The sequence below is a fragment of the Seriola aureovittata genome, chromosome 18, assembly GCF_021018895.1.
Source record: "Seriola aureovittata isolate HTS-2021-v1 ecotype China chromosome 18, ASM2101889v1, whole genome shotgun sequence".
Lineage (NCBI taxonomy): Eukaryota > Metazoa > Chordata > Actinopteri > Carangiformes > Carangidae > Seriola > Seriola aureovittata.
This window is the reverse complement of record NC_079381.1, coordinates 1,978,813-2,039,760: the sequence shown is the minus strand read 5'-3', so window position 1 is coordinate 2,039,760 and position 60,948 is coordinate 1,978,813. Positions and strand designations below refer to the sequence as shown.

The 60,948-nt window shown below is 41.8% G+C and overlaps 3 protein-coding genes across 8 annotated transcripts in view; 1 reads left to right on the top strand and 2 right to left on the bottom strand.

Moving 5' to 3' along the window:
- Positions 1-505: 505 nt before the first annotated feature.
- fbxw2 (F-box and WD repeat domain containing 2) lies at positions 506-11,237 on the bottom strand. 2 transcript variants are annotated; one of them, XM_056404288.1, is made up of 8 exons: positions 10,801-11,237; positions 8,658-8,950; positions 7,238-7,460; positions 4,881-5,075; positions 4,476-4,609; positions 4,298-4,405; positions 4,039-4,208; positions 506-2,486 (listed from the first exon to the last, which is right to left on the bottom strand). In XM_056404288.1, exons 2-8 carry the CDS (start codon positions 8,922-8,924, stop codon positions 2,198-2,200), a joined length of 1,386 nt encoding a protein of 461 aa, XP_056260263.1. In that variant the 5' UTR covers positions 8,925-8,950; positions 10,801-11,237; the 3' UTR covers positions 506-2,197. The 2 variants fall into 2 exon arrangements, with proteins under 2 accessions (XP_056260263.1, XP_056260264.1); XM_056404289.1 differs by having other exon boundaries at positions 4,298-4,384; positions 10,801-11,233.
- A 6,127-nt stretch (positions 11,238-17,364) lies between these two features.
- Positions 17,365-44,970, top strand: crb2a (crumbs cell polarity complex component 2a). The gene is made up of 13 exons (XM_056404273.1): positions 17,365-17,550; positions 28,324-29,016; positions 31,797-31,992; positions 33,160-33,299; positions 33,455-33,625; positions 33,720-33,833; positions 34,824-35,777; positions 36,723-37,297; positions 38,135-38,300; positions 39,406-40,276; positions 40,389-40,505; positions 41,867-41,993; positions 42,271-44,970. Exons 1-13 carry the CDS (start codon positions 17,484-17,486, stop codon positions 42,490-42,492), a joined length of 4,413 nt encoding a protein of 1,470 aa, XP_056260248.1. The 5' UTR covers positions 17,365-17,483; the 3' UTR covers positions 42,493-44,970.
- A 1,928-nt stretch (positions 44,971-46,898) lies between these two features.
- Positions 46,899-60,948, bottom strand: part of dennd1a (DENN/MADD domain containing 1A) — a 26,612-nt gene continuing 12,562 nt past the window's right edge. Inside the window, exons 9-23 of one of the 5 annotated variants that reach the window (XM_056404274.1) lie at positions 60,291-60,401; positions 59,104-59,204; positions 58,519-58,564; positions 58,325-58,426; positions 58,116-58,241; positions 57,840-57,941; positions 56,989-57,076; positions 56,578-56,618; positions 55,478-55,549; positions 55,323-55,379; positions 54,919-55,095; positions 53,751-53,815; positions 52,622-52,759; positions 50,371-50,617; positions 46,899-50,248 (exon numbers count right to left, since the gene is read on the bottom strand). In XM_056404274.1, coding sequence (XP_056260249.1) covers positions 49,187-50,248; positions 50,371-50,617; positions 52,622-52,759; positions 53,751-53,815; positions 54,919-55,095; positions 55,323-55,379; positions 55,478-55,549; positions 56,578-56,618; positions 56,989-57,076; positions 57,840-57,941; positions 58,116-58,241; positions 58,325-58,426; positions 58,519-58,564; positions 59,104-59,204; positions 60,291-60,401 — 2,535 coding nt within the window. In that variant the 3' untranslated portion in view covers positions 46,899-49,186. The remainder of the gene's footprint in view (positions 50,249-50,370; positions 50,618-52,621; positions 52,760-53,750; positions 53,816-54,918; positions 55,096-55,322; positions 55,380-55,477; positions 55,550-56,577; positions 56,619-56,988; positions 57,077-57,839; positions 57,942-58,115; positions 58,242-58,324; positions 58,427-58,518; positions 58,565-59,103; positions 59,205-60,290; positions 60,402-60,948) is intronic. The other 4 variants (XM_056404275.1, XM_056404277.1, XM_056404278.1 and 1 more) reach the window with 4 other exon arrangements.

Genomic DNA, 60,948 nt, shown 5'->3' with positions numbered 1-60,948 from the left:
AGTCAGTCGAGCTGCACTGAAAAGCCTTTTGCAGGCAGGGCTGTGTTTAGCTTGAGCAACAGATTGGAAACAGCTGGGTAAGATGTCAATATCTGTGTATATATGTATACCAGCTGTACATGGCAGGTATGCATCCAGTTGTTTGGTTGTTTCCTGTGCGTGTTGTCAGTAAGCTTCAGCAGAGGCTCGTCATGGTCAGGAAGATGCTCCTTGATGTAAATGAGGCCTAAATCAGAAACAATTCATTTTTATTATTTTTATCTTTATCATCATCATCAAAAACGTAAGTAGAGAGTTTCTGCTACCGAGCACCGTGAAGTCCATTATCCCCAATGTCGGTTTAGATAAGGGCGACAAGATCTGCTGTCGGGATATTGAACTGTTGGCAGTTGGTCTTAGACCGTACTATGTACCGAGGGAGTTCTCACACATCGTCGCCATTGTTGTTTACATTCAACCACGAGCAGAGGGATGCTGGATTGACCAAATACAGACACAACAAAGGTGCATTTGCTACTTTGATTTATTTGAAAGACTGTAGTATTGAAGCAGACTGTAGGTGGGTGCAGGTGACCAAAGAGCCTTTGTGAAATAACACTATACAGTGCTTGGAAGTAATGGCAGTTACTATGAAGAGACTCATCAACAAAAACTTGTATGTGCCACATTTTTCATTTTTTATCACTTTATATACAAATGATGTTACTGTTTTTAGCTGAGAGCTGCTGGGGGGGCAAACTGTGGTGCAGTGGTCAGACAACAGTTCAGGATACAGTATTTTGGTGTTGTTTTAATTAGATTTGAAAAACCTAAACTAAGAACAGTCTGTACATCTGCTGGGTACAATTATCCGTGTGTGAAACACGTTACAGTCTGAATACAAGAAAAACTTATGTGTCATAAATGAGGTTTGGTGCATATGAATACAGTTTGATCTTTTGTGACCTGTGGCCCGCCAAAGTAAAGGCAGACATCAGTGGGTTAAAGTTTGAGTTTTGCAGACATGATGTTAAACTGATGCACAGAATGAGGCGACAGCGGGAAAATCATCTGTTCAGATTCTCTTCTTAAGTGTAAAATAGTCATTTTGCACAGAACCAACTACATGTGGAGTCACTTCCTCTGCTGTGCAATGCATTGAGGCCTTTAGAAAAATAAACCTGATGTTCAACACAGTCAATGATTCATAAAAGCAATTTCACTGAGCAAGTCAAGTCAGGTAGATAGCTATAAAATTACAGACATCTCAGACTGTTAGAGCACAGTAAATATGGAAAATTCAACATAAAAGTCAGATTTACAACAATACAGTCGTCGCCTCGCTGCAACGCGCCGGAGTCATCGAGGAATTCTTGTCTGCAACATCAAACAAACTGAAAAGGCACATCACATTTCTCAAGCCGACATTTAAACCAGACATCCTTAGTGGAATCACATGAAACCTCACAATGTTTTACATGGTACACAACAATGTACCACACCACTTTTTAACGTACGCTTCAGGATACAGCTTCCTCTGGGATGGTCTGTAAAAACCCTGGGGAACATCTCCCTTCACATCAAAGAAGATGTTCTCCATTATTTACAGCGCTGTGTTTAAGGCAACCCTGCTTTTCTACTACGAAAACAATGTTTCTGCAAATCAGCTCAGTGACCAGCATGGCGTCAGGCGTGCTCCGGTTACAGCACGTCTGACATTCAGTCTCATCCTGGTAAGAAAAGGTTAGCGGCCAAAGTTGGCACCCAATGACTGCACTGGATTTAAGTTTGGCTACAAATATTCTCACTGCACATTTATAAACTGATCAAAGAGCAAATTTGCCAAAAACTTTCACTTCCATGTTTAAGTCTTATACAGGAGACTTTGTGTGGTTGTGTTTGTTTTGTTGTTGCTGACACATCTCAGGTTTCTGGCTGTCTGTGTCCAGGATCAGGAGACCAGAGGTTTTAAGGTTTCTGCAGAGACCAGGATGAAGCACATCAGTAACAGTTTCCTCATCTGTCTCAGTTTCCACGTCCATCTGTGATTGTTCATGTGTGTCCAGAGGAGGACTCTGTTCTGAGGAAGAAACAGATAAAAATAAAATGCTTTGGTCCATGCATGATCTATCTTGGCTGTTCAGGTTCATATACTCCAGAGCACACGTGACGGTGGCTCAGATCCTCGCAGTCTGTTGTTTGGAGTCCTTGCTGGCGTCTACCCGTTCTCCTTCCACAGTACTAGGTGAATGCTATGGTCGGGCATGCTGGTGGCAAAAACCAGTCCAGAGTCATTTCCCCCGTCCAGCCCATTGAGCCAGGAGGTTACGCCGGCCAGGAAGCTGGATCCTCGTTTGGATTTCCTGTAAGCGGGTAGAGGCCAGCGGCCCGAGATGGCCTCTGTCCTCAGGTCCATCACATACAGGAAGTGGTTGTCAAAAAGGAGCGCAAACACCTCGCCGTAGCTGAGCAGGGACAGGTTGGCTGGGTCCTGTGTTTTTATCACCCTGGGAACAGCAGAACATAGAGTCTGATCATATTCTTAAATAATATAACACACTTCTCTTGTACAAAGTTCCTGTGATGAAACATGAAGAAAACTCACTTTTAAGGTTTTTGTTTGCATTTGCATTGTTTTACATTGCAACAGTGGAAAACAGTTGATCATCTTTTCCTCTTTGGACATGTTGCTACAGTGTTAAAACGTAATGCTTTGTTAACAACTGGTATTGCTAACAATATCAACAACAAGCACACAACAACAATAACAAGCTTCTGACTTGTTACTGGAACATGGTCAACACGTCTGAGTCCTGAGGTACATGAACTCAGCACAACAGCTGGACTTCCACTGTCTCTGTCTATCAGGACGAATCTAAAAGTGACTGTGATACTGCCTTCCACTAAAGGGATGTGGAGTCCAGTGATTTCTAACAGGGCATAATTAAGTAAGACAAAGAACTACTATTGTAATGGAACTCATAAAAAAGAATTATATACACTTTACTAATCTTAAAAAAGTGAATTTTCTGTCATTAAACTCTGATGTGAAAGACTATGTTCCAGAATGTTGCGATGTCGCAATCGGAATAATTAACGCAAATTCAACCAATCCCCATGAAATCTGTGGAACCTTGCATTTTTGTCCAATCAACACAACTTTTCCACAAATTCGATCAAATATCTGATCAAATAGCTGAACCAATCACACCAGTCCCTGCGCAAAACCTAGATTTACGTCACCAAACTCACTTCCTTGTTTCTGATTATGAAACATGTTGTGAAGCCGCAGACGTGTGTGACATGAACGTCTCACATTTACCAACAAAAATGACTGTTAAAGGCCGTGTAAAGCAATTCCCAGATGTTTTGCACCAAAGCGGGTTAAATAGTTTTGTACCGCATGCAACACTGTGGTGGAACCACAGGCGTAGAGCTGCCGCAGCCACCGGAAAGACGCTCCGCTACTTTTATTCTCCTGATGAAGTAAAATATCTACAGTTCAAATAATCCTGTTGATATTTATCTTCATTTTAAGGAGCTTGAAGATCCGATCATCACTAAAGTGGTTGTTATGTAGAGAACTAATAAAAACAAATGAAATGGTCCAAATTGTCATATTGACATTTTGATTGATTTCCAAGCATCAATCACACATCAAGTAACACTCAAGAAAACATTCCACCTTAAAAGTGTTGGGTAGCTGCCGGCAGCCTCTGAGCTGCTCAGTGAGTGGGGGGTGGGGGGTTCTTCACAAGGTTATTATAAAGATCAGCTCTACCTGTGATTAAGACGGAGCAGAGGAGCAGAATCGCTTGTTCTTTTTCCCTGACTTGTGAAAACTGGGACATGGACACATTTTTCTATCGTGTCTGTTGTTTTGTCCTTCTGTTCTGTTTTAGTGTCTTTTATCTAACTAGTGCTGTTTAATACTTTGTGACATCTGCTGCCACAAAAAATAAACTGACATTTTGCCTAAGTAATGCACACACACTACACAATAGGATTCATTACTTCATCACAAAGAGACAAATACACGTCGTCACGTATAAATTTTACCTGAGAATCTTGAAACTGGCGAAGTCCCACTGATAAACTCCGAGGTCAGAGCTGCAGACGATGTAGCGTCCGTCAAACTGCAGGCGAGGCTGGAGGCTGATGCTGCGGTCCTCCGACACCGACAGGGTCTTCAGACACTTACAGTTGATTTCTCTCCCTAAAGGCCAAACCTGCAGGAGAAACACAGTGTTTGTTCCATCCTCCGGATCCTTCACGTACAGCAGCTCATAGGTGAGAATAAAAATGAAAACTGCATTACCTTAATCTCATACTTATCAGCACTTAGGAGGATGTGGTCACCAGGACTGTGCATCATAGACTCCACTTCACTTTTCTGCAGCATGACCTGTACAGGAGATAACAACACCTGATGCAAATTTTAACAGACATCGAGCATTTGAAGGCTAAAACTATGAAACCAGGTAAAGCGAGCTGACCTTGGTGACCCACTCAGTGTGCCCAGTAAGAGTGTTGAGGCAAGCACCAGCAGACAGAGCCCAGACCTTCACAGAGAAGTCTGCAGAGCCGCTGACCAAGACGTCCAGCTCATCATTGTAGTCCACGCTGAAGACTGAGCACACACAAAACGTTTGTCTTTTTAAAACCAGCTGCAAATATCATTAAAAGGTCAGAACATCAAATGAATTCATGTAGTTTTTATATATTGGGAAATGGCTGTTGTTATATTTATACCCATTAAAAGCAGAGTTTGTAGAGTTTATGGCCCAAGCTGCAGGAATAGTCCCAACAGGCTTCATTTCATCATATTTAAACACTGTATGTCCCTGAATGAAATGTGCAACACAAATGAACCCAGAGCAGACATCTTCACAAAAACCCACCTGCTCCTGTGTGGCCGCGGAACTGTTGGATTTTAGCCCCTGTGCTCCACTCCCAGCATGCAATAGTGTTGTCGAAGGACCCAGTCACCAACTTCTGTTCATCGAATTTCACCGTGGCGCAGGTGTGCGTCTGGATCCCGTAGATGCACTGCCCCGTGCGCACGTCCCACAGTTTGGCAGAGAGGTCGTCAGATCCTGGGGAAAGAGAAGACGTCCATGTTGTTGCTGTAAACTCCGACTGTCACACCTGCTCCAGACTGACACAGTGACAAACTGAGTTTAGGTAAAGGACGTGTATCCATGTGTCAGTACAGGTGTGTTACTGTTGAGGTGATGAGATCAACAAATAAGTAAGACTATGAAGCTGTTAAGTGTATTGATTTGTTTTTGTACTGACTGCAGAAACATATAGTACACAGATATGGATACTGTATGCAGTCAGTGTGTAGTACAGATTAATAAACACTGCTGAACACAGAGTTATAATGGCTTCAATTTCAATGTAGAAAGGTTACAGTTATTAAGAAATGTTAAGAGCCATTTTTAACATAAAAGAACAACAATCAGCATTCACACCTGGGTCACATGACTCTGCAGTACACGCGGGTGTTTATTGGCTCCTGCTCTGATCAGCATTTATGTAAACACAACACCAGAGTGAACTCACTAATTTTCGATCCCTACATAGGACGTCTGTGTGTGTGCTCTGTAACTGCATGTGATGACATCGCTCCTTGCAGTTGCTCGTGTCCTCGGTCTGAACTGAAGGGCAAACAGGACCGGCAGTGGAAAAGGGGACAATACGGCTTGTTATTAGCTGCTTTACCCGTGTTTAAAAAACCTGCATATACCTGCTAATTTTGGTGGAAAAACTGTATAAGACATTCAAATGAGCTACCATGCACAATATCAAGGCCCTGAAACCGACACACCTAAATGGAATGCAGCCACTCTCAAGTGTTTCCCCAGCAGACATTTCTGTCAAAATATCTGCTACGAGAAAGATAACAAATCCGGGAGATGATGGTGTGTACTCCCCAACAGTCAACTGGTCAAAATAAGTGAAAGCATAAATAAATTGAAGGGTGTAGGTTAGAGTTGTGCCAGTGGACGATGAACTCTGTGAGAGTGATCACCGATAGCTCACGCCTTTTCCAATATTAAGACAATATTTGGCTTGTTTTCTCATTAATGTAGTAAATTTTTATTGATGTAATTATTTGTGATTGTCATTGAAGCACTGTTTGCTGTGTGTAGGTGCCGTGCTGGGATTGATTGACAGACCGTGTCACTCAGTTGTGTTTCTAAGTTGCTGTTGTAAAAAGAACTTTGGGTTCTAACAGGGAAGAGAAAGAGAGACAGCTGACAGCCATAAACAGCTGTTTCTACACACTTCGTCCTGCTGATTAGTGTGAACGCTCTCATTATTAAACTTACATAATTAATGCTTTGTTTGTGATGACAACTTTGTTTGATTTTAGCACAGCCATAAAACGCATTACTACTGTCATCACTCAGGGTATCCCAGAAAGAGCGAGAGAGTAATGAGCAAAATTCAACATGCGCTTTCCTCTCTCTCTCATTCGGTAACGATAGGACACTCTGACTATGGATATGACAACTCAACCCTAGTGTAGGTGAACCATGTGTGTGGAGCCCCAGCAAAAGTTTATTTTTCTAAAATGTCGTAATCATAAAAGGACGTAATCATCAGCAGCAGGTCCACAGCTCACTTGATGTCACAGCAAGTGTTGAGCGGGCACCGATTTCAAATACACTGAGCTTCCATAGATTATGTTGCAACAGCGGACAGAAAATTAACACATACCGTGCAATCTGACAAAGCTCCAAATAATGCCTGCTCTCCAATATCCATAGCATCCGGCTGCACCACATTCTACACATTCACATCACATCACCCTGGTCTCCGTTCCCCACTCCGCTGTCTTTAAGCAGCCAGACAAATTATGCATTTCATTTGTCACTGACTTTGACTATATGTTATGAGAGAGAGAGAGAGAGAGAAGTGGAACAGTCTCGTTCAAACCTCTGTTCAGCTTTCAACAGGGTTTGATGCAGTTCAGTTCAGATCAGCTCATAAACACCATCAAGCATTTACTAACTAGCAGTTATTACCAAGCTGCACAGGTTCATGACAGCAGCTACAGTGACATTTAAACTGTCACAGAGAAAATAAGATGGATCCCACCCTGTGGTCAGAGATGAGAACATTTTCAACACTTCTACAGTGGAAAGTGGTCTCAGAGTTTTGGACCCCATGGTACTGTGTGTAACTCGAGGCTGATTCTAACTCTGATTCTTTCCCACATTGAAAATAAACCAGAGCGACAATGTACCTGTGCAGAGGAGGCCGTCCTTATAGTAGAGGGCGTATACTCGAGCGCTATGGCCGATGAGGGACGATGTCTCAAACGCCTCCTGGTCCTTCAGCTGCATCATGCGCAGTTTAGCCTTCAGGTAGACCCCCTTCCAGTGTGATGCATCCTGAATGGACTCATCAATCCTCCAGCCCAGCTCCCGACACACTCCCTGCCACACCTCTGTGCACGAGTTTATCACCTGCGAGGAGACAGACATGGAGGCACTTTCAGTAAAGCTGCTGCACAGTACTTACAAGTTTCTAAGCATTGTTTTGTCAATGAAACTATCATGTCAGTAAGTTCTCTTCATTTAACCAGTGATCAATCTTTTTTGTTGTTGTAAATAAATACATTTCATGCCAATTTGGAGCAATTAAAACATCCTGTAACTGCAACGTTTGAAACTAGTGTACACTAGAGCACACTATTTTTGGTACCTTCTTGTCTCTTTTCAATTTATTTTATCTAGACCGTTATCTAAAATTTAGATCGAAATCATGATGACATCTGGTGCTAGCTTTTGATCCTATGTGCTATTGGTATATTTCTCTCAACATAAAAAAAAAGTGATTTGAAATTACCCAGAATACCTTGCAAGCAAAGACAGAAATTTTATTTGCACCGACACAGTCGGTGTGAGTAAAAAGTCATTTGTGCAGCAGCATCAATGAAAACTGAGTTCATGAGCAGTGAAGGTCAAAGAACACCACACAATAACTGTCTATGCTCCGTGATTAAATGTAATGACCATCCTCTGTGTAAAATATCTACTAGATTGAAATGGTCTATTGGCTGTATTCTAAATTTTTACTTTTACAATTCATACAAACAAGTAGCACACCTGTGTTAACTGCAGTCCAGATTGACAAATAAAGCATGGCATTACTTTCATGTTCTCTTTGTTTCTCATCATTCATGGACATGTTTCTTTTTAAATTCTTTATAACCTGCATCCTGGGTCATTATGGAGAGTCTAGACTTTATTTACAATATTCTAACTTGTTGTTGCTGCCTGTTTTAGAAATAAACATACATGTCATTTACATTCAGTCATATATGATGCATATACGAATTCAGTTACCATACATGTAGTTGAAAGTATCCCGATTTTTGTTTCCATTTTCCTTACAATGTTCAGTTATTTCTACATGTGGGACATACGAGTCCATACCTGGATACATTACGAGCTAAATATCAACGCAGAACACTTTAAGTGAACTGCCAGGTGATTGAGCTGGGCCACCTTAATCAAGAAGTGATGTTGCTTCAGATGATGCCTGTGAGGGAGGAACATCTCATAAATGTTTTCCTTGTGTGTTTCATGGGAAGGAGACATTTAAGGGAAATGAAAAGCACCCCGTTAACACTACCAGACATCAGGGAGCATGATATTTACCTTATTCCACTGCTTGCAGACCAGGCAGCAGGTGAGCAGGGTCTGAGGGTCCAGCCAGCGCAGCAGGTAGAAGGCCAGCTCCAGAGGAAGGAGGCGCAGGAAGTCACGCTTGAGCAGCGTCTCCAGCCCATTAGACAGATGACGGAGCTGGACAGCACCACTTAAAGATATGAGGTGGTCCAGAGAATGGTTGCGCTGCTGGTCATTTAGAGTAAGGAAAGTGGCAGAGACTGTCTCCAGCCACCCCTCAAAGGCTGCCTTCTCCATGGGCACATGAGAGCAACCTGCAACACCTGCAGGAACAATGACAGCTCTTAATTCAGCTCATTATGAACGTTACACAAGACGACATGAGTATCTCCAGCAGCCAGAGTAGGAATCTGATAAATATTATATATGGAATAAAAATTATCCCAAAGTGTTGTCTTCAAACATGCTGCATTTTCCTGACCAATAAAAAAAATCCCAGAGATATTCAATTTCCTCGGTATCGTTCAAAAATTGTAGATATCAGTACTGATACAGACACATTGACTTTGATACCGATTCTTAACGATACATTTTTCCAATATCAATTTGATCAAATCCCTTGTAACAAAAAGAAAATCACAACACGCATTATAGTACACATTTTAGTTTTACTTCAGTTTAATTTTGAAGCTCGGTCTCTTCACTCACTCAGACATGTTTGTATAAATAAACAGCCCATCACCAGCATTATTAGATCTTGGTCCAAGCATGCTGCATGCTGATTGGATAATGAGATTTACTCATTTACTCCTAAGGTATCAACATTTGCTATTGAATGAGAAAGTATTTTTCCATCCTTGATAGAATCAATCCAATTCGTTCAGCCCATAAAAGTATCTAAGATCAATACCCAACCAGAGTTATAGCAAATGTATTACAGTTTTACTGTAATCAAATTTGTTATTGATTTATTTACTGTTTATTGATCAATCAATTAATAATCAATTCTGAATTAGATGACACAAATAATGGAGTGTGAGGTGTAAATTTTAATGTTTAATAACTATGGGTTGTTTTGCTGTGAATTTTATGACATAAAACAACATGATATAGATACAAAATATTACCAAATGTCAACTACATCAGTGAAGATCTTGCTATATTACTATAGATTAATAAGTTCCTGTTCCATCAGTATTAATTAGTATCAGATATCTGAAATCGCTTGAACCACTTTGAATGACAACAAAAAACAACAACAGCATCTCATGCAAAAATGAAAGTTACACAGAATATTGTTGGGAGATTTGCTGATTTTGAAAATTGATAAATGATCATTTTTGAAAATATATTTCAGTAATTATTCAGACTATTATTATTATTATAGTTATTTCACTCAATTAAATCAATAAAATCTCCAAACATTCGCTGGTAACAGATGTTGTCTTCTGTGTCGTCTCATACATTGTAAACTTTAAGATGATGTATGGTGATATATGAGTTATCAAATTAACGACTATACCAATTTGTAGTAGCTTCAGAATCCATAAATGTGGCTGGAAAGAATATTTTTGAAGTTTTGTTGGATAGTAGCAGACACAGCGGCATATGGTTTTAGCTGTGATAAACTGTCAACAATGTGTAGTTCAAAATCCATGAGTCAGTATTTCAGTTAGTTACTTAGTTGGAGAACATATTATATTCCTGAGCCAACAATGTCACCCAGCTGATATGTAAATTAAACTGCGGACACACATTTGTATTTGTACAATTTAAATGCTGTCAGTAAGTTGTGACTGTAAAATAAAAACAAAAACAGCTGAAGGCTTTAGCAGCAGGCTTCAGACAGCTCACTTAGCTATGGATGGGCTATAAAAACAATGCTGGCGTCTCATGTAATCCATTTATGTATCTGGTACATGTTTCATTTAATAACATAACTAATTCAGAGGTAATCAACTTTACGAGCAACTGTATCTGCTTATGCATACATGTCTAAATTAGCTACTTGGCTAGTTAGCAACTTTTGCAGCTAACGTTAGCCAAGTAACACTACTACAATTTAATAGCAAGTTAGCTACGACTGGTAACATCCCTCCCAAAAAATGAATGAACAGCATCTGCTAGTAAATAAAATTACATTTTAAAATATTAACTCAAAATGTCCACCAACCTGGGAGTTGCAGGGAGTTCCTTTATCGCCACTTTCCTTGGCTTAGTGAGTTCACATATCGAAGTTAGCTGTCGTAAGCTAACCTGTCAGCAAGCAAGTTGAAAGGATTGTCCAAGTAACCTAGCTCCGTAGCTAACGTTAGCTAACCACCATGATGAGAGGACTTGATTCTGTTAATTGCGAACTACATAATGTCTGTAATGGAATAGTGTTCTATACATTTCCCAAGAAGAGAGTTTTTAGGCTAGGTGGTGGGATACAATGATAGCAGGATCTGACAGCTTGAAAACCAAAAGATAATGGAAACGCTATCCTGGTGTGGTGTTTCTGTTTCACCCTTTGCTCTGTCTTACAGGAGGCGTCGTAGGAGCGTTTGCTAACTCTGCCCCGGAAACAACATGTGTGAATTGAGCGCGTTTATAGAAGGAAGTCAAGTATCATACCGCCACCCATACACATTAATTCATTTTTTGCTTGGCATTTTTCTCTTCACAAGTCTTAATTTGCCTGTGAGGCAACACTGCGGTAATCAAATGTCAAACTTCACAGGTAAAGTAGCTTCCGGTGTCGCGCACAATGTGGGACGGTGTGAAATATATTACTCGGGCTGGGCTACTTATGTCTGGCTGTCAGTGGTTCCGTTATGTCTGCACAGCGGCGGTGTCAGATATTTGGTAGTGGGTTATCGTGAGGTTCGGTGGAGCCACAATTTCAAACTCTGTATTCAATGCAAGGACGACTTTCTCTCTGACAGTAGCGCGCTTATTAAACCACGCGAGATAATAAGGGGTCAGGTATAGCAGCTTGCTGAAATGCGCTGAGGAATAATTACCACCAGAGGGCAAACACATAACGAATTTGATATGATTTCTTACACATAGTTTTGATTCTTCTTTCCCTGAAACACTTGATCCTACACTTCCCACAATGCAGCTTGATAGTGAGTTTTCATTAGTCCCATATATAAGACATATGCACAAATAAAATAAAAGAACATGTAAAAATGATATATGAAACCTATTAGAAATTGGAACAATTTCATATATTGACATATATGTTTAGCCCATACAAATATGTATGTATATGTATGTATGCTTATATTGTACACATATGTTACATAAATATGTGCCCATCCCAAAGCCCATCAATATATATAGATATATACAGTGGGTTCCATGAGTCTGTGACAATTTATAGACATGATTAAAATGATTGAGAAATTAATAACAGCTACATATATAAGATAAGTAGAATTTTTATATGTATGTAGTTTTAATGAACTTGCATATATAAATTAAATATACATTAGTTCACATATATGGTCACAACATGTTATACCATATACAAATTCATCATATAAATAATTTAAATGAATGTACATATAAAACTTTACTATGGGTATGGGTATTATTATATCTTCATATATCCAGGGGATGTATATACAGTATGTGATAATCTATGGCAACATCAGTCTTGATAAAGGGCAATGCATGTCATATGTTACATTTCTGTATGGGAAGGGTAGTATTTCCTGCAGTGTAAACTTAACCATACAATTTAGACTGAATAAAACTAAAAGCATAGTTTATCAAATAGTTCATCGTATCCACTGCCTTGTTTTCTCTTCAACTCCTGAAGCATGTATGATGCAGAGACTCAGGTCAGGTCTTTTGTTTCCCCAAGAATTCACATTTCTGGGCTTGTGTCCAAATCTAATCCCTAATACTGGAGTTCTAGTGAAGCGGGTAACTTCTCTGGCACCCTCCTAACAACTCTTTATGTCTGCCAAGTCATGGAACTACAACCTGGCACAGCCATCTCAACCATTTTCTCTTTCTCACTGGGCCTCAATAGGCATTTGTTTGGAAGTCATTCCAATAAGCTGCACTTTACAATAGATGACTGACAGTTCTCTCCTTAACACTGACATTAATATGAACCCCTATATACAATGGTCAGATTAATCTGCTTGTGGGCTCTGGGCAAAAATGTGCTGTTAACACTGCTGTTAAATCCATTTATTTTGCAAATGAGGATCTTACCACTAGATGTTGACATAAAGTCCTACTGCAGAACAGGTGGTTTACATTATTATATTTCATATGTGTTACAGGCCATAGGACAAATAGGGTGTAAAGCATGCACATCCAAAAGCACTTTCACAGGTGCTGGATCAAAATGATTAAACTAAAGGCAAAAGTAAGAAAAAAGATCCACACACTATGCTAATAGCTCCAGGACTTTTCAAGGATCTTCGTCAGACACTGGCAAATCACCCTCACGAAACAGAGCAGGCTTTAGACACAGGCTCATCACACAGGTGACTGTGATCTACATGACTGAGACTCAGATTGCCCTCAGACTGAACAAATCAGAGCAGAGCTGGATAACAATGCCTGATCCTAACACATGGTGGATTGGGCATGCCCCTTTATATATAGGCAGCTGTGGCCTAGGAAGTAGAGCGGGTCATCCACTAATTAGAAGTTTGGTGGTTTGATCTCTCCAGGCTCCTCCAGGCCACATGTCCAAGTGTCTTTGGGCAAGACACTGACCCCACGTTTTTGTACAAAAATAATCTTTCAATCATATTTGGTAAAAGTATTTTGTATTTTTCAACTATTAGCACTTACAAAAAAGTTTTACGATCAAAACCTAAATTTAGGCCCTGAGGTGCTAAAGTATTAAGCCACAGACCATAGAGTCAAAATGTTCACTATAGCAGTCAGATCAACATCTATACAGTCTGCATGATTCATGTTTGAACTGTGATTAGATTTAAGGTGGTACTGCCAGTTAGGAAGGCCAGTGTAGGAAAGTGTTTCCCATCCTTGCTCACACAGTCATAATTCATGTCTCTGCTGTGAGTGTCACATCCGATCAGCTCATCGTGGTAAACAGGAAACTTATTTCTAATGCTGACAACAAAAAGTAGATAAATCTGTGCTACATAGATCATGACACAGATGCAATGACTACTGTCTTTCAGATGGATGACTAATAGATAGTGTTAACTAACAACAACATTAACTGTCATTTTTATTACTCACTCCTTGTGTGGTTCACGGCTCCATCTTTATCTGGTACTGATTAGGAAGGAACCTCAAGGACAGAACAGCAGATCTGCTGCTGTAGTCTCTTCCCTCTGTATTTTAGCACAGTTTGCATTTATATTAGATTATGTAGGGATACTAAAAGAACATGTGGTGAAATGCAATGTGTAACCCAGCTGTGAGTCAGTTTGAGTTGGTGTGTGTATTGAGTTACAGTATATTAGGTCACTCTTCAGTGATAAAACAGTGATAAAGGGATTAAAGTGTTGGGCTGTGTGCTGTCTGCAGTTGTGTCATGTCTACATGAGACAGATCATGTCGGGCTGAGGCTTATCCTGCACACTGGCCTGTTTCAGTGGCCAACCTGCCTCTTCATACGGTTTCTTCATCACACACTCTATATCTCTTTGTTGAGTCTGTTAGTCCAGTGCTATGTGCGGGGCAAGATATATTGACATATAAAATATTGATTTAAATAATCTCATCATCACTGACATGGTTAGTTATCCTTTCAAAAATCATACATCAAAACTGTTGAGTAAATTAATTAATTAACGACTAATGACAGGCTGATGCTCCATGTCCCTGAAGTTAATACTGAACTTGGTTAATCTAATCTAATATATATAATTTTTTTTTTATTTTAAACCTTTTTTAAATGAAAAATTGAACTTGGACAGAAAATGTAGGCGTCACGTCATTGACCCATTGACCCTTATATGTTAGTTTTAATTGATGTTCTTCTGTTAACATCATTTTGCGACAGTGATTAAGACGAGCAGAGTATGTGTATAAATGAAAACATTTTGTTTTTGATTTACAGGGGATCCAAAAGTCTGAGACTACCCCCTCAGCTTTAGACCTGCATCAGTTAACACAGTAGAAGCGTCCACACAGTACAACATCATCCAGCAAAACACTGAGTCGGGCCAATCAAATGTGTGCAAGTATTCCTGTTAAATAATTCTGTAATCTCGTAATTATTGGCCGTGTTTTTGCTTCTGATAAACATCCACAATCATGGATCCACGGTTCTGAATGAACTAAACTTGTTCTGTGTTTCATCTTCTCACTTGTGCCTGAAGCAACACACCACCCTGCAGTTTTTAACCCAGACAGGCTGAGCTCCTGTCTACAGTTAAAGTCTGGACGTTACTCACACAACTTTGCCCATATGCACAATGCACAATACACAATATCCCCATCATGTGCCAGTTACTGTAGGTGACACAAAGTTCATGGGTGCAGATCTGTCCAGTTGGCTGCGGGGGTGTCAGGCACAGCTGGTGTTTAGGGCGGGGTGGGGGGGGTGGGGGGGGTGGGGGGAGTAAAAGGAGTAACAAGTCTCTCAGAGGGTAAGTGATGTATGTCTGACTGCTAAGCTCTACGCTACAAAGGAGCCACTAAAGCTGCTGAAGACACTAATGAGCCAGTGACCAAAACCTGGCCTGGATTCACTGGACTGAGCACGGTGGAGACGACACACTGACACCGGCTGACTGGGTCACACAAGGACGTCTAGTGGATTTAGGTTTCCTAAGCCAATACGCCCTCAGATAAATGCGTAGATGTGAATATAAAGGTAATTTATTCATCAAGTCTTGCATGTTTCTGGACATGTAAGGACTCCGGTGTTCTGATAAGGGTCATGAGGTCACTGTGGGCAGGAAGTGTGTTACACCTGAACCATGTTAACACACACAGACAGGAACTATTCACTGTTTAAACTGTATGAAATCCTGAGGGTTCACAGGGAAAATGGACCACACCAATGTTTACACACACACTTCACTCACATCAGATGTGACTGATTTTAATTTTCTACCTGTGGATCAGTCATTGGTTTCTATTCATTTCTGTATGGTAAAGTAACCTACAGAGACTTGATTCACTGCATAACTGAACTGAAACATTGTCACTGTAAAACCAGGATATTGTTTTTTTAAGATACATTTTTGCTTCTGTCTGAGAGTTAAGTGACAAACAGATGAGATCAGAGAGCGAAGGTGCAATGTGCAAAAAGGTCCCCACCTGCAACTGAACCAGGTGTGCTGTGGTTACATGCATAAATATTATACAGTACTCATTTTATTCTGAATCACATGTTGTAATAATGTTCGCATGATGATAAAACATACAACATATTGACAGGTTTCAGCTGAAAACTGAATATTGTGTACATCATCTAAATGTACTGCAATCCAGACAAAGCAATCAATAAACAAGAACAAATTGTCCTGAACATGAGAAAGGCAGATATTGTTGTTTTAAATAGTTTGAAAGGTTTTCCATTGTGTCCTTTAAATCCCTTCAGCTCCTGTTGTTTTCTTGGTCTGACTGCAGTTCGGAGCAGGTCTAACTGCACACATCAGACTGGAGCCTCAAGGCGAGTTCATATACATATGAATATATCTGTTGTGGATATTAACTTCTTCATACTGATCATTGATCAATTTCTGCCCAAAGCTGAGCAGGTCTGATATGTTATGTTACGATACATTTTAATATGATACATTATGTTACGATACGTTATGTTACATTACGATACGATATGTTACAATACGTTACAGCACAATATGTCACAATGTGATATGTTATGTTACGATACTATATGTCAAGATATGTTATGATATGTTATATTATGATAAGATAAGATACACTACAATACATTACAACACGTTACCCTTATGATATGAGATGTTAGATTACAATACATTATGTTAAGATACAATATGTCAAGATACGTTACGTTACGATAAATTATATTGTATGTACATAATACATTACGATATGATGTTATAATGTGATGTAACGATACAATATGTTACGAGACAATATGTTACAATACGATATGATAATATATTTTACTATAACATATCATATGAACTGAGTTTTTATTATTTCTATTTGACACTAACTTACTTTTTTGTGTTGTAAAGTTTTTTATTGTTTCATTTTACACGTTGCTCATATCCACAAAAACAGATGTGTAATTTAAAAAACATCTTTTATTTCACTTTAATGGAGACACGTCTTAAAAGTGTACGTCTACTGTAAATGGAAGTGTGTGTTGTTTGATTTAGGCTCAGATACTGTGAAGGCAGTTCAAAAATAATAATTGATTTTTATTGTTTGTGCCAAAAGGAATGAAGAAATGCAAAAAAGAAAGAGAAAGAGAAGAAATGCCTAAAAGAAAGATAAAGAGAAGAAATGCAAATCAACTTACAACCCAGTCTCAGTCTAAGAATTAAAAGCTTTAAGATTATTCTTAATCTTTTCAACAGTCCGACAATGTGCATGTTTTTCTTTTCATATTCTTTCTTTTCATTCTGTTTTCTTTTTCTCTGTCATGTACAGTTTCCCTCTTCAGTGTCAGCAGGTGTTAATCCAGCTCATGTTTTGCTGTTGTCTCTCTGCTCTCATGGCTGATTACACTCTGTGAGTCCGGAGCAGTTAGTGTCCGGTGTTGCACTCATTACTAACCAAGCATGGGCAGTGTCAGTGTGTAGCATGCCAGCCTCTAAACTCAGGGCAACAGCAACGCAGTGAAGAGCATCACCCAGCAGCATGTCAGAGCTTTAGGACTTCTTCTTCACTTCTTTTCTAGTCTGATACAGATCGAGTTTTACCATGGAGCTAGGAAGAGTTCATCTGAATCTGAAGACCGTGCTGCTGACTGTGATGATGTTCAAATGGGGTGAGTGGAAATAACAGTTTTTTATCAGTGTTTTAGGACAGTTAGTGTAAGTAGAACTGAGCCTGTGATTCCTGTGTGTGGTCATTTGCTTGTTGTTTGAAGTTCTTGTTTAATCCTTTGTCATGCAACCTGCTGCTTTAGTAACATGTTAAAGAGTTATTACAATGATGCACACAAAAAGTATTGTACCTTACACATCCTTACTGTTTGCTTACTGACTAACAAAACACACATTAGAGTTAACATTTCATCATTTATTGGAGCTTGACTCTTGAACAGTGAACTGAGCAGGTCTCAGGAATGTGACCAGAGCTCTCAGAGATGCTGCTCCATGAACAAGTGGTTTCTGGGTGGTGCTTGTTGGGTCGCTTTGTGCTCCCACTATATTAAGAGACTCAAACAGACTGAGCCGAGTTGTGGGTGATGATGGGACAGGTTAGTTTTCCAGTGTGTTTCACCAGCCGTTATTTTAATAATTGATGCTGTTGGACTTTGAACCTACATGAGAATCAGATGTATGATTGGATGATTTATCGCGGAAGGCGTGGCTTCAGAGACACAAACCGTGTATTTGTGGTGTGGTTTTTAGAAGCTCTGTCTATCCATCAGATTTGACACATGACTGGTTCAGAATCAGAAGCAGTGCTCCCCAGTCATGCATACTCAAACAGAGCAAACAGAGCTGAGAGCAGCTCATTCATATCAGCCTGAGAGTGAACACAGGTCACAGAACATCCAGGCTTAACATCCTGTCCTTCACCAAGTTCGATTCATGAACACCAAAGAAACATCTGATGTCACTCTGGGCCTGATTCTTCCAAAATAGAAACTTTATTAAAAGTGCTCAATTCTTATTATTTTCTCTTTTTTTCTTTCAATCAAACATCTTTTTTTTAGGCAGAAAAAAGTCACTTAATAACTGCTCTTATTAAATATACTACATGTTCAGTAAGTGTGAGTAGTTTATCACCCAGACTGCTCTCACAGGAAATCTATCCATAGATAGATATATTTATATATTTATCTATTTATTATGTTAATAATAATTTGACACATACAGTCCAGCTAAAGGGACATTTAAGTGTTTATATATACCTATAAAATTCAACTGGAAAACAAACAGAACTGTTTCAGAAAAAAGATTAAACATATAAAAAAATTACATTAATATACAGTATACTGCATATATGTGTGTGTCTGTTTAGAATAAATATGTGCATCAGTTTACACAATTCTAAATAGAGGGACTTAAAGTCAAGTGTTTTTACATTTTAAAAAATTATGGACTGCAATAAGCTGGTCATACACTTATGTCAGATTCACTTTTAAATAAAATTACTGAACACAAAAACACAATGATAGAAGTTATTAGAGTCACAGCCAGTGTATAATAATAATAATAATAAATAATAATAATAATAATCATATAATAATAATAATGATAATAATAAAACTTAATTTGTATAAAACCTTTCATACAAGAAATACAGCACAAAGTGCATCGCATGAAAAGACATAAAAGAACATAAAACCCATATTCAAAACATTAATGGAATAATGTTTTAATAAATGTATGTAGTAAGTAAAGAGTAAAACCTGTTCTGTACATGGGTGGTTGAAGTTGTTTGGGTTGGATAGAAAAATGTGGAGTTGAATGTAAGTTTAAGTTTAATGAAACAATGAACCGACAGCAGAGAGTGTTACTACCAGGTCTGAGAGGTTATCAGGTCAGTGTGACTGAGGCTGCAGACATGCCAGCTGATGTACCTGAGCTTACAACAGGTACAGGGACAGGGGGAGGTTCTGTTCAAAGACACTTCATTTCATTTTCAGAAAATTAAAGATAGATTAGCTGCTAATCTGTGTCAGAGGGAGGACAAAAGACAGTCAGATTATTACAGATTAAAGGATGATAGCATTGAGAGTGGGACTGTGTGTGTCAGACATAATGAAGAGAAAGGTGTGTGTGTGTGTGTGTGTGTGTGTGTGTGTGTGTGTGTGTGTGTGTGTGTGTGTGTCACATTAAAGATGTTTTGTCAAACTTGTTGTGGGGCTTAGTTGCCTTTGTTGTACGGTTGATATGCAGACAGGAAACATGAGGACAGAGGTGTGTGTGTGTGTGTGTGTGTGTGCGTGTGTGTGTGTGGGTGGGTGCGTGTGTGTGTGTGTGCGTGTTTTAAAAGCTCAGCTCCCAGGACGTGATGAGTGTGACTGTATTAATTGGAGCTTTGTCAGGTGAATGAGACGTATGTCCTCCTGGCTGTCACTGTCTGATCTGCCTCCTCTGTCTGATCGCTGCAGGTGTCTGAACAGTCAGGGTCAACCTTGTGTGTCTTCTGTGGCTTATAATGAACGGTGGACGGGTCATGAGGACTGTCTGCAGTGTGTGTTTATGGGTTTGTGCTCCAGTTTAAATCGGGAATTAAGAGAAATAAAAATTCGAGGAAAAAAGCAGCAAATGAACAAAGCCGAGCACACAGGTAGAAACGGTGACGACATCCTGCAGAAGAACTTCTATAGGGGAGACCAGGGATGGTTGTAACAGTTTTGACATTTCTGTCTGTATCTTTTAATCCACTGCATTCAAAATGTAACACAAACTAGTTCTATGTGTCTGCTGTTAAATGGTGTAGGTGTTATCTCTGCAACACAAACAGAATTATTTAGTTGTAACATCATGATGTATGTATATGATAATTATATTTCCTCTTATAGGTGAATATATGGCAACATCACTCCTGATATAGGGACATATATGTCATGTTACATTTCTGTTACACTTCACAATAAACTTGATTGAATTCTAAAGAGCTGAACTACAGCTGTCACAAAAATGAATGTAAAAAAAAGTCTGTCTGCCACAGGGAGCTACTTCCTCACATGTGGAATAAAGACTAAATTGAGCAGGTACAGGGTGAATCAGGTGATTTATAACTTCCTGATTGGAGAAACTGGAAGTGTAACAACTGACACATGTTACAACCATCACCAGTCTCCCATACTTTATATGATCTTTGTTCTAAACACCATATCTGATAACCACAGCAGGTTAGGAGAGATAGAATAAGAGAATACAGTTATTTATCTGCTGCAGCCACCTACTGTAGCACCACCTACAGTGTTATCCCACTGTTTGTACATCCTGGGAACGAGAGTGCCAAGTTTCCTGAGGGTGGGAAGCTGGTGAGACGTGAGGTCAAAGGGACAGAGGAGGGACATGGGACAGAGAACACGGTGACAGAGTAGGTGACAGAGGGCACACATGCTGGAGCTGTAATCTGTGCAGGTATCCCGGCACCAGGAGATTAGAGGAGCAAGGGGATTGGCCCAAAGAGGCCAGAGGGATTACAACATGGAAAGGCTCTGGAGGTCAGGGAGGCCATCAAACCTGCTTTGCTCAGAGAGGGGGAGGGAAAGTATAGGATGAAGAGTAGAAGTGGAGGGGGGATAAGGAGAAGGTGGTGAAGACGAGGAGGGAAAACAACTATAATAAATCATCTAAATACATACAAAACCAGATACAGAAATGATTACATTTTTAGGCTATAAAAAATTATTATTTAAGAAATGTCAATGAAAACACTGGATTTTTAATAGTTTATTTTTATTTGCTTTGATATGGAAAACAGAATCTTGTTTTCAAGATTCTGGCTCAAACATGATGCTGAAAGTTTCTGCAGGAGATTTAACATCAGTATCCAGGCCAATCTCTGCTCACATAATTAAGTTGTTAACATTCTGAAATGTTCTGTCTTTTATCACATTCAGTTGCACAGTCTCACCAGAAATGAATTTGCGCCTGGTCCAAAAGCAGATGGTTCTGAAAGCTTAGTGACGTAGTAGCTGTGTCTCAATTCAGGGGCCACAATTTTTGGAGGACGTAGTATGTGAAGGTGTGGCCTCCAAAGACCGCATAGACAATGAAGGCAGTCTGGAGATTTATTTATATTCAGCTGTTGTTTTATTTGCAGAGGTCTTATTCTCCTTTTGAAAATGTGATCTAGTTGTTAGGACTGACTGAGCAGCTCAGTATTCTTTGGATGAGTCATCACCTCACACTTTACATCCAGCACCAACATCCACTAACTTTCTCCAACTTTAACCAGTTGTGTTTTTGTTGCCTTACCCTGACCGTACTCTACCTTATAGATGCCTAACCATATTTTTGTTGGCAAACTTACAGTTGGATGACTCTACTCTGATCACTTTATTTACTATAACCAGAGTCTTTCAAGTGAGAAACTCTTGTTTTGTATTACATGTAAGAAATATCTGGCACCAACATTTGTGTCTGACACTAGGGTCAGAATGAGAACAATTATTAAAACAAAACAGTAACAAACAAGCTTGTTAGAAGAGAAGAGAATGAACTTTCAGTATTCACACTCATTCTGAAGCAGGGGCCTAACAAATGCATCAGTCTGTGCAGACTAGTTGCATATGAATAAATAAAGGCAGCGATAAACCAATTATTATCAATTGAAGGAAATAGTATATGGTCAGATTAAGTATCTGAATACACCTGAACACTCTCTCTGTGTCACATGACCGAACAGTGTTTTTTCTCCCCCCATGTTTGACTCAACAGCTCTTAAGTTTCTTATCAAGCAAGCAAAGGATCATCTCCTCCCTCAGTTAACGTGCTGATCCTGGTTTGCCTCTCACATCAAGACGACTTGAACCTAATCTTCAAACCCTCAACAGCCACCTGGGACTCTTCTGGTCTACAGGTGGCTAACACTCTCCTGCAGCCCACTGTAATCCGTGGAGCTCAAACACAGTTAGTGCCCACGGTTCAGGCTGAAGGGAGGGTGCACATCAGCACCTCAGCCACAATTGGAAATGACAACAACCTTCTGCTTCAGAGGGTGGACACTGGGTCATGGGTGCAGGGCCGGCCTCCCCTGGCAGGTCTGAGACCAGCTGATAAAAAGCCCATCAAATACATCTAATCATGGGGGTTATAGGTTATAGTACAGGACAAATGAAACAACTCTGATGGTTGCATGCTCATCCATTCCTGCAATATAATGGTTATAGTGGTGTTAAAGGTGTTTTCTCATTAAACTGACATTATTTCTCATATTTTGTCCTTTGACCAGCAGGGGTCATCAGGGGTCATCGCTCAGGTTGCAGCAAATCTTTTCTGACTCACAAATTAATAATGAGATTTAATTACAGATTGATTTAATATTTTAAACTCCAGTCAGAATTATGAGTGACCCCAGTTTTATCACAAAAGGTTATTTGTAGCTGAGCTTAATAAAGCTTTGAAATACTACACAAATAATACACTTGTTTGTATTATGTTGTAAATATAAAGCATTATGTAAATATGAAATTTTACTTAGTTCAAGTTATAAAAGTTTCTCACTTCAATATAGTGAAAATAAAATAGACAGCAGTTCCTCAATTAAGACAAAATTTTAGACAAAACATCAAACATTTTTTCATGTTATAGTAACATATTTTTCCTGTTATTACTCCATGAATGAATCAAATGTAACATTCGTTATAACATGGGCTAGGTATTGAACCTCAAAACGTTTATGGACCGACTGAATTGGTTTGATGCTATCAAGGATGGAAAAATGTTTTGTCATTTGATCATAAGGAGGAAATGAGGAAATCTCATCAGTGTCAGTGAGCCAATCAGCATGCAGCATGCTTGGACCAATATAATAATAATGGCGGTGATTGGCTGAACATGTTTGCGTGAGTAAAGGGACCAAACTTAACAATAGAACTAAAGTAAAACTAAAATTTATACTGTAACGTATGTTGTAATTTTGTTTTTGTTAAAACTGGTATGGACAAACGTGTCATTAAGAATCAGTATCGAAGTCAAGGTATAAGTCTCAGTACTGATATTGAACATTTTTGAACAATACTCAGCCCTAGTAGTAAGAACATCACAATTTATCAAAATTTTGTTATTACTATAAGAAATGCATTCTGTTAAATATAACAAACTTTTCTTATAATGTTATGAAAACAAAATGATCCAGTCAATGACTGAATTCAAGGTTTGCTGACATCAGCACAGACAGGAAGGACTTTAAATCCAGACTCAAAGGCAAACAGAGTCAGTGGAGACACTTTAATAGAGACAAGCTTACTGGCAAACAAATGAACAAACAGGCAGATGGGTTCACAAGCAGGCAGCAGGTAACATATGCAGGAGACAGTGTTCTGGAACATGAACAGGAACACAAGCAGATGATCCTCGAGCAGCTGGTGAATAATGGCAGGTTTAAATACTGACAGCTGTGGAACCAGGTGGTGCAGTTTTGATTGCTTCTGATTTGGAGTCATTCAAGAGCAGAAAATTCTTGGACATCCACAACTTAATATCATCAAGGCAGGGTGGTACCAATGGTGTTACCAGGATTTATCAGGACAAATTGTTGTGTATCATCCATATAACAGTAAAAAATTATAGTGTCTACACATGATTTGTCCGAGGGGGAGCATGTAAATAGTAAATAAAAGTGGACCGAGATGACAGCCCTGAGGACCTCCACAAAACAGCAGAGTGGTCAGGAGTCAGGAGAGATGAACGGTACCCAGAGGAGTACTGCTTTGTGATCAGAGATGGCAAAATTAACCAAATTCACATGTTCCACACAGACACCATGCAGAGCACAAGGTCGAGTGAGTGTCCTTTGTAATGGCTGGGATGCTTGACATGATGAGTTAGATTGAAAGAGTCTAAAAATAGGGTAAAATCAGAAGTAAAAGGGAAGAGGGGCAAAAAAACACAAATATTAAATTCACCAACAAACTAAAAATAATTCTTTAATAAAGGCAGAGGTTGTAGGAAGCCTGTAAATTTAATTTAATTTAAATAAAATAACTTCATGTTGTCCTTATATTACTGTCAGCAGCTCTGGGTCTGAAAAAAACTACTGAGGTGAAAGTGAATTTGATCTAAGCAAGAACAACTCTACACACACTTTGTTTACATACAGTACTTAGTATATGTCAGTATTTGAGTCTGTTCTTGGTCTCCAGTTTTTCTCAGACAGGTCATAATCTTTGATAATTGTCCTTCACAGTGCAGTAAATAGTCCTGTACATTTTTGTTTTACATTGCCCCATTATTACGCTGGTCTTATTCTATATTTTACTGTCAACAAATCCCAGTAATGTGTCTACTGACTTCCCTCCTCTGTCTGTGGCTCTCAGCTTGAAGACCTTTTGCTCATGAAAATGTCAATTTTTAAAAGAAAAAAAAAAAGAAAAAAAGAGTAGTAATAGTTTAAAAAAAAGCAGCTGTTCACTTTAGTTTTTATTGTTGCTGAAACAGGAGGAAATAGTGCATTTGCTGGGGACTGTTTTCAGTGGTGGATTAGTCCACATTTGTTGCTGTAGTGAGTATTTGGGGCAGCAGGACGGTGTGTGTGGGACTGAGTCAAAATAAACAACATTGTGTTCATGGTGATGAAGAAACATGTCACCCAGTGTAACAGGGAGACTCACTGGTGTGTTTTTAATAGTTTGTGGACAACAATGGAGCTCAATGGCTCAGGGGGATAAGATACTGTATATCAGGCTTTATACACGCACACACACAAAATACTTGTCAGTAGGAGACATTCAGTGTTTGTCATTTAAGCCCTTGCAACATGAGCAAATGATCCCGCAACTGTTTCCAGATTCTGATTTAAAAAGTTTGTATTGGTGCACAGAAATATGTGACATCTTCTTAAACAGAGCCCCGCCTACTTCAGACCACTTAGAAGAGCACAGAGGAAAAAAAAGGAAAAAAAAGTCTGTGACCAAAACTTTTGTAACTTTGACAGGAAGTTGTGCATCCACAGTTTTCTGGCCTCTGACCGTCTCTTGCTCCTGGAAAAAGCCCAGAGATGACCTGCATTTGCAACAAATGAGAGTGACCATCTTTCTTACTACTCACCTCATTAAATACCCCCCCCCCCCCCCCCCCCCCAAACTCCCTTCACTGTTAATATCTTCCCCTTCAGTGAGAATTTGGAAACAGGACACTGATCAAAGTGTTGGGGGAGGGGAGGCTGGGAGTATTTTGCACAGGGAGCTGAGATTGGCCTAATAAAAGGAATGCAGACTGATTCCACAGAGACCTCTTGGTATTGGCTGGTGAGGGGAGACAGTGTATTGTGAATATTCACTAAACTACCCCCCCCCCCCCCCCCCCCTTAAAGTGTTCACATGCACTTTGTGAACTGACGTACAGAATGCCCCACAGGCAAAGAGAATGGCTATTCATGGAGGGAAATGCACAGTATAGCCATTATTTGCACTGGCTACAAGCTGATAGTGACAAAAACAGTCAGAGCTAATTAGTGGAACAGCTTGATGGGCTGGCCCAGTGTTCATTAACAGTGAATCTCGTACCTCCCTCTTTGTGAAACAGGGTCAGAAATCCCACTACAGGCCCTGGACAGATTATGAGACAATGGGCCCCTGGGCACAGAAACACAAAAGGCCCCCGGTCCCCACTACCAGCTTCCCCCTGAGTCATCTGCTGTTGTTTTTCATCTTTTTCCAAAATATGTCACAGGTTAACCTGCAAAATGTTATTGTTGGGTGAAATCTATAACTGAACTACAACTGAACTTATATATCTACATAGGCTTACTGCTATCAAACACAAGATGGGTTATAATGACAAGGAAATAAATAAGCAATGAAACAGAAATTAAAGGTCCATATAGTCTAAAGGTAAATGTCCATGTGTAGTTTGATTATAAAGCAGGTCTAGGTTCTATATTAATACTGTGAAAGTATCAAAGCCTCAGTCCACAGAGAAATGCACACAGCCTGTATTCAGAAACTGAGCCTTAAAACCAGCCGTCAGGACTTTGTGATGTCTCAACAAAGCAGTCACCACCCTCAGCCCCACCCGGTGGGACCCCCACGTTTTCTCTGAGTGTTTACCTGAAATCTGCTATATTTTTATTGGATCACTTAGAAAACAGTCAGCCAATCAGAAGAGAGGCTCAGAGCCTCCTCTCTTCTGATTGGCTCCCCAACCTGTTGTTACTAGAGCTCCAGAGAGAAGCCTGAGAGAGGAGATGTAAAACTCTCATTGAGATGGTTTTTGGTTCTTAAAACCACAAATATATCTTCTGATGGATCAGCACTTCAAATAAAACAGAGAGAAGAGGAAAATATGGAGCTTTAAACAAATATCTCAAAGGGAGACTTTATATATACTCTACAATAGCTTTTCACTGAATATCAATCAGAATTAATTGTTGATCCAGCCCCTCGAGGTTGATTGACAGGTGAGTGCCATCCTGAAATAAACAAGAGGTCTTAAAGCATAAAAAATAGAGTTGGAATGGAGTTTTCAAATAAACATTTATTTATTTATTTCAGTTAATATACTTCATCGTCTTTATGTTTCTGGGGTTTGGAAGTAGGGAGCCGATGATCTACTCAGCCATTTTACCATGCGCACTTAAGTTATGCAACTGTTTTGTTTTACATATTGGATCTCATTTTACTGTATGTGTGTATTTTGATGCAGTTCTATATCCTGAAGCATATGAAGAAGCAGATCCATATGAAGCCTCCATCTAAAGCAAAGTCACGCTGGTGCAGTTTTATGGTTCAGAGAATGTTGTGACTGATAGAAAATCTTTTTCAAATCATCATTTATAGGAAAAGGCTGGAATGGCAAGAATTTTGACCTAAAACAAAATGAACCCTGACACGTGTGGGAGGGTTCAGCAGTTCATGTAATCTTACACGTCTGCCAGGTCTCTCCCACACACACAATCTGTCTTTTCCAATGAAGTGAGGGCGGATTAGAGGAAATGTCAGGAGGAATAAGTGTAACACGTCTAAAAGGAGGTGACCCATTTTAGTCACACCTGGTTCATGGACTTGTTTTGTTGCTGCTAAATGCAGACAGATTTTGTCATTTAAATATATTTAATGAGCGGGCTGGTCCGCGCCCTCGCAGCATCCCATCAGCAGCAACACTGTTAGTGATGGGTCTGACCTGCCGTTAACCACAGTCTCATTATGTCTGCAGTGTCTGCTCTAAGAAAAGGTTATAAGTCAGGAAGGAACAGTTAATTACTGTTGTGACATTATCACATTAGCATTATCCTGCTGGAAGGAGCCATTAGAAGAAGGTGAACTGTGAACATGGTCAGCAACAACACTTTGATTGACTGAGACATTCAGACCATGATTGACTGGATTGACTGGCCTCAGCACAGATCCAGATCCATCAGACCAGGTCTTCAGCTGTCCAGTGTTAGTGAGTCTGTGTCCACTGCAGCCTCAGGTCTCTGGTCTTGGTGACAGGAAGTGGAACCTGACATGGTCTTCTGCTGTTGTAGGTTGGACGTGTTGCTCACTCTGAAGCTTCTCTGCTCAGCACAGTTGTACAGAGTGGTTATCTGAGGTACCGTAGCCTTTCTGTCAGCTCCAACCAGTCCGTCCCTTCTCCTATGACCTCTGACCTCTCTCATCAACACAGAGCTGCTGCTCACTGGATGCTTTTGTTGTTGCTCCATTCAGAGTAAAACCTCTAGACACTGTTGTGAGAGAAAATCCAGAAGATCAGCAGTTTGAGAAACTCTCAGACCAACAATCATGATGTTTTTCCTCATTAACTGAAGCTCCTCACCTGTACCTGAAGGATTTTATATACTACTCTGCTGCCACATTATTGGCTAAGTGCATTATGTATAAATATGCTTTGACCCATCAGAATTTTCTTTGACCCTTTGAGGTATGAATTGACCCCTGCATAACTTTTACTTTCTGTTTCAGGGATCTTCTGCAGCGCCACATCAGACAAATGTTTGTCTGCTCCCTGCCACAATGGAGGCACCTGTGTGGACACCATGGACGACTACGCCTGCATCTGTGCCAGAGACGGGGTCCGATACATGGGCAAAAACTGTGACGAACTCTATGATGCCTGCTCCTTTGCACCGTGTGAGGACTGCACCAGCATCCCTGGTACCACAGAGTACCACTGTATCTGCCCGGATGGACTCACAGGGGATAACTGCACAGAGGAGGTGGACGAGTGTCAGAGCAACCCCTGCTCTGAACCCCACTCCATGTGTGTGGACCAGCTGAACGGATACTTCTGCAGATGTCCTGCAGGGTTTGGAGGAGAGGACTGTGGGACACATGTCACTGACTGCATCGATCAACCCTGCAGTAACAACGGGACCTGCATACTACAACCAGAGGGCTTCGAATGCCACTGTGCAACAGGGTTCAAGGGGAAGACCTGTGAGGAAGATGTGAACGAGTGTTTGTCACAGCCCTGTCAGAACGGAGCCATCTGTATAGATGGAGTGGCCGAGTACCACTGCTTCTGTGTGCCCGGCTTTCAGGGCTACAACTGTGAGATCGACATCAACGAATGTGCGTCACGGCCCTGTGAGAACAACGCCACCTGTATCAATGAGAAGGACCACTACAAGTGTGAGTGCCTGGCAGGCTTTGCAGGTACATCACACACACACACACACACACACACACACACACACACACACACACACACACACACACACACACACACACACACACACACATACACATATATATACAAGCTGTGTCCCAGTTCAGGGGCCACATCCCTCAGAGAAACTGTATTTAAAGACACAGCCGTGTGACTACACTGTCCCATTTTGAAGGCTCCTTCAGATGCGTCCTGGGCAACACCCAAGATTCATTGCGCGCAAACAGACAGGGAGACAGCCTGAGGATTACACTTTTAAATGTATTTCCTGGGTCTCCGCTCAGTTCAACAGCTAACGGTACAACTGGTTAAACCAAGGGCTTTAAAACCTTAAGTGTTTGTGAAAAAAAAATTTGTGTCAAGGTTGCTAGGGAACAGGAGCCGCGCTTTGCAACGCAACTGTACGGCCGTCACAGCTGGTGACGTACTGTGAAAATCCTCCCTCACCGTCTTATTTCGGTTCAGACTTCGCGGTGTACGACGGCTAGAAGGACCACATGCGGCCCCTGAATTGAGACACAGCTACAATTACCACAATTTGCGACAGTGGAAGTGGTGAGTTATACATAAGCATACAACTTGAACTTCATATTTTTAGCCTGTTTTGTTTCACATGCTGGCACCAGTAACAGTATGCTGAATTAGCAATTAGCATTTGCACCTGCTTGCAGTGAATCTATGGATGTTTATTCACGATGGACATCAGAGATAATGGAAAATATAAGCCACACTAAATCTAAAAATATTTGTATTATGCCTGTGTGTTCAGATTTAAAGTTATATCTCCAAAAACAAGTAGCTACATTCTGTACTATATGTGCACTTGGTTTTCAACCAGTTTAAATATATCCAAACATGCAAGAAGACTTGAGAGAAGATGAGAGACAATACTGACGGTGGTAAGTGTGCGACCTTATTATTATTAGGGGCAAACACAAACTCAACCACAGAGCTCTAACATCTGACTGCTGTCATGTCACAGAAGTCGCTTCAGATGTTTCACAGGAAAGGACGTCTCATTTCTATGAAAACATATTTCCTCTTTTCATCTTCCTCGCATTTTCAGTGGGAGGGACTAAGACGAGAAAAAAAGATGCGAGAAAGGGAAACACAGATGCAATTAAGGAAATAATGTCTGTCCCTCCTGTAAACGACGAGCCCATAGGTGGCCTGTGCAACTGGTTATTATGACCCATACTTAGATTTTATTGTTGGTGACCTCTAGTGGATGTATCAGTTATGATGTGAGCAAAGGAGGAAGTCATGTGACGTAGGATAATGAATGAAGGTGATGAGGTTGCGGTGGATGGATGTGGATGTGGAGACGTTTATCCATGACTGTTCCACAACCTTAACCGCATGTTTATCATTATAACCATCACAATGAAGGTCGTCCTTATGGAAAACTGATTTTAACCCACCCACAACCTTTTCCTAAACCCAACCAAACTGTGACTCTTCCATAAGCCTATCCACGTTTTTATTATTGTAACCATGGCAACCAAGGTCTGGTACGCCTGCAACCATTGGGGCGCTAATTCAGGAGATGCTCCTACAGGTCGTATCAGAGGGTGGGGACAAATGACCTGTGTGGTCGTTCAGGTGGGAGGACTTGTTGCTGCACCCTGAGGATAAACCCAGTGTTATTCAATAGTTTCGTAATTGTTCAGAAACCCAATGAAAACACTAAAACCAACTATGTGTCAGTCCATCACTCAGCTCTCAGACCCAAGCTGATGTTCCTCCTGATGATTAAGGAAGGAATATAACAGAGTAATATAATAAAATGTTACTGCAGTGTTAATGCTAAATTTTTGACTATATGCACCACTGAAGTACAAGTTATCTTTAAATGATAAGAGCCTTCTGTGTCTACCTTTCCTCCCATTATTATTGTAGTTGATATTTTGCTTGGCACATATGGCACATATTCCTAAGAAAAATTGTATTTAATCAAATGATCTTTAGAAGCTGCCACATGAACGGTTCATACACAATAAACAGAGATGGTGAGGAAAGGGTTTTAATTTCTTTTCATGCATTAAAACTTAAGCATAGAACAACAGACTTGCAGCAGAATCATTGCACCTGAAAGTTGTAGTGTTGCAGGTATTAAAAAAAAAATCAAGTTAAAGCAGTGAAATATAGTGATATTACCCAGAGACAGAAGCTCCGCCTCCTGTTTTTGCTTTAGTTTATATCTGTGAATGGAGATGTTTGATATCATGTCATCATTAATCTCCTCAGTGAAGCAGCACTCAGACAAAGACTTTCTGCTTTTATTTGTTTCTCTGAAGGTTTTTTCTGCTTCTTGTTCTTTCATCATCATCATCATCATCACCATTTCCAAAGTGTTTTGTTTGTTCCTGATAAACTGGGCACGAGGAGTATTTTAAGTGCACAGTAAGATGTTTTTATCTGCGGTTCAGATAAAGTCTCAGTGCAGAGTGAGAGAAAACACTACCATCCTGCTTTTCTTACACAGCTTTGTTTCTCCGTGAGCCTGCTCTGTGTCAGAGCAGCTCCGTGTTATCTGTGAGTGCTGCACCGCTGCATTCCCCTGTCACTCTCACGGCTCGTTTGGAGGATGTAAAGAAAGGCTTTTATCACCACAGATATCTGTACACCAGAATAGACACATTGATTTAAGTTGGTGCGTGGATTTAAAAACATGACGCATTGTTTCACTGTAAACACCAGCTACATTTACCAGATTCACTGTTTTCATATTTCCCTCCTGGCGATGTCTGCTTATGTCCTCCTCCAGGAGTCAACTGTGAAATTGAAATAGACGAGTGTGAGTCCAGCCCCTGTCGTAACGGAGCCACCTGCCACGACCTGATCGGCACGTACTTGTGTGAATGTCCGCCCGGGTTTGACGGCACCGACTGTGAGGTGGACGTTGATGAGTGTGCCAGTGAGCCCTGTCAGAATGGAGCCGTCTGTCATGATATGGTGAACAGGTAGGCAAGTTATTACTGTCTGTAGGAGCTACAACAGTGATCACTGTGACTATGGAAATCGTGAAGATCAATCCCGATTTCCAGTGGTTGAAAATCGCAAGCAACCAGACCTGCTTCCTAAATTTCCCTTTTGAGACAATAAGGGTTATTGTAATGTAGAATATTGTAATGTATTGTATCGTATCATAATGTAACGCATTGTACTGTATTGTACAATGTTGTATCGTACTGTATCAAATCGTATTCAATCGTATCATACTGTATCGTACCGTATTGTACTGTATCATACCGCATCATACCATAATGTATCGTACCGTATCACATCGTATTGCACTCTATCGTACTGTATTGTACCATATTGTATTGTGCCGCTGTGTCCTGCTCCATCAGATTGTCCCTCTATCATTTTATTTTCATTACCTTGCAGAGTTAAACATCCAATTCTCTAAAAACTAAATACCCAATGATCTTTGACAAACACAGACTGTAAATTCTGAGGGTATTCATAGAATCCTCAAACACTAACAGTCAGGATGAGAAAATATTTTGTCCACTGCTTGTTCAAAAGGAGAACAAAAAAACGTCTAACGTCATCATCACCACTAACAGAGTCAAACTACAAAGAATCTGTCTTATAGAAAGCAGCAAGGTTTGTCCAATAAGTCTCTAGATTTGTTACTAGCTGCTTTTTTGAGATAAACAATAAGCCTCCCTGAAACTGTCATAATGTCACTGATGTTGTGAGGCAGGAAAACCAGACATTTGTTAAGTAGCCTATCAGCCATGAATCCAGATATTTGCTCCAGTAGTGACAGCTGTCAAAACTGCCCCAATGTGCTCCATTAACACACCGACAGCAAGACGACAAAACTGCCTCCACGTCAGACTGTGTTAACTGTGAGACACCCATCAACCAAACACATCGGAATATATTTGTTCTCAATGATTCCTTAATGAACCAAAGATCCTTTGAAATCACCACCAACACACGACAAGTGAAAAAACTGGGACTCTTCAGAGTCAGCATCCAGTAGTTATTGTTGGTGCTTTATCTGCTTTAGCTCCAGGTTTTAGCCATGGTGATGGCCGCTTGGTTCTGTTCTGTCGTTGTTCATTGTTTGAATTTTGATAACATGCTGTATAAAAACCCACCTGTGTCTGTTTCAGCTATGAATGTGACTGCAGTGACACAGGATTCCAGGGTGACCACTGTGAGGTGGACATCCCAGAGTGTGCCTCTGACCCCTGTCAGCATGGTGCCACGTGTATGGAGGGAGTCAATGGTTACGACTGCCTCTGCTGGCCAGGTACTCAACCACATGCTGCACAACAAACATTCATTCAACATTTTACCATCATCTGACCTAAAGCCTAAAGTTTGCATTCAAAATGATGCTCTTTTCTCTGGGAATGTGGAACAATTCATGTGTTAGTGTGCTCAGTGTGAGTTTTGTTTCTCCAGGTTATGAAGGACCAAACTGTGAGACCGACATAGATGAGTGTGCTGAGCAGCCCTGTGAGAATGGTGGGGACTGTTTCGAGCGCTCAGACCCGTCTCACTGGGAGCTGGACTGGGAGCTCAGCTTTGCAGATGCAGCTGGATACATCTGCCAGTGTCAGCCCGGATTTGCAGGTTGAGTAAAACAGAAGAAACCAATTAGTAAAAATCTCACCTCTCACACTTTTTAAAACCTTCTGACAATCCTTTGATTTCCTTCACTTTAAAGGAGAGAACTGCTCTGTCAACATCGATGAGTGTGAGTCTGAACCCTGCCAGAACGGAGGCACCTGTGAGGATAAGATCGCGGGCTACACCTGCACATGCCCCGATGGGTTTCTGGGTGAGTCTCGCACCTTGTAATAAACGGACAACCACTAAAAAACAGGCCCAGATAGAGTCATGGACCAAATCACTGTTATAGTACAGCCCACTCTACCACCTACAAACATCAAATCGGGATTCCCTGATGTTTAAGGGGTTTCAAAAAGTCAACCAAAAAAAAAATCTCTGTGTGTTGAAATTGTGCATGAGTTTGTTTATTTTACTTAATATCATATCCAGGTTGTAACAAGTGGGAAACCACAGGAAAGAAAACTCACGACTGCACAATTCAGAAACAGTCACGACAGTCAGTAAAACAGGCAAACAAAGCTGGCAAGAAGTAGACAGAGGCCAGAGGTCTGAGTAAACTAACATTAATTAAAATGCCAGGAGAAATGCGGTGATGCTTGACACTAGGGAGGAAGAAAAAATGCCATGGAGGAAGAGGAGCACAGAGACTACATACATTGGGGAGGGGAGGACTGTAGCTCTGTTTCCATCGCAGTTTTAGAAAAGCTGACAAAACACAGTTGTGAATAGTGTGTGTTTCCATTGAGTAATGTAACGTGAAACAAACACCAATGTTAACTCTTGTCTCTATCGCATCTTTTCTTCTACTAAAGTTAGCATGCTAACCAGCTAACTTTCTGATAGCGACTCACAGTAGCCTCCAGTCTGTCCTGAAGACGTAGCTGCTCAGAGGACGTATTATAACCTCTTGCATTATAAAGACAATGATTGCTGAAGCTCTCATCAAGCGTCAATCACCACCACCTGCTCCTGACAAGAAACCACGTTCTCCAGCAGAGAAAACTTACAAATAGCTCCTTTAAAGATTTTACATCTTCAGTTGGAACCAGTTGGATAGGAGCCACAGACAGAGTAGGGAAGTCAGAAAGTGTTGGACTTATGGAAGAAATATATGTAAATACAAAACAAAACAAAGCATCTGGTGTCCATCAGTATTCAGCCACCACCATGTCTAACTGTCAGTTTAATGTCCTTCCAGGTGAGCTCTGTGAGGTGAACATTGATGAATGTGAGAGCCAGCCCTGTCAGAACGGTGGCTGGTGTGAGGACGGCAGGGCGTCCTACACCTGCCACTGTCCCGAGGCAGAACCAGGTGAACTTCCTTGGGGAGGAGATCAATGCGACGTAAAACTCCACGGCTGTGTGGACCATGAATGCCAGAACGGAGCCACCTGCCACCCGTGGCTGGAGGGTGGAGAACACGGCCACACCTGCTTGTGTCCTCATGGGTTCTACGATGAGCAGTGCTCCACGAGAACAACGTTCTCCTTCTCCACCCCTGGATTCATTCACATCCAGGTGGTTCTAGAAGAAAGGACCCGCAGGGAGGTTGAGCACCGTGTTCACCAAGGTGTCGGGGTACAGCTTCGCTTCCGGACCACCATACCCAATATGTTGCTCGTCTACAGAGGGGATGTGGACAACCACCTCCTCCTGGAGATTGTGAACGGTGGTCTTCGTGCAAAAGCCTTTTCTGAGGAGTCCGAACTGGATGTGTCATTTCCCGGCTTGGTTAGCGATGGAGACTGGCGGGACGCTCATGTGTTTGTGAATAAAGAAGGTCTGGTTTTGATTCTGAAAGGACCTGGTTGTGACAGGGATGGGTGCAGAGTTATGGATGGTGGCACAGGCGAATCACCTTTCCAGCCCACTGAAGCCTTCACTAACATTTATATAGGTGGAGCACCAGAGGAGCTTTTGGAGAACACTGTTAGTGGTGCAGGCTTCATTGGATGTATGGAAGACCTGATGATAGACTCAAAGCCTATCCTACCCCAGACACTTCCAGAGGACCAAGGCCATGAGCTGGGATGCAGTAAGACTGAATGGTGTAAGCCTGACCCCTGCTCTGGACATGGACGCTGCGTGGACCTGTGGACCAGCTACCAGTGTGACTGCTACCGTCCCTTCCACAGTGAAAGCTGCTCTGAAGGTAAGCACTGGTACCACCCGCAGGTTCTTCATCATTATTGTGTATTAATTGTACAAAAAATATTTTGGACGTAAAATCTTCAAGCACGTGAACCCACAGTCCACCCACCGAAGTGTTTACACAATAGACTGTATGTACAGATGGTCGTAGCCTCCTCGTAGCAGTTTTGAAGCCCATCGCCATCTTGGCAGTGCCTGACTCCACCTAACTCCCAGCTAATCCAGAAATGGGCAAAGAGGTGGGGCGAGTGTGGAGCTGAGACTTCAGTGCATAACATTCGGTTTAATAACTGTGGCAAGCATACGCTCCGGTTGGCATCGTTAGCACAGCTCGGCGTCAGGGTGTCTTGCTCGAAGGCTAATCCAAAGCTAATTAATTTGCAGGCTAATTAGCTAGTTAATGAGCTAGTTAACGAGCTCAGCTAACAAGCGCAGACAAAGATACCTGCCAAATAGTGTGAGAGGTCACACTCAGTGACTCAAATTAGCTGAGGTGATGTCTATCAGAAATTGTGCAGCTGAAATGTAGTGTAGTATGCAGTATGAGTACAAAGTAATATCAAATACAACATACTTAAGCAAAGTAGCTCCAAAATGTACTTAGTTATGTTCCACTGCTGCACAAATCTCATAAACTACATAATTCTGACTTGAAAATGTATCTTGGCAATGACAGATCCTGTTTCATCATGAGGGGACCCATAAATATAAGCTAGATATAATTAGATGCAGTACTAACTGTGAAAACTTTCTACTACTTCAATCTACATTACATAGGAAATAAAAAAAAACAGATACTTCCTGTTTGAGGGCCACCTGCAGTAAAACTCTTGATTTCCAGATTTCCATTTTGCAGTGACTTTACTGATACTGAGGTCCTGTTACTAAATGTCCTGGTCTTATTTTTTTCCTGTGATCAATCCAAACTTTCATTTCAATTTGACAGAGTTCCCATCGTGGACATACAGCCACGAGGACACAGTGAGTTTCAGTGCCTACGACGTGGGCATGAGCCTCGGGAGCAGCTTTAACGTGTCCTTCTTCCTGAGGTCATTAAAGCCGGACGGACTGCTGTTCCAGCTCAGGAGGCCCACGGAGGAGGAGGGGGGGGAGGTCTACTTCTCGGTCTACCTGGGGATGGGGAGGGTGTTGGTTACTTCTCTACCTAACAGTGCCCCCCTGACTGCGCCGGTATTTGTGACCACTGGTGAGAAGCAGCTTCTGCAGGTGGAGGTCCAACACAGGCAGGTGATCTTTGAGCACGCAGGCCTTCGCTACGGAATCGGAGAGATCCCTGAAGTGAATATTGAGAGTGGAGATCAGGCCTACGTAGGAGGACTTCCAGGAGGCTGGAGCTCTGATATGTGGGGGGGGCATTACAAAGGTTGCCTGCAAGACTTTCGATTAGACTCAGTACATTTAGATGTGGATGCCTGGAACAGCTCGTCGGAGGAGGAAGTGTATTTACCAAGTGATGCTGAAAACGTGAAGGAGGGCTGTGTCAGTGATGACACCTGCAAGGTAGAAAACAGTTCCTTCAAAACTTATGCTGCATGCATACAGTACAGACCATAGCTACAGACCACCAATTAACAACACCAAAAGCTTATCACCTTGAGTGGAAAGTTGGGGGATGGGGGGAGCTACAACAGCAAATGGCATGGACATGATTGTACCAACAGACCTGAGAACTGGGAGGATATAATAACTGAACACCTGATACCATTCAGCGAATCAAAATGTATGTAAGACGATTCTCCATAAAATACGCTAAGAATATCTGTTTTAGGACTAATTGATTTGAGTTTAACCAGCTTGGAAAAATGCACCAAAGTCATAATACTGTGGTTCTCCCATTTCTACCAACATGGTGTGAAAGCAGCAGCAGTACCTACAGAGGTGTGTTCTGTGAGCTACTAAAAGCGAGGATGCTAAACATGTACCTCCTCCCTAATAAGACCATTGTTGTATTTAATGTTTCAGTTGTTCTTTTTTATAAATACATATATTGTATGAGCAATTAAATAAGAAAAAAACTAAATATTATTACGAAAACTATATGATATATAATATATCGCGATATTAAAATATTATTGAAGATCTGCCCAAGCCTAACATCTACAGAAGTTTAATCATGGCGTCAAAACATACTTCTTTGTTCCTGGTCTCACTGTGACCAAACCAAGTACATAAACAATAAATGGATAAGCTGTACAGGAAAGTTTGAGGCAGCCCCAAGATGGGACACATAATTAACCCTTGACATCAACCATAGCTAGAACTAGCAGTCTTCACAGCTGTATTTCTCTGAGTTCTTTGTGTTTGGACGATATGAAACCTTGGTGCTTCCCTCTGCAGACGGAGCCGTGTCAGAACGGAGGAGAGTGCACCATCACATTCAACGACTTCACATGTTCCTGTCTGGAGGAATACACCGGAAAGATCTGTGAAAGAAGAGTGTGGTGCGTCAGTGATCCTTGTGTCAATGGCGGCCATTGTGTGGACCTCGATGATGGATATGAATGTAAGAACATTTGCATTATTTTATAACTGTCATGTTTTCTGGGCTCCTGTGTGCAGAGAGCATTCAGACCCCTTCACTTTGTGCACATTTTATTATGTTGTAGATTTCTTTGTAAAGGGATGACTGACATTGATCCACACTCAGTAACCCATACTGACTCAGTGAAACACAACACATCATCTTTCGCCTGAACAAGTTATCATGTATTTATACAGTAAGTTCTCCCATTCAGTGACTCTGCGTTCATGGCAGAAAAACCCAGCTAGAAAACAAATGCAAAACAAATCCCAGAACTGGAAACATTCAGCCTCACATCCTGTCTGACTGTGTGAACTCTGTGATCTTAGACAAGATACATGGTCTCTCCCATGATGATGCTCTGCTAGCCCCTAACTGCAAACTGAACTGAAGTGTTGCAATCTCACGTCCAGTCAGTGATGTTTACAGAACTGTTCAAAACATCCACTCGCTCACGCTATAGTGGAGCAGCCATCTTGTTATACTGTACGAACTTTCAACTGTAAATGTTACCGCTATATAGTGCAGTACATAGAGGCACACCAAAATGTAGTGTAGAGAGGACGTACACTACATTGATCAAACTAGACCATCATGCATTGCAAACCCTCTCTTGAAATTGCTGCAGAAGAAGTCATCTTGCTAACAGGCTAGGTGCCAACGTTAGGTGCTAGCTAATGTGATTTTATAACCCGTTGAGAGGAGGAGCGTAAGGCTCCTCACACGTCTCGACCGTGCAGGACTCGTCCGTCTGAGCAGCAGCATTTCAAACATTATACTGTCAGGACCATACCTGTATACCTGTATCTGAAAAACAGTAAGAACTGACACAAACAGTGAGTGAGCAAGCGAACGAACGAACGAACGAACGAACGAACAAACAAACGAATGAGCGAGCTGAACACAGCCTTGGTCTTGGATGAGTGCTCTGGATCAACAGATACCTTGAGCTGAGCTGCTGGTATTGGTGGAGAGAAAGTTGGTGCATGCCTAGTTGGACGAATGCAAATCCAGTTTGTCAGGCTGTGTAGTATCAATATAAAACAATCCAATAATAATATAAGTATTTCTCCATGTTGACCATCAGGTGTGTACAACGCGACATTTGAGAACAACCCTGTGCACTACAGTGCTGGAGGCTCCCTGGCTGAACCCGTCACTAACATATACATGGAGCTGCGGACTCGGTCGGAGAACGCTGTGCTCCTGAGGGCCTCCTGGGGCTCCGACCTGCTGATGGTGGGTCTGCTGGACTCCTCTGTACGGGTGGAGATCCACATAGGCAACAGTGTTGAATCGCTGACCTTTACAGGAGTTCGTCGAGTGGCTGACGGGAGCTGGCATCGGGTGAACATCTCGATGGCTGAGCAGGATAGCGAGGCCTCTCCCTGGGTCATCACCGTGGACGGGATCACTGACAGCAGCAGCGTGCCGGAGCTCACCGGGAGCCTGCACTTCCTCAACGAGGAGGGTGCCACGCTGGCCATCGCAGAGAGCTTCACTGGCTGCCTGGGCGCAGTGAGAGTGGGTGGAGTCTACCTTCCCTTTATGAATGACTACAAAGCCCCGCAGCCGTCTCAGTTCCATTTAGTGGAAAAAGCAAATATTCATTTAGGTTGTACCAGCGCCCCTGTGTGTGATTCAGGTCCCTGTCTGAACGGAGCCACATGTGAGGACCTCTTTAATAAGTTCGGCTGTGCGTGTGACTCCGGCTGGGAGGGAGAGCAGTGTGAGACGGACACTGACGACTGTGTGTCTCAGCCCTGCGTCCACGGAATGTGTAAGGACTACTTAGCTGGTTTCGAGTGCCGCTGCCACCAGGGATTCGCTGGCACGCTCTGTGACGAGGATGTGGACGAGTGTGAACATCACGCCTGTGAACATGGAGGCACCTGTCAGGACGGCCCAAACATGTACACCTGTGTATGCCCCAAGGACTACAGCGGCCCCCTCTGCCAGTGAGCACCCACTCATCCTCCTGTTTATTCAGTGCACAGAGGAACACATTTCATTCATTCATTCATTCATTCATTCATTCATTAAAGCAAAGTTTCATACATTTTCCAACAGGTGGGACTATCCTCCAATAGAGTGTGGTAAAGATGTCCAGTGTGAAAATGATGGTGTCTGCAATGACGGGCTGTGGGGAGCTAACTGCACGTGCATGCCGGGTTTCACAGGCAGCAGGTAAGTTTAGAGGTTTTAACTTCCAAAATATTTTATGATAGAATACAATTGTAAATTGTATTAGGGTCACATTGAGGAAAAAAAGAAATTTTGAGAATGAATACATAATATTCCAAGAAACACATTGTAATATTGCAAGAATAAAGTCTTAATTTTACAAGGAACAGGTCATAATGTTTAAAGAAAATTTCCTGCTTTACCTCCAGCCATGGAGGTTATTTTGGTTTTATCTGATTCTCATAGTCATTTGTGAGATTTCTGGAATGGATTTTGTTTGTGGTGGTGCAATGAGAAATTAAATTAAGTTGAATAAATAAACAAAGGCAATAATCGTACAGATGGTAATATAGTGAGATTTATGAGAACCAATGACTGAAAAGGTCATTTAGACCAATCCAAACTCAGACAGCCCTGAAGTTGGAGCAGATGACTGAATGTGGATTTTTCAAACACATTTTGCTGTAGTTTGTATACGGCCTGGGCAGCTTGTGAGTGTTTGTGTGTGTGTTTCTACAAATTTTGTATTTTATTTTATTTTAAATTAATTTTAATTTTAAATTAATTAATTTTATTAATTTATTTAATTTTATTGTGTCTTTTGATTTGCTTCAATGTTTCTTAAATGTCATGCTCTCATAATAAAGAAATAATAATAAATAATAAATAAAGAAAACTGGGGACGCAACACTTTACATTTCTCTCAGTTACTCAGAAACTGTCTGTTCTAGACAAACCAAACTTTTATATATTAAACTTACATCTTTCTGATAATTACCCATAGCATTTAAAGATGAGTACATATGACACATCATTCACTATATTTGGATAGAAGAATTCAGATGTTGCAATTGACCCCTACCCTGGGGAAAGTTGCAACACAGACCAGGGACAGTTGCAACATATAAAAAATACATTAAATTTCACTAATTAACTTTCCTTTTTTTCTCAATGTGTATATTACACATTATTGAGTTTTGTTTTGTTTTGTGTAGAACATAGAATCTGCTTTCAGTCAGAATAGACACTATTTATTTATTTTGTTGCTTATGATGAAAAGAACAGGCAAATATAAAATAAGAGCATGAGAGGCTGACAAAATAATTCCCAAAATATATTACATATATAGATATATATATATATATACACATATTTGGGAATAATACATTTTTATTGTCTTATCCATTAAATGAGCAAATATTGGTGCATCTGTTTCTATGGGACACTCATGTATCTTTGTTTGCAGAGTCAGAAATCTTAAAAAAACTTGGACAAATTAAAGACTTTTTGAGTAGCAGACAATTACTGCTTCTGCTTATATAGTTTGTGTTTATGAATATGTGACTGTACTTTCTGTCTTGCAGCTGTGAAACAGAAATCAATGAGTGTGAGTCTAACCCCTGTCGAAACGGCGGCACCTGTTTGGACCGATTCAACATGTTCGTGTGTGAATGTCCACCTGGATACAGCGGCCCCATCTGTGACATGAACGTACGTCTCAACATCTTTCTTCTTACTGTTCAAAAAGAAAGATTTTTTTACTTGTTGCTGAGAAAAAAAAAAGTATTTTGTTGTAATCTTCTCACTTCTTTTTAATAGTGAGTTTTTGAAACTTTCACATCCATGTGATTTATATATTCAGGTTGTGTCTTCAGGGAGCGGAAGCAACAACAACTGGACCACAGATGCAACAATGACAACTTTTTAGACATTTTGGTGCATGTGTAGATCAGTAAGACTCAACCTCTTCCCTCTGTGCCTTTTGCAGAAACAAGCTCATAAACAGGGCGTCCCCTGGCTGGTGGTGGCCATCCCGCTGCTCTGCTTCTGTGTGCTCATACTGGTCATCAGCTTGACCTTCATGGTGCTCACGGCGAGGAAGAAGCGCCAGTCGGAGGGTGTGTACAGCCCCAGCGCTCAGGAGCTGGCCGGAGCTCGGCTGGAGATGGACAGCATGCTCAAAGTCCCGCCAGAGGAAAGACTCATCTGATCGGGGGGGGTCAGAGGTAATCCGGATCTGAGCACCGCGGGCAGGTGCACAGGACTAACTGTGAAAATGTAGTGACTTCCTGTGAACTGAAAGACAGATGCTGTAGGATACAGCCCCCTGCTGGTGGAGACCAGGTACTGACCTAGTGCTGCTGCTCTGTCGTTTAACAGAAACATGTTGAACTTTGTTCTGGAGGTGGAGTGAACAAGGAAGTACAATCACTGTATATTGGTACACACTGTCTGTGGCAGGGCCTCAGCCTGCTGTAGTAGTGCAATGACAATGTAAGGGCTTTATTAAGAATCACTGCACAGCTAGAAACATGAGCACACAAACCGCTAACTTCTGCTGTTTCCATAGTCACAGCATCATGACGCAGCGGTGCTGCCGCTGGAGACTGGATCACAGTTGTTGGGTCGCATCATCAGTAGATGTTAGAGGTCCAATCAGCATCCAGAACAGTCCAGCTGCTCGATGCTCGTCCAAGAACACTCAGAGTGAACCAGAGTGACTGGAAACACCGTCAGCAGTTTCTTTTTCTAGTTTTAATTGTAACTGTCCCACGACAGATTCATTACACTGATGAGTGTGTTTGACACAACACAACAGAAATGGACTCAGTGAAAAAACACTGATGTACATGACACATCGCTGCCAGTGGAGACATCAGCTCTGTGTGGAGCGATGATGAAGAGGAGGCTGGAACCTTCCTCACATTAATACATGAGACAAACAGAGACCTGAGCTCTGTTAATGGCCTCATCTGGCCCAGTCCCAAAGTCCCCCCCAAGGCCTGAACCCTGAACCCTCAGACTTAACTGATGTCACGTGGTGAGTGATTGAGTGCGAGGGGCTGCAAGGGCTCGAAATGGTATAAAGAGGAATCATGTTAGTGTGACGACGCCAAAACATGCTGCGTACAAATGTGGGTTTGTGACATTTGCGTTCATACCTCCTCCGTTTGTAAACAGACAAATAATGTTGGAATCAGACCTGATGAAAGCAGATTTGTATATATTTGTATATATATGCATATTCATCATCATGCCATCACAAATAGCTCCACAGTTCAGGCTCTGAGTCATCGCTGAGCTCTGTGTTTATACTCACATGTAAAATTATATTTTCTTTGGGTTCGTTCTTATCATGCTTGTTTGTTAATGGTTCTTCTTCTATCTTCTTTTTCCCGTGTTATGGCGGTTGTTTACATTTTTTTTTGTAATGCTTCTGGGTGTCAACTGGTAACCATGGCCTTTGGTGAGGGTGGACAATGGGACTGGGCCTTCTTCCTCTGCAGTGGTTTGAAGGACAATCAGCTCCACCTGCTGTGTAACTGATGTTCTGGAAATTTGGTTGAAATTTGGAAACAGCTAACCAGGAAACTGGAGGCTACACCGGCACAGTCTGTCCCTGTCCCAAGTAAAGGACGTTGTCACAAAACACAAAAACCTTTCTGATGTCAAGACTGTCACAGACACGTTCTCATCCCGTCAACAAAAAACAATCTAGTGAACGCACAATGTTGTGGAACAATGAAATAAAAGGCAGCATGTGGTGAGTTCATGTGTATCAGAGGAGTGAGGACTTTTGTGTGAGGGAAGGAAGTAAACGGAGGAACAAAGGTGAAAAAGTCTATACAAGAACACAAAACATCTAATGCATACGTTACAACTTTCTTTTCAGTTTAAGAGCTAGTTGTTGTGTTAGGAACACAAACGTTTTCGTAGCCTGTTGTACAGTTTGAATTTTATTCTAAGTTTTAATTGTTGTATTTTGAGTTTTAGCACCTCACGTGCACAAAGGGACAGAGTCTGCTTGTGTTTGTCTCAGAAGCAACTTCACATCTGTTTACAATCGATGAGGAACACGTGAAACCCAGACAAGTTGAAGATGAAACAAACAGCTTCTGCAGATGTGAAGTTGTCAGTTTGTACAGGATGTAGGAGAGACTGCACCAAAATAAAAGACCTACAGTATCCTCAGCGGTACGTTTGGGAGAAAAACCCACGAAATATCCTGTAACACACTCTAATGTGAAAAATGCAAAGTACAGTATTAGTTTTTTAAATTCTCATTTAATAAGAGTTTAGGTCTTGGCTGCACTGAGTGTCACTGTTTTCTTTATTTTGATGTACAAAATCCAGGCTGTTTTATTAATGATGTATTACAAACCTGCAATAAAGTGAAATGTTCTCAAGTGTCTCATCTTCAAACACATTCGCACCTGCAGCCTCGCGAGGAAACTGAAACCATGCAGACAGTGTGTAAGATTTATTAATTCACTATGGGGAAACCAAGGCAAATAATTCCATTATAACTTCGACCCTCCACCTTGTTAACATCCATATGATGTTTTTATATAATACAGACATGATGAGAGAAATAATCAACACCATGACTGAGTGTTTCCACCTTGAACTGCAGTGCACCAATGACAGTCTCATAAACACAGATTCAGACAGCCAGGGTTTCATATGTCACAAACCTAAGGAACCAATTCTGTCAACAGGACCCCCCCCCCCCCCCCCCCACAGAATGAGCTATGAGCTAGCACAATAATAAGTTACTCTGTGTTCATTCATATAAACCAGAGGATGAGATGCTTCTGCTTCCAAATGCGCTGATTATTGTTTGCTTCATCAAAACTTTAATCCAGATAGAGGGTGAGATGTGACGTCATGGTTGTACGGCTGCCAAGTGCTAATAACAGGGATGAAGGTTAGTCACTGTAAGCACGCAGGCCATGACAGCTCCAGCAGCTTATACTTGCGCAACCTTTCCCACATTATTTTCTGTCTTACCTTCTGACCACAGAAGTCTTGCATTAACACATCCACATTAACCACCACGACTGGAGGAAAACTACTGTTGGTAGTATGTCTATGTAACAACTATAACTGAACTGCGAATCATGTGGAAGTCAGTTTCAGACTGTATATAAAGGTCGACGTAGCCTCTGTGACATCACCCAAAGGTTTCTGAAGAGCAGTTTTGGAGAATCTCAGCGCGTGGTCAAAGAGGAGGGGCGTGTGTGGAGCTGAGACTTTGGTTCATGATGGTTTGTGGCAATAATACGTTCACCCACCTGTCACTCAAAGAGGCCACACACTCAGTTATACATAACTTTAAGCCTTAATAAAATGTAAACAGGTGAGTTATATAGAAATTCAGTACGTAACATTAAGTTTCATAACTGTGGCAAGCATATGCTCTGGTTAGCATCGTTAGCACAGCTGGGGGTCTGGGCGTCTTGCTCGAAGGCTAAACCATAGCTAATTCATTTACTGGCTACTTAGCTAATCAAAGAGCTAAGCTAACAAGCACTGACAGATACCTGCTAAATAGTGTGAGAGGTCACTTTCAGTGACTCGAATTAGTTGAGCTGACTTCTATTAGACACTGAAGGGCAAGCCAACTGTGACCCACCTGTAACTGTGACTGTAATTAGCTCGAGACCAAAACAGTTTTTTTTTTACCAGGCTGTAAACATGTTTATTTCTGCTGTAAAGTTGGACATTTTAACATGGCAGTTTATGGGGACTGACTCACTGTTGGAGCCAGACTGTTGTGGTCTTTAGAGGAACTGCAGGTTTTGGTTCTTCACTGTTGGCTTCAGCCCTTGATGCTTGGTCAGTTCCCATCCACAGAAACAGACTGAAAGGATTTGGAGGTGCAGGTGAACTCACTCCGTGGCCATTCTCAGTTATCATTACAAACTGTACAGGGTTAGCTTAGCATAACAGTGCCTCTATGCTAACAGAGGGAGGTTAAAACAAATGTTATTTGTCTAAGAAACCAAACAAATGGAACATAGTGTTGCGGATTTTAATATTTTGATAATGATTTTTAATATTTCTTTTGTACAAGTGGACATTCTGGCGTGATGATGGTGCTGCTGCTAAATGGTCTGAGTCACCAAAAACATAAGATTCAGAGAGGGCTGTGTTTCTGATGTGTAGTGTCATGGTGCCAAGTCATGGAAATAAGCGATGGCGGCGCTAGAGGAAAGGACAGGAAGGAGACTCCCTGCAGGGACCATGAATATTCATATTAAATGTCACAGGAATATGAACAGTGGACAGGATATCTGGCTCAGGACCCGCAAACAGGAAAATAATGTAAGAAGGTGATGAGTATGTCCTTTGCAAGAGTCAGTTGTGGAATTTGAATCAAGTGAAGCTTTGTATTTTCAGCAGGTGCAGTGAGAGACTAGTCACCACTCTTTAATCAGTCTTAGAATAAATATAGTGTCATCTGTACACGGACACAACAGCAACAAGACCTGCACTGCACTTTGTAGCATTTAGGACTTTTGGGCGTTGACCCCACACGGACGCCCCGAGGTGTCCTGGAGAGCAGTGAAGGCTGACGAGGTGTGAGAGCTACACAGGTTTCTGCTGCTGATAGAAAACTGTGAGAACCTTTATTTCTGCTTTACGAACAGTGGACATCATAAAGCCTACAACTCATTCGCCATCACTGTCATCACACACAGAGTAATGCTGGACTAAGGCAAAAACGGACAGACGGAAATAGAGTGCATATGTCAGCAGAATCCTTTAAAACAACAGAATATACCATAGTGTTTCCAGGTCCCCACATATTTAATTTTTTTTAAATCAGACAGAAAGGTTTAAAATCATCAGGGACAGTCGAGTTTGTTGGAGGCAGGAGGTCGATCATGAAGGCCACAAAACAAAAGAAAGAACAACAGCACTGTGCATGAAGCTAAAACATCAACAGGTGAGCTAAATGACTCTGGTGCACCATGGTTTGTAGCTGTAGCATGATGCTATTAGGATGTTAGCTGACTATAGCAGACTAGCTACTGGCAATAAGACAAGCTAATCATAGAGGCTGACATCATTATGCTGTTGTGTGACGTACGTCCTCTCTCAGGAAATACTGCGTGCTATTTAAGTCACAAATCTATAACTGATCTACACTGAGCACTGTGACGTGTGGTGACATGTGAGGGTGCTGTGCAAAGAAGTGTGTCAGCAGATCTTTTAGCGAAGTGGCAACAGGCTGAGAAGTGTTGGCATCTGAGCATCTTGAAGCGAGGTCGGCGTTCCTCGGTAGAGGAAAATGAAAATGAAACACAAAATATCCAAAATTCAGACGAGTGGAGTCCAAATGCTGTCGGGCCGGGGTGACGGTCCTCACTCACTCTCCATCTGTTCTCCAGACACAGTCTGTCTTCAGCAGGTCTGATAGTAGTAGGGAGGGGAGATGTGTGTGTGTGTGTGTGTGTGTGTGTGTGTGTGTGTGTGTGTGTGTGTGTGTGTGTGTGGCCTTCCACCACATGACCGTTCCTACCTACAGGACAAGGAGCTTCTGTTGCAGTTAATAACACATTATCTCTGATTAATCTGCACATTTGTACAAGAGAAGAAGAAAATCATGTCATTGCAGTCCAGAACAAAAACAGCACAGTAAACAGTTCATCATACATCAGTGCACCACACACAAACTGTGTTTTGGTAATAAAAGTGATTTTAAGTTTCAGAACTGTTCAGTCCTGGTTGATTTGGTTGTTTACTAGTCAACAACATCTGTTGACTGACTTCCGTACAGTTTATTAGAAAACTGTACTAATGATCCATTGTTGTCCTTTGCATCATGTCCAGTGCATAGTGTCAATCTACTGTCAGTCCCTTTTGCATTGGTGCACAATGTGAATCCTGCACAGCACAGGCAGACTCAGAGGTAAACACAGAATGTAAGTACATTCAAAGGCTGTTGCCCAAAATCTGCTCAAGATCAACAGAATCAACGTGAAGACATGATTTCATGAAAATCTTAAGGATTAGAACTGTAAGACAGCGAGCGGTCGCCACTGCCTCTGCCGCCCCGCGACATGATGGTTATACACTTCAGATGGATGGCAAAGAAAAAAAAGGGGCTGGTGGAGCAGGTGACTGTTACCTGACAGGAGCTTCAGCCATCCTTTCCTTACAATACCTTTTCCTTACAAGAGGTTATAATACGTCCTGTGAGCAGCTACGTCTTCAGGACAAACTGGAGGCTACAGTGAGGAGACGGGCCGGGGCTAGCTGGTTAGCATGCTAACTTCAGTCGAAGAAAATAGTTAACATTGGTGTTTCTTCTAGACTGGTAAGTAAACAGCTGCTAATGCTAACGCTAGCTATGGTTCAGTAGCAAAACTTACATATAGCTCCTTTAATGTAGAGGAAATGGTGAGCAATATTACACCATTAACATTAACCATGATCACTGCTGCTGAGGGGGTGTACGATTCCGGGAACTCAGATCCTCCAGCATAATCTTTCTTTGCATGGCTTCTCTGGTTGCCATGGTGACACGGTGAGTATCAGTAGGACCGTACATCCAGGCTCTACCTGCCACTGCTGCCTAATTCAGCAGCTGTTTACTGCCTGAAAGCACCTGTAATGTTGCTGGTAGCATGTAAGGGAAACAATTTAAGCTTAATTAGCTAATGTTTTACCATATTTACTAACTCTGGTGTTCACTGCTTTCCAATCCATGATCAAAACTTTGCTGATACATAACCTGAAGTAAAACAGAACCCACAGATGTTTTAATCTTACAAAACAAACTCAGAGTGTTTCAGAGCTAATGTGTCAGTAACTGCAACAGAAGGTCCTGATACAGTAGTAAGGGAAGTCTGCGTAGTGACAGAGACGAGCACCTCAACACATATTCACAGGTTTTAGTCAAATGTCTCCCACCTCCTCCGAAGGTCCTCCACCTTCTTTTTCTGTGGTGTTGCGGGCTTGGCCATAGTCAGCAGGTCCCCGAAGGGATCCTGACTCTTCTGGCTGTCGCCCTCAGCACGAAGCGGCTTTGCCAGAGGGTTCATGGCTGTGGGGGGGGCAGACATGGAGTCTGCCAGGCTGGAAAGGGCGTGATTGCTAGCAGAGGAGGGAGGCAGGGAGGTGACCGAGGAGGGGAAGGTCGACTGGAGCAGTCCGTAGCTGGGCGGCAGGGTGGAACTGCCCGGTGAATGCTGTCTGTAGAGCCCTGGTAGTGTGGAGAAGGACTGTGGCTGCTGTGGAGTGTGTAGGTAGGAGCCTGGTGGGGGCCCACAGACTGCACTGAAGGGGTTCCCCCTGACAGTCGGTGAGTAGTGCATGTGAGAGGAGGTGTGCTGCAGAGACTGGGCAAAGGGGTTGAGTGATATGTGAGGGTGCACCGGGTAAGGAGGCAAGCCCTGTGGGTACGACCTGGGGGGTAGCGTTGGTTTGCAGGAAGAGGACGACATACCAATATCTACCCCGTCATGTAGTGAAGTGGAGCTGGTCTCTGCTGAGATGTTGAGGGGGTCTAGAAGGCTAATCAGATCTATACTGTCCCTGCTGGGCTTCAGCAGGTCTTCATCTGTAGTCATGCTCAGCGCTTGCCTGAACTCTTGCCCCCCTAATGTAGTCCTTCCCTCACTGGCTCCTGCTGCTTTAGAGCGTGACTGGGCCACCGGTGGCGCGAGGACCGTGCCAAGCTCGGGCGTCTTTCTTCCGTGTGGACGTGGAATGGTGATGTTGCCGGGGGTGGAGGGCTCCAGAGGGTCGGGGCACAGGCCAGAGATTTCACAGCTTGGGGAGTGGGCTTCTGGCTGCACAGGAAGCTGGACAGACGGAGGTCTGTCACAGGGAGGGGGCGCACAAACAGGCAAGGCGGTTTCATCCTGGCCTACGCTCCACAGCTTGTTGTAAGGGTTGGAGAGCTTGAGGCCCGGCAGCGTTCGCGAGTGTTCGCCGACACTCAGGTCCATCCGCTGCAAACACAAGAGAGCATTCAGACTGAGGTTTGAATCCATCTTACACCTCGGGGCCAGATCTGGAATCTGGACCAAATATTGTCTTTTGGGAAATAACACTATGAAGCAGAACATCTGACCTGGTAGGTAAACTTGGCTTGTAGCTCCCCAGGGTCTTTGGGGGTCCTCAGGTCCTCGAGGCTTTTAGCCAAGGTCATCGGCTGGCTGTCGGGCTCGTCGTGGCAGCCGAAGATATCGCCAAGCAGGTTGATGTTGGAGAACTTTTCGTTGACTGGGCTGGGGGGGGCAGTGTGACTCTCTGCCCCAAAACCAGGATCATCCCCTTCTATCAACTCCACCTCCTTCAGGGAGCGGTACGGCTGTGGCCTGCAGGGACAGTGTGAGTCATTGTTATTCACTTCTCTCACTTCATGGATCAAAACACTCAAAAACTGAAAAAGGACCATTGACCTTTTAGCAGAAATATAGATGGACCTCATCTTGGCAAAAGATGCTTTTTGAAGTCTAAAGTCGTGGGTGTATGGTTGACACGTCTGAAAGACTCTCAATGCTTTTAAAAGTCCAACTAAAGGGGGAACTGTGGGGATACACTAAAAGCCTGTGGTGTCAACAGGTTATGGGAGAAACCTGAGCTTTCTATACTGTTTTATACTCATGGTTGACATTGTGCTTCAACCCAGTTTACATGCTGACTGTAATACAGTAAAATGCATGTGCATGCAGGAAGTGGTGCGCAATATGGATAGAATCTTTTTTCATATACAGCGATGTATATGACAAATATGATACATCTAATCTTCTTGAAACCATTTACAGTTAAAACAGCCTGGGGTCTGTTTTCTGCTGATCCAGTGAAGTGATGATTGACCCTGACAGATCTGGAAACTTCATCCTGTTGATGTGAAAGTTTGCACCAGCAGACCTGCTCACTAACCCTGATACAACCAGAGATGTTAAAGGGAGAGCTGGTGGAAATATTGTCACCGAATCTGGTGAAATGTGGGCCAACCAGGGGCCAACTGTTCAATAAATATATGAATTGATGAGGAATGTATCCATCATGCCGCACCTACAGCTGCCTCCTACCCCAGCTCTCACAAGCCATGACTTAGGTGTAAGGTCTGCACTGCAGCATGTCTACACTGAAATGATCTTGCTGCAAATATAAAAAGACGGATTCACTGTTAAAATGTATTGATCCTGGGAGCGTTACCAAGAGGGACACGCCTTCAAGTCCACGACCACACATGGGAAAGTGGTGTATGGGAGGGATTTGCACTGGTGTTATTTAGTCCAGGTTATTATGCAGGTCTGTTTGGTGTGTTATCTCCCACATAGCTAAATTATTATTGTGTTTCTTCTGGTTCAATATACGCCCGGTTCCTCAACCCAAGTCCGGCCCACATACAAGCACGACTGGCTGCTTCCACATCTGGACTGATTCTGGTGCACACTCTCGGCCACCACTGGAGGATAACAGCCGGAGTCAGTATATGGGCCAGACTTGGGCCGAGGACCCGGGCACATGTAGGACCAGAAGTTTCATTTTGCTGTGGATCCACACAACGTGCTGTACTAGGCTTTGTGTTAATGTGGCATGTTGGCCCTGTAATGGTACGTCACAGGGGCGGCATAACTGTTTTTCACCGACAGTGGTAGCTGTGTATGGAGGAGCAGGAATGTCACAGGAAGAGTAATGAAGCATTTCCATAATTTCATATTTTAATAGGCATTAAAGATAAATTGTAAAAAGAATTTATAAATGAACGATCCATCAATGAATACTTCAGATTTAAAAATGGATTTGCAAAAACAGCATAAAACATTCATTAAATAAATATTCAAATAATTCATATTGTATTATTTATTCATGAATTAATAAATGTATTTTTAAATTTCTTATGTAATGAGAGTTTTATGCTGTTTTGTGAATCCATTTTTAATTGTTAAGTATTTAATGATGTTATTCATTTTTCATTTATAAATTCTTTTTACGATTCTTATTTTTAATGCCTATTAAAATATGAAATGATGGAAATGCTTTATTGCTTTTCCTGTGACATCCCTGCTCCTGCATATGAATGTGCCGCTCCCACTGACACTTGCTTTTATACATAACTGATAGACTGGGGTCAGGTTGGGTTTTTACATTCTGACGACCTTCATCACAAACACAACAAAACAAACTAACAAAAAAAACCTAATCCCAAGATTTCCCTCTACAATGACTACAACACACACACACACACACACACACACACACAGATTTCAATGGAAAAAAAGAGTTGATTTGAGAAAAGCTTATTAATGAGCCAACAGTGCAGAGCCAGAGAGAGAGAGAGAGAGAGAGAGTGAGAGAGAGATGCGTACAGAGGCGACCACTCAAAAGGGACGGAGAAGAGAAAGCTGTCAGGAAACCCAGAGATGGAGTCCTCGTCGTACTGGAGCTCGTCTCCGGACGAATCCTCCGAGAGAAAGACTGTGTAGTGACGAGTGGGACGGATAGAGCTACGGCGAGGAGAGGGAAAACAACAGGAAACACACAGCTCGTTACAGGTGTGTTAATCAAGTCCAGAAACAGGAGAAGTAAAGAGAAGGAACATTAAGAAAAGGAAGATTAGTGATAACAGTATCAGGTTTTATATTTACTTACATGCAGTGTATTAGTGTTATAGATCGTTATATCATGTGATTTACTGCTGAATGTGAAGTCAGTTAAAAAAGGATTAGTGGTAATTAGACCACGATGACACAAACAAACAAACCAATAAACAACATCTGTAAATGCTGTACTCAAACACTTTGATTCAGCTTGTTCCACTGCAGCAGCTGTTCACAGCTGGAACACAGTTAACACGGCTCTTTAACTGACTTCAGTGTCTGCAAACTGTCGTGAGGAACGTCACTGAGGCTCCAAATAAAACTCATCATTTCATTTTTAGGTTTTAATCTAAATCATCTTGAAGTTAAATGAAGCATCTGAAGATTTTATCTGAAAATGTGGTTTCAGTAGAACCTGAGGGGAATAAAATAATGTTTTCAGAAAACTTCATGAACTTCACTCACATTTACACCAAAGTTAAATGGTTCCAAAATGAATGTAGACCACCTGCTGCCCCCGAGACTCTGCTCAGCAACTGCTGCTGTACTGTTCATCATCATTATTATTATTACTTTACATCTCTGTGGAACTTGCATTGTGCTCCTTCCTCCTGCTCGCTCTCCTCAAAATACAATATCCAACAAACAGCATGAAGCATCACAGCCCCTCTGAGGCTTTTACTGTGAAGGAGCTGCAGTGTTAATCTTAGTGTAATTAACAGAGACGTGATGTCCAGGAGGAACACACTGCCTTTTCTTACTCAGCTCTGCAAACTATAAAGAACCCTCCGAGCAGTTTGACCTCAGAGTTACTGCACTGACTCTCAGAAGTGTACATGTCATTTCTTAAGAACACACAGACAGTGGGACACACTGGATGTAATGGAGGGAGGCTTACTGGTCAACGCTGCTTTCCAGACTCACATTGCTGCTCGGTCTCTTCAACAACATGGGGGGCCGCGCCTGTGGAGGGAAATGAATAAGATAAGAAAACAGGAGCACGTTATTGGAGTAACCACCATCATCAGCTTCTCAGTGAGGAACATTTTAGATGTGTATCATGTTTGTGTGAATCTGGACGTCCAAATCAACTAAAGAGGACTTAAAGCTACTGTGAGGCAGGCAGCCTGAGTCTGAGCGAGAGCTACAGGGGAGAGAGGAAATGTGACCAAATGTGCGCAGACAATAAAGAGATGTGTGGAGGTCACAGGTAAGAGTGAGGGGAGAGAGAGAGAGAGAGAGATAGCACAGACCTCTCTGTATTGTACGGAAAAGTGATTACACTAAACATGTGGGATTACAAAGGTGTGACGCCTAGCAACACTAGCATCTGGTTATACAATATGGTAAGCTGACAGAAAAGGTGAGAATTGTGATGGATGATAAGTCCCAGGTAAAAACTACAATCACCTCACTGTTGTTGTATCCCTCCTCCACTCAGACTAGTTCCAGGTTACATCCTGTTTGTCCAGAGTCGTATCAAAATTGAAGCATTTGAGTGAAATTGTCGTAATTGCTGAGTGAAGTCTTGAGTAATGGCACTGTGCCTTTGACCTTTGACCACCAAAATCGAATCAGTTTGTCCTTGAGCCCAAATGAATGTTTGTGAAAAATTTGAAGAAGTTCCATCAAGGCGTTACTGAGATACCGTGTCCACGAGAATGAGACGGACGGACGAAGAACCTGAAAACAATATACCTCCGGCTCTGACTGTCACTGACGCTGAGGCATAAAAACATCCATGAGTGAAATGAATGTAACATCCAGAGACCAGAGAACCACAGTGGCCACATTAATATGGGAAATATGCCCGGTTTAAATGAACTGGAATTAATGCCTTTTCAGTAAAGGGATTATCCTTTTAAACACTTCTTTTGACGCTTTCTTTGAGTCATAACTCTGTCAAACATGATGCACCGATTACTCTTTATGATGATGTCACTACATCTAATGTCAATCCTGAATAATCTCCACAGATCCACTGGGAAGGAAGAGAGAAAGAAGACAAGAATGTGGAGTGGGGTGTAGAAAGGTGCAGAAATCTGAAGACATTTATAAATTTATACCATTTCAGGATCATTTCTGCCAACCTGTCCGAAGTGCACGGTGATTGGCCTGTGGTCATCCCAGGTGTGCAGTGGCCCCTCCCTCCTGACTGCACCGGTGGAGGAGGTAACGCCCGCTGAGCCGTCATCATCGATGACTGCGGATCCTCCGGTAGAGAGGCCGTTCTCCGCCTGCTCCTGAAGAGGGGGGACACAGGGAAGTCGAAATGGGTGAGAGGGGTGATGACACTGCAGGGGGAGGGGGAGGGAGGCTGCACGCCGCGGCTGGGGTGGTGGGGTTCAGTTAAGGTAAGTCAGGGTGATGTTTAAGGTATTTTTTGTGAGAGAGAGACCAAGAACTGTCACTTCCTGTGCTGCTGTCACCAGAGTAACAGTGTTTACGGCAACAGAGCAGAGCCACTTACCTTCTGCTTCAAGCGGCTCTTCACTTCCTTTATACGCATCTTAGCGTGATCCTTAGCCTGTCAATCAAACACAGACAGAGCCACATCACTGCCATGTTCACTTCTACCTGACACTTCATTCTCTACCTTCCACCAGGATCCATGGACGTGCTTACAAACTTGTAAACGGTCTTCATGGCCGGGTTTGCCTTGGTCTTCACTGTGTTGAAGATAGCCCCGCCCCCTTTCTGTGAGGAAACATCAACACAAAACTTAGTGACGGGCACATGGACGAACTGGTAGGTCTGACGTGTGAAAAGTCTGTTCTCACACAGCACACGGATGAACTGTACAAGAGCATGAAGTAGATAGCACCACCTAGAGGCGGCAGGATTCATTACAGACACAACACTAGAGACTTTCACATCACAGACGTGTTTCCGTTATTCAGCCATTTTAATTAGTATTGCAATGATACACACTCAGTGACCACTGCATGACTTTTAATCACTTTTAAGGTTCCTTCTGACATCTCACAGCTGCTCTCCCCTTATGACCAAACGCACTGCCTGAGATCCTCGTCTCAGCTAAAAACAAAGGCGCCCCCCCACACTTTAAAAACATACCAAGTTTAAAACACAACTAATTAATACTTGTATTAAGCAGCTTTTAATTGTTGACTGTTTTTTTACTTTTGGTTTTATTTTCTTTTGTTGCGTATTTTCTATTGATTTAATAGTTTTAACATATGTATTTGTAATTCTCCCTGTTATACTTGTCTTGCCAATTCACACTTTACCTCTGTTCTCTGTGTCTTTTATTGCTTTGTTTTGAGTTTTGTTTGTGCAGCACTTTGTAACTCTGTTTTGAAAAGTGCTACAAACACATTCAAATATAATGCAGTCCCCAACAAACATGTTGTCTAATTAAACAAAAACGGGTCATTTCAAGCTTCATCAAAGTAGAAGAGCTGTTGTCCTGGACTGTATTAGACTGCATAGGTGTACCTAATAAAGTGGTCAGGCAGTGCAGGTCCCAGGAAACCTTTTCCAGAATTAATTGAGGTTTCAAAAGTAACTTTGCATTCTGGTCAGAAGTTGTTGAGATCTGTTTTCCTGGATCAAAGTGGTGGATCGATGGACAGACATATGACCTGCACTGACATCACTGGTTCCTGCTGTTAGCACCACAAAACCAAGTGGCAGAGAAATCCCTGTATTATATTCTTTAGAGTCACATGCTGTGTGTGTGGGTTACAACATTCAGACCAGCTCACCTTCACAGTGAACAGCCACTGGTGGTAGGTCTTGTCACTGCCTGTGGGGGGGGGGAAGTCAGGAAAATAAAAGGTCAACATCATGGTGCTGGGTACAAGCTGAGAATGTGGAGGAGTCCAGTCTGGACTCTTCTGATGAATGTGAGCTGTCCATCTATGTCTTGGGGGGTTACAGTGGATACTTATCAGGACAGACACATTTCACTTGCATTTATGATAACCAGTAATAATGAGCAGCGGTTAAAAGATGGCAGCTGCATGAGGTTATCTGCATGATCTGTTTGTTTCCATGCCAAACAAACACAACAGCGCATTTATCATGTGTCCTCTGTTATTTGTGTGATCCTCCTTTAAATGAATAAAACACAAGTTCTAGGTGCTCCTCAGTGTCTGTGCTCCTGTTTGACTCACCTGCGTATTCACTCATGTTGATCTCCTCCTCGAAGATGTCACTGAAACCTTCCCCCGAGTTCAGCAGGTCCAGACGGCCGTCAATGAACTGCAGGGAGAAACATAATGTGTGTGAGGCCGCAAGACGAAGGGTTAAACAAAGATGTGCGAGTGTGTGTGTGGGAGCCTATAGTTGTGGGGTTCGACAGCTTTGTGGAGGCCGCACAAGTTGAAATGGCTGTTTGAGGGTTAGGGTTAGAATTAGGTCAGGGTAAGGGTTGAGGTGAGGCATTAGGGTAAGAGACTCGGTAATGCATTCTGTCAATGACAAGTCCCCACAAAGATAGCTGTACAAACATCGTTATGTCAGGTTTAAACCATCGTATTGACCAAACCTTACTACGTGAAAGGACTGGTTGAAGGTTAAGACTTGGTTTTAAGGTTAAGGTAAGGGTTAAGGTCAGGCTTGAGATTAGGCAGTTTGTATGAGACATCTTTGAGATGGAATTCAGCATATGACCAGCAGGGGGCAGAACCAGTAACTAAGGCAAACATACTGCCAACTGATACAACAGAAGATGACACATTACAAGTAGCGCCAACTGTACGACATGGTTTACACTTCCTGTCTCCTAAGTGGGTGTGGTCATGATTGATCAGTCTCATACTCTCTCTTTTCCCTCCAAAACAGTTCGATAATCATAAGAATAATAGTATTATTATCAGTTTGGACTTTTACTTCATAGTTGCATGTTCAGGTCCCTCTAAACTTCTGCAGTTGGAAAGGAAGTTTATCAGTGACCTTAGAGGCTTGGAAATGCATTATGTCAACGAGGGCGCTGACAAGCATAGACAGACAGTCAGCTGAGTACCTGTTTGAAGAGCTGCAGCTGAATGGCGTTCTGCAGGAACTGTCTCATGGCACTGGAGCGATGATTCACAAAGGTTTCTTCATTAAATGTTATCGGCTCTCCCTGAAAATGAAGGAAAACACAGCAACTGTCAGAGTACACACACACACACACACACACACACTTCTGATCCAGTACCCAGCAGCCCAAGCCTCTGCCAGTGTGCCATCAAACCCACAGCCACATGAAAGCATCAATCCCAACTGTACCGCTGTCAGATCTGCAGCGTGTACTGACCGACTCTATCTGCAGAGCGTTCCTGTAGCTGCTGAACAGAGCCGCCTGACTCTTGAGGAAGGCTCGAGCCACGCCGTCCCCCGTTGTCGTGGAAACCTTCTTCAGGCGACTTTTTAAAGACGACACCTGTGGGACGGCAGGTCGCAGACGTCAGACCACATCAATTATCTGAGACTGTTTACATCCATGTGTGTACAGCGGTTCCTCACCACATCGTTGGGCAGGCTCTGGAGGTCGTCAAAGGGGGTTTCCAGGGTGTTTGTGTCCACATTCAGGACCACCACATCATCCAGAGCCATCCCTCGGACTTTCTATGAGAGCAGAACATGACATATTGACAATCGACTAAAGACACAAAGTCAGTGTGACTGTAAAGACAGGTGGTTCACCAAGAGTCACCTACCTCCATCAGGCTGGAATGTACTCCGATGAGATAGGGCATTGGGGCACTGAAAACAAAGAGTTAGAGCCATTGTTACAACATGTATATACAAGGTTCATAGATGGGTCTACTCTCTAGGTCTTAAGCTAAGTGTGTCACACCTTGCTTGGCAGATATTAAATCCTGGATGCTTAAGAGCTTAACAATGAGGAGAAACTGTTGACTTTGCCTTTACAGTAAAAAAACAAAAAAAAAAAAAAAGAAGCAAATCAGGAAAGAGGACGACATCTCACTAAAATATGATGAAATCCACTTGTAACACTTATAGTACAGAAATAAAAGGCCTGTCTCTGATAGGACAGAGGCCTCACTTTCTCTGCAGCCGAGATCAGTGAAGAGCCACTCTGTGAGAGTTACTGTTCATGCTTTAACTTCAGCTCTGTGTCATCACGTGAAGAAAAGCTGAACATAATATAATTTTCATCGTCATAACATGCAGATAAATCAAATATAAAAGCAAGTTCCTGTGACAGACGGGGTTCAGTGGTGTTTGTGCAGATGTGCAGATGTGCTGTGTGTGTGTACAGTGTTGGACAGCGGACTCACCAGCAGTAGTCTAAGAGATGCTGAGGCAGGACAGGAATGTAAACATGTTGCCAGTGCATTGGATACAACATGGCTGCAGACCCATGGACACAAGCTGTTAACTGTGGACAAACATCAAATACAAGATGTGTGAGGTTAGATTTTATATATGCAGTTATTTCAACAGTTTAAATAAAATGATCAGAATAAAAACCTACATCAACAAAATATTATGATATACGTATATACAATGAAATGTGTTAGAGTGTACGTTATTACAAAATTCATTTCCATTATATCAGACTTTATCACAAACTATGGAGCCCAGCAGGCGTCACAGAGAGAAAATCATTTATTTTCTTCAGTTCACTTCTTCATATTTATTTTTCAGTTCCTACATTCATACACTTCCTCACTCTTCTACATACAGTCATGATGCAAAATGTTCCTTGTGTTAATATGTTTCATGCTGTGTTCTGTTCATTCCTGTGTATAAATTTGAATTCAAAAGCACCAAATAAATAAAGATTTTGAGTTTGTGTTTCTTTCTCTCCGTGACACTTTCTGGGCTCTGCAGTAAATTCTCACTGATGCTGTGAAGTTGACAAAAAGAAAAAGTGTACTGTACATAACACATTACTGTTACAACTAATGTGCAGAATAAATCACTGTATAGGCCTCTTCATACTTTTGCAGCTCTTCATATGCGAGTATCCACATTTAATAAATAACGTTGCATTTTTGGTTAATTATCTTTCATTTTATTTGAACGGATAAATAGAAACTGACCCACTTAAAGTGGACAATGGTTCTATTGTCCATTAAATTGCTCATTGGTTATGATGATAGAGCAACTATGACATCAATCCCTTCACTAAACACAGTGACATAAAACTACATAAACCACAAAATATCTTCACGTTTCTAACAAAAACTGTAAAGCCTATCACTCATTTATATTTGGATATTGTCCCACATATCAATAGATATACTGACTTCAGTTTTTATAAAAGTTCCAACTCTGGGATTTACTCACCCCGACCTTCAAGTCTAAACATGACAAAACATTTTCTAAACTCTTTTCAGGGAGGTCACGGGGTAAATGTGTAGTCCTGTTAACTGTATTTTCTAATAAACCTACTTATTTAAGAGACCAACATGGACAGAGCTGTAGAGGAGAGAAGGAAGAGGAAGTGGACTCTACTTACAGTGCTTAGTTTGCTACAGCAGATGAGGATTCGACGTTCATAAAGCATACTAGCGTACAGATGAAGCATGTTATTGACATCTACTGCTACAAAGTACTCTGTTAGGTTTCTCTGCAGGGGTCAAACACAAGAGGAGAGAAACAGGTGAGTTAGTTGTGAAGGTGAAGACCAGCAGAACCTCAATTCAGCATGAACAGTATCAACTGGTTCAGATCATAAGACTCAGTATTACACAGAACAGTTTACAACAGTAATGCATCATGTTTATAACAGGGCTGCAAGTTAGGAAAAGTACAATTATAGTTCTCATAATAGGTCAAATGTATGACTCTTTATCTCATTATTAATATTCACCAGGTTAAAATGATAACTTTAGAAAATGATATGGTAACTCTAGATCAGACTTAATGGTTCATCATTTTTAAAAAGTCCCATTTGATATCTGATCTAATATTGTCATGTATTTATTCATTTTGTGCTCTTACACATGTTTCTGTGAAAATCAGTCAAAAGTCTGAACACTGTAGGTTTATCAATAATCTACATTTTAAACCAGCCCTCCCACTGGATGAAGACTAACACTGTGCTCTTTGACACCAGACACATCCATTCACACTCCTCCAGTATGTGTCACAGTATCTTAGCTCGTAAATATTTA

Coding starts and splice junctions, on each gene's coding strand:
- fbxw2 (XM_056404288.1), bottom strand. CDS start 8,924: ATGGAGAAGGCAGCCTTTGAGGGGTGGCTGGAGACAGTCTCTGCCACT. Junction 4,610..4,880: donor CCGCGGCCACACAGGAGCAG/GTGGGTTTTTGT, acceptor GTGTGTGCTCAG/TCTTCAGCGTGGACTACAAT. Junction 4,209..4,297: donor CTGATAAGTATGAGATTAAG/GTAATGCAGTTT, acceptor TTTCTCCTGCAG/GTTTGGCCTTTAGGGAGAGA.
- crb2a (XM_056404273.1), top strand. CDS start 17,484: ATGGAGCTAGGAAGAGTTCATCTGAATCTGAAGACCGTGCTGCTGACT. Junction 37,298..38,134: donor TCAGTGATGACACCTGCAAG/GTAGAAAACAGT, acceptor TTCCCTCTGCAG/ACGGAGCCGTGTCAGAACGG. Junction 40,277..40,388: donor TACAGCGGCCCCCTCTGCCA/GTGAGCACCCAC, acceptor ATTTTCCAACAG/GTGGGACTATCCTCCAATAG.